Source organism: Cryptotermes secundus, unplaced genomic scaffold (assembly GCF_002891405.2).
Source record: "Cryptotermes secundus unplaced genomic scaffold, Csec_1.0 scaffold693, whole genome shotgun sequence".
Lineage (NCBI taxonomy): Eukaryota > Metazoa > Arthropoda > Insecta > Blattodea > Kalotermitidae > Cryptotermes > Cryptotermes secundus.
In genome coordinates, this window is record NW_019722434.1 from 154,680 (window position 1) to 226,768 (window position 72,089).

The 72,089-nt window shown below is 46.0% G+C and overlaps 2 protein-coding genes across 3 annotated transcripts in view; one reads left to right on the forward strand and one right to left on the reverse strand.

Moving 5' to 3' along the window:
* Positions 1 to 11,233: 11,233 nt before the first annotated feature.
* Positions 11,234 to 24,588, reverse strand: LOC111861461 (polypeptide N-acetylgalactosaminyltransferase 1). The gene is made up of 11 exons (XM_023846069.2): positions 23,808 to 24,588; positions 23,006 to 23,172; positions 21,420 to 21,594; positions 18,268 to 18,391; positions 17,442 to 17,533; positions 17,246 to 17,363; positions 15,879 to 16,064; positions 14,872 to 15,006; positions 14,697 to 14,801; positions 13,126 to 13,263; positions 11,234 to 12,758 (listed from the first exon to the last, which is right to left on the reverse strand). The coding sequence occupies exons 1-11, from the start codon at positions 24,242 to 24,244 to the stop codon at positions 12,624 to 12,626; spliced, it is 1,812 nt and encodes a 603-aa protein (XP_023701837.1). The 5' UTR covers positions 24,245 to 24,588; the 3' UTR covers positions 11,234 to 12,623.
* A 44,525-nt stretch (positions 24,589 to 69,113) lies between these two features.
* LOC111861424 (protein gooseberry) overlaps positions 69,114 to 72,089 on the forward strand; it is a 48,393-nt gene continuing 45,417 nt past the window's right edge. For both annotated transcript variants that reach the window (XR_004512687.1, XM_023845966.2), the window contains exon 1: positions 69,114 to 69,236. Coding sequence is in view for 1 of the 2 variants with exons in the window: in XM_023845966.2 (XP_023701734.1) it covers positions 69,179 to 69,236 (58 nt within the window). In the remaining variant the exon portion in view is untranslated. The remainder of the gene's footprint in view (positions 69,237 to 72,089) is intronic.

Consider the following 72,089-nt stretch of genomic DNA (forward strand, 5'->3'; position numbering starts at 1 on the left):
CTCGTGATATTGTTTTCAAAGGCTCAATACCATAGATAACCTCATGAGCCAGCAGGACCCTGCTAAGAGACAGGATCCAGTTCTACCATTTCAAAAAGGCCATACTGAACAATAAATGAACGATCTGGAAACTTTTTTCTGGAGATCAAATCAGTCAGATCAACTCCACATCCTGGCAGAAGGGGAAATCTTCAAACGTTTTCTTAGGCAGAAGGAGATCTGAAATCTGAGATCTGAGATCTGAAAGATCTCCACTAGACCACCATGAACTATGTGGATTGATGCGGCGGAAGAAGATGCGAAGAAGTGAATTGGTGTAAGGAATGGAAGAGAGCAGCGCAGGGCAGAGAGGAATGGAGGGGCTTGATAAGGGAGGCCAAGGCCCGACATCAGGCTGTTCCGCCATAGAAGAAGAAGATATGCTTAACCTATCATTAAAATATAACACACACTATCAAACCAGATAAATAATCAAATTAGATATATGTAAATCGAAATACAAGCCAACCAATCTATTAGAATCAGGGGTTTATGAAATTCTACATAAGGATCCCACATTTCAAATTGTGTGGAACATATGGAAACTTCTCATGAAGCACAAAACTGTCCTTCTGGTCGCCTTGAAACATAAACTGACTCCTTACCAAAGTAAACCACCTCATCTCTATGGACTTCCCAAGATGCACAAACCTGACATCACCCTTAGACCAATAACTTCTCTACTGACTCTCCCTGTTATGTCCTAGCAGAATTTCTCCTTAAGATCCTTAGCCCCCTCCCCCCTGGCAATATACTCCTTCCTGAAGAACAGAACACTGCATAAATTTAATACAAGCCATTAACCTTCAGAACAAAGACTGCCTCGTAAGTTCTGATGTTGTGAGTCTGTTCAGCTTTACAAGTTAAAGATGTAATGGATTTAGTGGAAATCTGTTTAACAACTACATATTTCCAGTTTGAGGAGTGAAAATATAACCTGACACAAGGTCTGCTTGAAAAACCAAAGTCAGCCCAACATGCATATGAAGGTCACAAAATTAGTTGGAAAGAAGTGAAGGTCTTGCAGCTTCAACTAAACACAACCTACAGGAAATAAAAGGAATCCACCCATGTCTCTGGTAGCCCAACAGACCAGTCAACCCAGCTTGGACATCTCTCCCATCTGGACTCCCATTATTATCACAGCAGAAGTCGGAAAACTACAGCTCTGTCCAGTGTAGATTATGTGCGGAAATCGTGTTTTATGTTGGTACCATACAGAGAATTTGTCTCTCTCTTGATGACTTCTACATATTCTGATAATACTCTGATTTTAACAATAGCCATTAAGAATTACTGGGGTTTTGGACTTTTGTAATTCTATGTGTCATCCGTCCGGCTATCCCTTGTTGAGCTTTTTTTTAGCAAATTGTTTTTACAGTGCAAGGGAGCTGACCTTGCGACTAACCATCGCTGCCTTGGATGACCTAGGGTTTTCTGTCGGGGTTTACTCCCTTAGCCAGTGGGTTCCAATTAAAGTGTTGGAAAATTGCTTTCCGCCCTTCCATACTTTGCCGTTCTGAAGAATATTACCCAGGGACTACGGCAAGGACACAGTATGGATAGGACTTAGCAGGAATAACTGACATATGCAGTTTTTAGTGACGTGCATTCCCTATACGAAACATGAGATTTGTGATAATTTAGTAAACTGCGACTGTGAGTTGTACACGTGCACATGTTAATTATGGCTTAGTTGGTTAAGGGAAAATGTGGAGTTTTGTATTATTTTATCTGTGATTATGTTTGACACTAGTCCAGTTGTTCATTTGTCAACAGTAAGGCTAAAGTACAAGAAGAAATTGGAGAAAATTGGAGAAAACTGGCAGAATATCAGCTCTCATTCCTGCATAGTTTCCTATTATCCATTTCTGATGTATGAGACAATAAAATAAACTCACTTGGCCATCTTATCTGGACATGTCATAATATTCCAATAACAGCCTGTGCTGGCTGGTACTGGCCATAAATCTCACCCTCCATGCTATTTTAGCCTCTGCATTTAACCAAATATTTTGGAATTATTACCACAAAGCTTCAATCACAAAATTATATTATAATCACAAAATGTTTAGTGATTTAACTAAAGATTTATCCCTTAACTGAATTATGGAATAAAGTGAGTTCTGTGGGATGTGACATCATGTATTATCATCCGACACAGAGATGCAAGGAAATCACTTATACCCACCTATATGTATTGCGCAAGCTGAAAACATTTGAATAATCTTGGATATCTCTAAATATTACTAGTACAATGAAACTCAATATGTCCATAGATGGAGACTTGAAAGGTCAAGGCAGACCAGTTCTGCTTGCCTCACCTTTTCTTCATTGCAGAATACCAGTTTCACAGAGAAGTACCAGCACGGTGGAAGAAACTGTTGCCTACGTTTTCAGAGCAGAAGAACAAGAGGTTCCTCCAAAACACGGGTGCCTATCTGCTAACTACACAGTGGAACATCCCAGAAAACCATCATCTTAATAGAAATATTTTGTTTTTGCACATTATCCATTGTCCTGTTTTTATTTAAAATATAACTTTTAGGAAACTGGATTCTATCTCTGATGGTAGGGACTAGCTATATCAACTGGGCCCAGCTGAGTAGGTTTCACCTTTAGATGGAGACAGAATCCTGTCTCCAAAACATTATGTTTTAAATAAAAACAAGATGAATAATGTCCACAAACATAATATCTGTATTAATGTAACATCACAGACTTTTAGACCTCATATCATCTGAATGTTAATTGCCTTAAGAGCCGTATTTCAGCTCTAGTGATTATCTGATTGGTTTTGGTATGTCATATGGTACATTTGTTTTAATACTCCCAAGTTGACAAGTTTGCTCCTCAGTGCTCAAATAAAGCAATATTTTCTCTCTAAATGTGGGCAAGAAGTTAACCTGTGAACCTGTTCATACATTCTGAGCAACACATAATTTTTCGCTATGGCCTAACCGTGTACAAAGTGCTTGAAGTACCACAGATATATGACTATATTCCATCTTACTGTATTTTTGTTTTGTTACACTGCTGACCTACTGCCTGTATGCAACCATTACAGTACTTTCAGATTACCCAGTCTCATTAGCTTCCTGCATATCCTGCAGGCTTTCAGTAGCTGTCACAGTGGTCTGCGGTTCAAGAAGTGCATTCTGCATGAAAATTGGAAATCCAAGAGGTAAAAATCAGTTGTGCCCATACTTACTTGATTAAGCACTATGCCATAAAGACATGGGGAGGGTGGAGGTATAGTTCCACATTCTTGACCTCAGCACTAGATGGATGTGAGTGATCAAGTTTATCCTGGCCACTTTACCCCCCCCCCACCCCCTCCCAGGAATGAAACCCCCAGTACCCATTGGAATGGAGGCTGGGTGGGCCCCACATTTGGTCTGCATGCTGCGGAGTAGAAAAAATTCAAAATAAACTGCAAATCACTGACTAGAAGCAAGAGGAAGTCAGTTGCAATACTGAGACACAGTTAACATTTCCTCAGCCCAGAATTAGTGGGTTTTTGGACTGATCCCATGATTGAGGTTAGCTCTTTCTAAAGGACCCAACTTGAGTAGGTGTCTTCCCCCCCCCCACACACACACTTGAGGATGGAAACAGATCCAGTTTCCAAAACGCATTTTCTATTTTCCAGAATACCAGACAATTGAAAATTCTGACTGTCATACTCCACTGTCAGAATTTTTTAGAATCTATTTCTTCAAGTATTTAGTATCTTAAAATGAGGGTCTACAGCTATTCCTAAAGATCTGTTACCATGACATCAATTTCAAGTTACTTTTCCATCTTCTTGAATTAAGTAACCACTTTTAAGAGATCTTTTCACCATAATTTTGTACATGTTTCTCCCATTTAAACGTCACATCTTGCCCGCTGATACCTGATCTGTGTACACTCCAGCCCCCTTGAGGAACACATTTCCCATAATATGACAGACCAAATTTCATAAGCTTACAAACAATCCTGATGTTATCCTTCATATCGATCAGTGTCTATTCATAACGCCTGAGAAGCAGTCAGGGGATGCGGTCTGCGCACATTAATCACAGTCAACCAACTGTGGGGTTCTCTTGTCGTCGATGTGTGTAGTCTTGTTGCTACTCCTATGACAACCCACTTCTTCGGAACAGTTTGTTGGCCCTGAAAAGGACCGTGGCTGCTGAGATGATTGACCGGTGAGGTAGCGCAGCGCGCGCCGGTAAGGAGAAAGGCTAGTGAAAGGCGAGTGGCCTGGCCGCAGTGCGGCCGTGGCTGGAGGTTGCTTGGTTGCCGTGCGGCAGCGTGAGTTGGAGGTTGCTTGATCGCAGCGCGGCAAATGGCGGAGGTTGCTGCTGGTGGTGAAAGGCTAGTCGAGCGCGGTCGTAGGAGCCATGAGGCAGTGGCTACGCCAGATGGCCAGTGAGTCGAACCGTAACACGACCACCGGCGAGTTCAGGCGCTGTGCCCCAGTGAGTCGGGTGTGAGAGCGCTGGAGGGCCAAGGCAGTCGTGCCCGGCGCAGCCTGCCGATGCCTCCGAAGACCGAGCGCTGGCGACGAAGCCTGCTGGCTGAAGTTGCTTGATGTGAAACTGCTGAACTGAATCGATGAACTGAATATCTCGGCTCTGGTGTCGCTCCTTTTTATACGCTGGTCGGTGGGGCGGAGCCAAACTCGAAAGTGAGGAGGAAGAATTGATTGGCTAGCGCGCGTAATGGTGTAGACGCGGGCTAGCGCCGAGCGTAGTATAAATGCGATCGTTTGAAGCAATCTGATTGGTTAGCGCGCGTGATGGTGAAGAGATGTGAAGAGCGAGCATTGCAGAAATGCGTGATAATGTGGGATGTTCCCACACAACCAATGACCAGTTCACACAGGCCAGTCACCAAATGTAGCACAGTCCGGATCATAAGCGTGAGATGTCTAGCAGCATTTTCTGGAAACCTGAAGGTTCATTACCATGTTCACAAGAGCCCCCCACTGGTCCCTATTCTGAGCCAGATCTATTGAATCATACCATCCCATCTCTCTAAGATCCATTTTAATATTGTCAACCAACCTACATATTGGTCTTCCTAGTGGTTTCTTTCCTTCTGGCTTTCACTCAGTATCCTATATGCATTCCTCTTCTCCCCCATTCATGCTTCATGCCCCACCCATCTCATTCTCCTTGACTTGATCATTCTAATTATACTTAGAAAAGAGTACAAGTTATGAAGTTCCTCATTATACATTTTCTCCAACCTCCTGCCACTTCATCTCTCTTTGGTCCAAATAATTCTCAATGCTCTGTTCCTAAACACCTTCAGTCTATGATCCTCCCTTAATGTCAGAGACAAAGTTTCACACCCATATAGAACCACAGGCAAAATTATACTTTTGCATGATAAATGACACAAACTCCGTCCCAAGTGCAAACAATATATTATATGTCCTTGATCTTGCTCTCTTTTACACTACATGTTTCGGCCTCAAACGGCCATCATCAGGTGTATACACTCACGTTGCTGTTACACTGCACTTAGTTTAAAATTTAACATTTAAAAACACATTGTTCCTTTCCTTGTTATTATCAACATCTACTTCGTTGATATCTGTCTGGTTATAGATTATTTTGCACATGTTAATTTTGATTTTCCTGTAGTAGCACTATAAAATCTTTAGTTCTAATTATAAAATCTTATAAAATTTTCTCTAAATTTTAAAATTTAAAATTGTTAGGGTTACTCGCCCTATGTCTAAAGTGCTGCACACGTAGTAAAGAATACCAGCGGCACGCACACAGGAAGACTACACAGAATAACACCTGTACAGTGTGGAAACAAGAACTAGCCGCTGCAGCACTTTAGACATAGGGCGAGTAACCCTAACAATTTTAAATTTTAAAATTTAGAGAAAATTTTATAAGATTTTATAATTAGAACTAAAGATTTTATAGTGCTATTACAGGAAAATCAAAATTAACATGTGCAAAATAATCTATAACCAGACAGATATCAACGAAGTAGATGTTGATAATAACAAGGAAAGGAACAATGTGTTTTTAAATGTTAAATTTTAAACTAAGTGCTGCAGTGTAACAGCAACGTGAGTGTATACACCTGATGATGGCCGTTTGAGGCCGAAACATGTAGTGTAAAAGAGAGCAAGATCAAGGACATATAATACATTGTTTGCACTTGGGAGGGAGTTTGTATCATTTATCGTGTAGAGTGCAACAGGATGCTTAAACATAATAAATATAATATACTTTTGCATATTCTGATTTTTGTTTATGGACAGCAGATGAGAAGGCAAAAGGTTCTGGACTGAATGGTAGCAAGCAGTACCTGAATTCAATCTGCTTTTAATTTCCTCCCGAATCAGGTTTTGATTTGTTATAGCTGTTCTGAACTGTGCCACATTTTCAAAACATCTACTAGCTATCTTGATGTTATGATTTTGCCCTGTATTCTGGTGATGAGACAAACATATACTTAGTTTTCTCTGTATTTACTTCTAGACCAACCTCCTTACTAGTGTCATTAAAGTTTGTGTTCTTCTTTATGGTATCTACACTATCACCCAGTAGATTCACATCAGCACAGACCAACAGCTGATGTGTCCCATTTAATTTCAGTCCCACATGGTTACTTCTAGGTTGGTAACCCCTCTTGAAGTCATTTATTCCTCTATACAGGTCTCTAATGTTCTTGTTCTTACTGTTCATTGCAAGCTCATCCATTTGGTCTTTCAGATATTCCCTCTTTATTCCTGAAATGCCTGCTGGTTTCATGTCTTATATTGTTCAGCTTATCCCCATTTATTTTGCTTGGATCCTGTAACCACTGGAATTTGGCTTGTTTCCTTTGGTCATATAATTTTGAGCAGCCTTCATCAAAACACGGCTTATCCTTTTTTAATTCATAATAACCTAGACTCTCTTTGGTAGAAAGTTTATATTCTAATAGTTTCCCAAGCTCTATTAATGTTCACTTCAGTGTCTAAGTTTTCCAAAGCTGAATACCTATCTATTTGTTTACCGACTGCCAGTCTTTCCCTAACTTATGCCACCACCAGGTAGTGGTCAGTATCACAGTCTGCTGCCCTGAATGACTGGACATCAAGTATATTTGAATGGCTTCTCCTATCTATAAAAATATAGTCAATTTGGTTGTGCATCTTTCCAGCAGGAGATGTCCAAGTAAATTTATGAATATTTTAATGTGGGAACATTGTACTTCTGACAATATTTCTGGATGTGGCAATGTTTACTACTCTAACTCCATTATCGTTACTAATTTCATGCAAACTCTCAATCCTAACTGTTGGTTTGAAAATGTCTTTCCTACCTACTTTGTCATTGAAATCGCATAACTATGGTTGAAGCCAGAAGGTCAAGGGTTCAAGTCCAGATGAGGTGGAATTTTTTAATTTACCTGATTATTCCAGCCGCATTATGGCCCTGAGGTTGACTCAGCCTCTAACAGAAATGAGTACCAGGAATCTTCCTGGAGTGTGAAAGGCGGCCAGTGTGCAAGACTGATAGCCTTATCGCCATCTGTGAGCAGACAGTCTAGAGAAAATGTGGGCGCCTCGACATCTCAGGACCCTATGGGCCTTCATGGCCTGTTCCTGGGATAGCTATACTTTTTGCCTATTAGGTGTGAGATAAAATAAGAAATCCAGGGAATCACAGTAACTAGGACAAAGAAGTATCATGTTCTGGAAACCGTTTCACTTTCACATCACTGTGTTTGCACTCACACGGAAACCAAATTAGGCTTTCAGAACGCCACAGACAGATCCCAATAAAGGTGCCCTACCACGGTGTTAAGGAGAATCTTGAGGAAAAAAACAGCAACAGAACAAAAGATTTATGTAAAGAGATCCACAATATCCGAATGACCAAATTGAGGATCATAATAAGATAGGCAGAAGAGTTGTGAAAGGCATGCAATATTTTAATAAAATATTCTGAAAAGAAAAAGCCCATTTGAAAGATATACACTTTAAAGGAAAGAAAAACTGAAATGTGTCAAAGAAGTAGTGTATCAGGGAGATTGTGGCCTGAACTGCAGAGGTCATTGGTTGGTTGTTTGATTACAGTAGTGTATTCACAAATTCATAAGATGTGGAAGAAGAAAAGTCCAGTTTTAGCTTAGGTAAAAGTTCATAACCCTACTGCCACCTTTGGGAAAAATCCCAGCAGTTCCCATGAGCATGTTCCTTTGGAACATTGGTATCCACCCACAGTACTATGTACAGGCATTATACAGATGAGTGGATGAACATATAGCAATAGTCATTTATAGCAGACAACATGAAGAATCACTTAACCCAAGACCTATACCCTTTTTTGCATGCATTACCTGTGTAGTTCACTAAATATTTAAGAGATTTAAAAATGTTCTGAACAAAAGTTGCAGGGGAAATGAATTATACATTTTGTGCCCAATACACTTATTCTCCAAGTCCCATGGTTTTTAAGATCAATGAGTCAGTGTCTTTTAATCATTACAGTACACTATGTACGAGTATACACTTCCTGACTTATTATGTAGCTTGCCCTCAATTTCCTGCAGGTACAACTGGAACGCAAAAATTGGATGTTTACAATTTAAATCAGTAAAGATCCCTTAACATAAATCTTCTGTCTACAACAGCAAAGAAGAAAAAAAAATCTCATGTGATTAATTATCAACCAGATTAATCAAGAATCACAAATCACATTAGTGTTCCTCTTGTTATTTTTATCTTTATTACATTAAATTCTTACCAAATAATTTTAATAAATTAAAACTGAGCCAAGTTCTAATTCTTCATAGTACCTTCATATTTATATCACATGATCCAACATTCATCTTGAAGTACTACTGATGAGTTCTATTTTCTTAACATACTGTCACGTGTTGGGTATGTGTAACGCAACAAATAACTTCACGCCGTTTTGGATCTTAGCAAATTTATTGTACACTCACTCTTACACTTACACAATTTACAGTGTACCAGTTACTGCCATCTGCAGTAGTCACTTCCTCGGTTCAACTGTCTTGAATCCATTCACTCGATACAACTCGTGGCTGCTGGACTTCACCTCATCTCTTTGGAGGTTGGAAACCGACAGCTAATGCTCAACTAACTCCAGCGATTGCTAGACTGCAACTGCACTGCTTAGGCATTCTGGTTTCTCTTATAAACCCTCAGCTAGACAGCGGAAAACGCACTTCACTTCTGTTGCGTAATTACTGTGTTTAGCAATGGCCTAGCAATAGTCGCTGCATGGACTCGCCTGTTGCGTGACGTCACAGCCTAGCAGGGAGGGGCGTTTACCGAGCGTTGTGTAGTGGTGGAAGGAGTGGGGGTATGTGACATCACTCGCGGAAACACAGAGTTCACGTAACCCTTAATTCCTGTTGCGCCATCTACGTTACAATACATTCTCCTCTTCTTCAGTCTTAAGACTTAGGCCCTCGGGCCTGCTCCAATTCAGAATTAACTTATGAAACTCTGTGACTTTTATAAATAGTTGCAAGGCCTTCACAGAACAATGTAAATACAGGAAGAATATGGATATACATTAACACCCCAAGTAGAGGCCGCACCATAGCTCAAGTGGTTAGTCACTGGCTTCCCACTGCGGCAGCCTGGGTTCGATTCCAGGTCTGGTCAAGTGGGATTTGTGGTGGACACAGTGATGGTGGGGCAGGTTTTCTCCGAGTACTTCGGTTTCCCCTGCCAATCTTCATTCCACCAATTGCTCCACAATCACCCTCACCTATCATCTGGGGCTGATACAATAGGTCAGAAGTGGCGGCAGTACAAGGGACTTAGTCCCACCCCACTAGCAATAAAAAAACACCCCAAGTGGGATATGAAGAGTTAAAGACAGTACATGCCTCAGACTGCAAGGCATCTGTGATCACCTCTCCACAGAATGTCTGTTGAAATGGCAGTCCCCACATAAATTCCTTTCAAGGCCATAACAACCTGATATATTACCGGTGTATTTCTATACCGCTGTAACAAATCATGCCAATACATACACTGTATATATATATATGACTACTCATAACATCTTACCCCACTCTCACATTATCATCACATGTAATTATTTTGGGGGACAAAGACCTTGGAAAGTCCAATGAAGACATACTGGATTGTGCGTCATGCATTTCAGTAAACAAATTTCAAAAACTTCTACCACAAAAACTTGTTACCAGATTTTGTCAAAGATTACTCATATTTTCCTGAGGCATTCGACATTACACAGAAATCTGAACTCACCGCTCTCCATCACTTCAGTGCAGCAATGACAAGATGAGAGATTTGAGGTTGTCACAGTGGTGTGAGTGAGCATTACTGTCTTCTGCAATGTGACACCTGCCTCTTGCTGGTTATTTGTTTGACTTACTTCATGGAAGCAGTACATTCCTCTGAAACATTAGTGAATTTCTACCAGACTTTGTGGTGTCACAACCCAGAAGAAAGCACTATTCACTATACGATGGTTTGACAGACCTTATTTCACTGGTTGAAAAGTAAAGTGAGTGCTTCAGAGTTGCTATGTCCTTCACACAACCAGAGCACTCATTGTGTGGCACATGTTTGCTGGTTGATTTACCTAACTAAGCTCTCTGACTATTAGTTTCAAAATGGCCGCATAGCTGTAAATGACAAATAGTAAAAATGTGGATGGAAGCAGTGATGACTCATTAACTTACATGTACACGAGCATAACTTCGTGGGCACACAGCAGTTGCTCAGTCGGTATAGTTCACTTGCAGACTAAAACCACAGAGTTTTTGTTTTGTGTTTGTATGCCAACATAGGCTGGACAAAGAGTGTAAACTCACACTGTGGGGGGGGGGGCAAAAGTATGGTATATTTCATAGTTACAGTGGGCTTGGCAACAGTTTTTTAATGCATTTTTATTTCCTAAAGCCCTGTTGTCACATGGAAGTGACAATGCTCAAGTCTTTGCCACCAATCACACCACTGGTGCCACCATAAAACAATGTTTCTGCTGCCAAACAAACAATGATATATTTCACGAATGCAGCTGGAAATTTTCTGTATGAAACTGCACTGTTGTAGGTAAAAGTGGAGAAACGGGTTGATCTGCTCCCAACTCTTGCCAACTTGACCTACTGCTATTAGGTTAGTGCTACCAATAGTAAAGAGCAGCTACTTTGTATGCAACATCATTAGCTCAATACCTTGATTCTGAATTTTATATTCAAATAAATGTAACACTAAGACACTTTCAGGCATCATTTACAATTTTTGTAGTCTCTCCAATTACTGTAATTACTGATTTTTATTTTGCAAAGGTGATTTCATATTTTGCATACTGCACTGTTTGGTATGGCACTTGGGACATAACAGTGTATGTCTCTGTCCTACACACTTGTGTGCACATTACTTCAAACAAGAACTGGCCAGGCATTACACTGCAGCCACAACACAACCATACTGATGTAGCTCTGTTGGCCGGCCAGCTGATGACCACAAGATGTACACTTGTGAAAAGAATTCAATCTTTCCTTGTACTGCCCCTTACCCTTCCCAACTTCCTATGATGTACTTCAAGCCTGGAGATATTTTGCACCCAACGTTATACACTTATACTTTCTAAGAATGTTTCTGTTTATTTAACAATACCATGTCAACTACAAAGGTTAAAAAATGATGTAATGGATATGAACAGTGACTTCAGAGCCTATGTTACTGTTTACCTAAAACTGTTAAGGCTTGCCATGATCCAGTCTCACCAAAGTTTGTCAAACAGTTCTCTAATATCCAGTTCATATTATAAGTTGACACATGGCACAATATTTTATTATTAACACTTTCTGTTTATAATATTTTGCCCAGCTTGGGAATTCTTACACCACAAGCATGGGCATGTTATGCTTATAAAGCATCCACAAATGTTGCCAGGACCTGAAGAACAAACTTTCCCACAAGTCTTCTCAATTAAAAATATGGATAAATCATAATTAAGTATATAACAAATTAACAGCAGAAACCTGATGTGTAGCAGAAGGCCTGGGTGTCAATGCACTGTCTCGTATGTCTCGAAGTTTTAAGGCACATCTGCAGTGACGGTTATTTGTCATTCTCCATGTGAGAAACCTGAAATTTTGTGACTGATGATGGGTAAGAATATCTGGTGAGGTTACGGTTGGTGTCGATGGGATAGTGGGGTGTGTGAGGGGAACAAAGCTCTTAACTGTGCCCAGGCTTCCAGAATCATCACTGAACTAATCATTTCAACATGTTTCCATGTGAGGCATATGTTGCAAGGTTATGAATCAAGGTACAATGTCACAACTGAGTTCAGTTCAAGTGTTGGCAGCACTGACAGATAACACCTCAATTTCCCTGCTAGATTAACTGTACTTACTTTTAGAAAAATGTCTGGGCATATTGGAATGTTGAGAGCAGCACTGTTTAAAACGAAATCTGACATATCTCAGTGTAGACAGACAGACAGACGAATGGACACAGTACATGCATTCAAATCATCAGTGGTTCTGCTATGTTACAACTGCAAACCGTGAAGCAAATGGCAAGTTCTGAAACATCAGGCCTCACTTAGCAGCACTTATGTGGTGCTGTTGCTCCATGTCCAGGTCTGCCACAGGCTTCCGGAACACTCTGCTGCGGCCACCTTGCCAGACCGCTGACCATCAGATGCATCCAGACACAGGTCAGTCCGCACATTTTTCAGTTTGCCATCCTGTTCACAGACAGTTCAGCACATGAGACCCCCACCTGCTCCAACTACTTCCTGCATATGCAAGGCATTCCTAACAAACAACATACTGCTGTTGAAAACATGGATTGGAGACATACCATGCAAACAAAGTGATCTATTGTGAGCAGATCATGTCTATCTGTATGTAAAATGTAAAAGTAAAGTTATCCCAGTGCTTAATTAAGCACCATACCATGATGATGTATGGCAGAGTGTTGTTGCAGCACTAGATGCAGATGAGAGGTGAGCTTCATGCACCTGCTGTTTCACACTCAGTACCCACCCACAACAAAAGCCTATCACTGTACTGACTCTCTGAAGACTGGCATATGCTCAGTCTGGTACCAACCTCCATTCGCCACTCCTGGTTGCCTTTCTGGCCATGACAGTGGAACATGATAACCTGTACTGGTGTGGCCAGTGGGTTCTGTATCTCGGCACAGAAGTTCTCCTGTCGCAGCTCCCCTGTCAGCGTCAGCGAGAAGAACTGCGACCATAACAGCAATTCATTATTTCTCCTCTTAGATTATCTGCACCAAGAGAAATAAGGTAAAATGGGGGGTGGGGGGGATAATGAGGACTGTAGGATCTGGGGTTTTCAGAGCCATGGCCATACAAAGTTCTCTCTCCTGTGTAGTCAGCTGAAAGTTCACTGAACAATCACCTCCATCTTCAGGGATGAACTGTAAGCCAAGCAAGAAACCAGCATGAAGCTTGAAGCAAAAAGAGCTTGATTCTGCTTCATACATGCTAGTTTATTGCTAGGCTTAAGCTTCATCCCTGATGATGGAGTGACAAGTTCCTTTGAAACACTGGTTCACTTTCAACAGACTACATGATATTATGTCCCAAAAGACAGAACTCCTGATACTGAGGAACTTCGTAATTTGTACACTTTGCCTAATGCAATGAGGACAGACAAAGGTCATGAGAACTCCTGATACTGAGGAACTTTGTAATTTGTACACTTTGCCTAATGCATTGAGGACAGGCAAAGGTCATGATAAGCCCCCCACACACACACACACATACACAACATTTTGGAAGAACAACCTCTCAGAAAGTTTCTACAGTGAACAAAGAGACAGTGGAAACATAAGACAAAATGGATTTTATGAAAAAACATATAGGAAACTTGTAACTGGCTGTGCACTGTGTTCAATGGGAGGTCTTGGTGTTGTCAGTGTGACATTGCAGATGGTGTAGACATAGGGCTCTTAAAATGGTTCAGATATTTGAAGATATTATATATACTGAAGTTGTTTAGTGTTGGATGATATGGAAAGACAAAATTTTACTGAAGGGTGTGTGGGATGTCGTATGAATGAATAGACAACCACTAGTTGAACTCCCACCCAATCACTTGGACGCCGGAGCTCCACAAGGCCTTCGAAGAGTGCAAGGCGAGTTTGTCACGCGCCACACTACTGGCTCACCCCGATCCATCCGCGCCACTTGCACTCGTCACAGATGCCTCCACGTCCGCAATGGGTGCCGTGCTACAGCAACGCGTCAAGAACGCCTGGCAGCCCCTGGCATTCTTCTCAAGAAAACTCAACCCGGCCCAGCAAAAATACAGTGCGTATGACCGCGAGCTGCTGGCCATCTACGAGGCCGTAAAGCACTTTCGCCACATGCTGGAAGCGCGCCACTTCAGCATCTTCACAGACCACAAACCTATCACCTACGCTTTCCAGCAGAAAAGGGACAAATGCTCACCAAGGCAATTCAACCACCTGGATTTCATAGCACAATTCACAAGGAAGTTCCAGTAACAAGTGAGGTAAAGAAATGAATGACTTTAATTGACAAAATTCTATGAGATTAGGTGAGAATTATGGTCACACTCCATTTCAATGACACCGAGCTTTTACCAGGCTTGTATCGAAACAGGTATGAGTCAGACAGAAGGAAACTGACCTGACTTGAGGTTGCCTTCGGGTGACAGTTGTACAGCCCCAGCTCATACTGCTCCCCATTGGTACCTTTCTGAAGGTTGTCGAGACACCTCTGGTGGTTCTGTGCCTGCACACAAACAACACAATGCAGGGTGTCTGCTAGAGGCTGACATGGGCACTAAGCCAAACACACGTACCTGCCCAAATGCCTCAACATTTTCTGTTGGAATGAACATGCCTGGATACACATTCTGCAAGTACCATCTGAATGGCTTACATTTCAGTCGCTTCTTCAGATTCACGCGTTCAGTCAGGTCTCCAATGTCCCGACCCTGAAGAAAGAACCAAGTTTGCCTATTTTTGGATATTAAAAAGTTAACAGCAAGAATATGTGAGAAATTTTCTTTATAGGTGGGGAAATTTCATGAAAAGCCAGAGTTGGAAGAAAGAACGGTCACTGATAACTAGTGAAACACACTAATTAATACAGAATATTCACTAACAAATAAAAATCAGAATGCAAATGAGACTGGCAGATAAAAAAGTAAATAAAGGTAGACGAGAGTAATGGGAGAATGACAGGTAAGAGCCACTCAGCTAAACAGCATGTACATCTTAAACAACTCACACATTCTGCCTGAATGCTCTTTTGCAGTCAGGGAATAAACACCATAACAACACTAGAAAAGATGCTCGTTTTCATGAATCACTTCTGGGCTTTTTAAATATCAAACCATTTTAATGCAAAATTTTGTAAGCATCTGTAAATTATGCATGAAACTTGTTTGCAGTAGTCCACACTAAGGGTTTGATCTCATAAATAATGGAGGACTATTCAGTGAATGAACTATGATGGAGCAGCCCACGTAGTGTTGTCACGGTGGTGCAGTCTTTTGCCATTACTGTCATATAAGTATGAAGCATTATGGTGGCATGGAAAGATAACTATATGCTATGGACATGTAGCTAAATGGGAGAGAGAAGCACAACACACATTACTGTCGGGGAAACATGCAAAAGAATGTAAGGTAAAATTAAAATGGATCCAAAGGAAACAGAACCACTCACACCAGCTCAAGATAGTATCAAAGAGTGAGCAGTGATATCACTGATGTTAAACTTTTCAGTTTTGTCACCAGTTAGGAAGGCTGTTTGTCAGTGGAAAGCTTTCACATGTTGGGACTAATGAGACCCCTGAACTTACCAGCAAGTCGGGGCGATGCATGTAGAACAAGCTCTTGTACTCATCCAGCCACACTTCCACCATGCGAGCTGTGTTTATCCCATGGGTATCCTTACCTCCTGGGAACGTGTATGGGTGAAAGCTACGGAAGATGTGCCCCACACGAGAGCAGGGGATGGTTTCCAAGGAGCCCCCACACTGCCACACCTGAAGCAGTTATTTTCCCTCTATGACTTCAACTTTATTTTCATCCATAACTGAAGTGACTACAACTGGACATGTCAAGAAACAACAGCAAACACAACACATGTCAAAGTCACATAAAAATTACACAATACTCCATAATGATATATAACAACTGTTATAATATGCATAACAATAAAAGATACATAAGCCCAGATGAAAAATATCAGTAACATAAAACACGTAAACACAATATTAAAAATTGCAAACCAAAAGACAATCAACAAACTAGTCTTCAATCCAACATTATTCGAAAAACTCTTGAAGAGATCAGAAAGAGCTGCACAGCACATCATTTTTTAGTTTCCTCTTAAAAAAATACAATTTTCAATGATTTTCAATTCAAAGGGAGAAACATTTAATATTTTAGTTCCCATATTGATTACACTTTTTCTGCAACGATCAGTATTACAAAACTGAACATACAAATTATGTTTATGTATGGTACTGTAGCTGTGAATGTCAGAATACTGACTTGTGTAGATCTTATTCTTTATTATAAAACAAAATGTGTCAAAGTCTTCATTTGAATATCAGAATAAGCAATAACCAAATAAAATCATACAGATAACCTTCAACCCATGAATGTCTTCTACTGCATGCAGCCATCTGTCCTGGCCTTTCTGTAGTTTAACCCTCACAAACTATTCCACACATCATTTCCAATCCAAAAGGAACTCAAACAGTGTATATATACAACTTGACTATGAAACTGAAATAGACATAACAATAAGGTAAAAGTGAAGTTGTCCCTGTGCTTAATTAAGCACCATTCAATGAAGTCGTTCTTAACCTCAGCATTAAACACAGGTCAGTGGTCAGCTTCCTGGCCAGGACGTTATGTGGGCCCAGAGTTGGTTTTGACACTGTTAACTGTGCACCTGCCAGGAATCAAACAATTCCTTGTTCATCCAGTCTACAGCCTGGTCACTATTATGACAGCTATTTTTTCCAAAACAATGGATGTTTCAACAGTCCCAATACACGTGCTTAATACAACACTGTCACATAACTACTATTTGCAGCAATCTGTCCAAAGATACACATCTTAGTAACATTAATATATACGTTTTGTAGTAAAATTCCCCATTTACGTATATGGTTGACAAAGCCTGAGAGCAACAAATTACAATCATGGGACTCACTCTGAATGACATTTCCAGGTTCTCACCACCCCAGACATCCATTTGTGAATCGTATGAGCCGATCTCCCAGAAATAGTTGCGCTCGATGGCAAAGAGACCCCCTGCCATCGTGGGGGACCTGCAACAATGTGACATCGTCACATACTTTGTAGGGTTCGGCCACCTCAGAAGAAAGGGTCACATGCTGACCACATACCTGGTTGGTGCAACGGAAGAACCTCGTCGGGCCTTTTCTGCTTCGGGAACAACCACCCATGTAAAGTGTCCGCTCCATGTGAACCCACCAACCTGCAACACACCTGTTCACTAGTGTTGACTTCAAACACCTGGCCTTGCCTTCAGTTCTTTTCAACATTCATTGCCACTAAAATTAATGTAATAAACTGCAAAGGTAAATATTCATTTTGTCTAGGCGCCATGTCCACAACAGTACTAATAATAAAACTCATCAATCATCCAAAGACCAGACTGTCCTGCTCCAACCTCAAAACCTAACACGACTGCCATGGATATACTACTTATGGCATTAAAATATGAACTCTGAGCTCCAAGAAAATCAGCCAATAAATTGAAAGACATCTGGTAGTGCAAGACAGAAGAACAGAGAACGAGGGTCAGCCAGACACACAAGCAAACAGCCTACTGCGGTGCCACCTGGAATGACCCACATTCACAAAGTTTCATCTTTCTCTGACCTGCAGAGTAGGAAAAAGTGGCAAAATTGCACCTAATGTGGTTGGTTTGGAAAAGGTTAGTTTCTATGGTTTTATTTAATGATGTTGTCACTAACTTGATAGCATCAAATGGCAGAATTACTGGCAACTATACGCGTCAAATGGTAGAATGATTGGCGAATAATGAATTGCAATGGATCTGGAGGAATACGGTATGTGTGCTAATGGTAATTCTGTATGAAAACTGATCTATAAGTCAGCCGCAATCTCTCACTCTGGTCAGGTGATATACTGACAGACAGGAAGCACTGGGCTTACACCAAGAACTGTATGAAGAAAGTTTTATACCTGGAAAAAGTCTAATGATGACTTGCTGTACATATATTCAAATGTCTTGTCATCGATGACATCAATAATTGGAACGAGCACAGCGGTGCGCTTCTCTTTGATTCGCTGAAGCAGTGGTTCCAACCTGCAACAAACAGGGCGACATTTCAATTAGAATAACACTAGAGTCACCTGAACACATATGTATGCTGTTGGGCATTCAACGCTGCAGGTGTGGTATGAGGCCAAGTACTGTCAGTAAGCCCCACAGTGAGGCAATGCCTTTATGCCAATCATTATGCCCTAGGAGCACCTTCTGTGAACAGATTCATACAACAATGTGACATATACACATCCCCTGATTTACATAAATTTCATGTTAAACACAATTTTGTATGTTTTTTATTTTAAATGTTTCAGTTAAGACTACAATAAAATAAAATAATCTGAAACAAAAAATTATGATTCCTAAACAGCTAACATGAACGGTATTAAAGTCAACTGAATTACATATTTTTACTGGAAATTCAAGGCATAAAAACTGAAGAAGCAATCAAAATTAGCAAAATTTTTAGGTATATGACACAAAATTACATAGCTAGTCCAGGAATACAGCTACTGCAAGAATCTGCATATATTTTAGATTTTATATACACTTCCTTGATATAATCTAAAATATATGCAAAAAATTCCTTGATCCACTGGGAAGACCAAGGCATATGTGGGTGGACAATATAAAAAAGGGATCTTAGCGAGATAGGATGGGATGGTATGCATTGGATTGATCTGGCTCAATACAGGGACCAGTGGAGGGCTCTTGTGAACAGAGTAATGAACTTCCGGGTTCCATAAAATGGAGGGAAATTCTTGAGTAGCTGCAGAATTGGCGGCTCAAGAAGGGCTCAGCTCCGTAAGTAAGTAATACACTTCCTTGATACTGTAACCCACTTGGTGGAAATTTGGTAACATTCACTTCTGTATACATTACATGCAAGGCTCAGCAGAACCAAACTGCCTCAAAATGTTCAGATCTTTATGAATTGTGACGCTGGCACACACACCCTATTGCCTGGTACACTCTTGAAACAGAGGGAACCAATCCTACATCATGTCACAAAGCTGCTAGGCACACCAACAAACTGCCAGTACAATCTTTCCCTCCAACAGCTGACAGATCTTCAGTGGATCAAGAAATTTCTTCCTTAGATGGAAGCTGAATGTTCGTCACCAAATTAAAAAAAGCTTATAATAAGACCATACTTTGAGCAAGTTCAACACAACCTACTTTTACCTAGAAATTAACTCCACATTAATGAATGAATGCAGGGCACTTATTAGTAGATAACTGCAGAGCCAGGCAAGAAATTTCATGCCTTTATGGTACTACAAGGTTAACAGTATCCTCCTATCTATCATAAATTTCTCAAATGTAATCTTACCTTCATATTTGGCTGCACCATAGCTCAAGCAGTTAGTCGTTGGCTTCCCACCACGGTGGCCCGGGTTCGATCCTGGGTCCGGTCAAGTGGGATTTGTGGTGGACAGAGTGGCGCTGGAGCAGGTTTTCTCAGAGTACTTCAGTTTCCCCTGCCAATCTTCATTCCACCAATTGCTCCACAATCACCCTCACATATCATCTGGGGCTGGTACAATAGGCCAGAAGTGGCCGCAGTACAAGTGACTTAGTCCCACCCCACTGGCAATAAAAAAAATAATACCTTCACATTTTCAAGCTTCGATTTTGTATCAATATCTCACCTCTTCCACACATTTCTTGATTTGGTCACACTGATAACATTTTGCAAGCACAAATTTTTGAGCTCCTCATAAGGCAGTTTTCTTCTGCTGCCCATCAGTTACACCCTCTTAGGTTCAAATATTCTCTCAGCATCATTCTCAGACACCCCCAGCAGATGTGAAGCAACGTCTCATACTCATACTGCAGCATGTAGACCCATTTCCAGACAATGCCCACAACACACATGCAGCCAACAGTACAGGAACAGTGTTTTCCGTCTGCAGACGGACTGTTGCTATGCAACAAGCACACTGTGACATCACACAACAGTAGTGGGTAGCGTTCACATGCCATGTGTTTACGATGATGCGTTGTCTGGCCCCCGGCTATATAAGTGGGTGACAAAGTTCAGTTGTGAGAAGTTACAAGAGAGCACAGTAGCGGCACAATCACGAAAAGAGATAGAGTTGGAACTAGAAGTGAGAGTGAGTGTGTCTGACATAGTCCTGAGTTCTGAGTTGCCGTTAGAGTTATGAGAGAGAAAGAGCGGCGGTAGAAGCAAGTGAACAGAATACAGAAGAATACAGGTCAGCCTGTGAGTATCTAAAGTGTGATTGGAAGATTTTGTGTGTAATATTTGTAGTGATAGTTCTGCGTTGATATCCGTTGCTACGAGACAGAGAATTCTAGTGCATGTGAAATGGTGAACTGGAAAGTGTGTAAAACAGCGATAGTGCTGTATTGCCTGTATTTAATTGTAATTAAGAGTGCGTAACCAAAGCGCTAATAAATCCGACCATCCAAACTAGAAGTAGTCATTTCATCACACATACCACCCTACACACACAATACAAAATAACAAATAAAACTATGCTTTTAGGCAGCAGGTGGGAAAACACAGGATGGTGAACAGAATGACAGCAAGCTTCATGCTCAGTAATGCAGCTTTGACCTCTTACTGCTGTCCCCAAATATATGAAGTTTGCCACATTTTCAAAGGATCTGTTACCTAGCTTTATGTTATCATTCTCTTTTGTCCTGTGTTGATGAGATATGCTGTACTGTTTTCTGTGTATATGCTTCTACACCAGACTTGTTCGAAGAAAATCATTTCAGTATCATCCTCGAATTTATACCTACACTCACCAATCTTTCGCTGAGGGTCTCAAGACTAAATTCTGGGTGTATTACTTGTTTCCACCTTGTGTTACAAATATCCTTCACTTATCACTGCAACAACACATGATAAACACTACCATCATGCAGTTTTTTTATTTTCCAGTTACTTCTTCTGTCTCAGATCCAATAGGCTTAATACAAGAATTCCATATAATGCACACTGGGAAAGATGAATGCCTGTGAAAAAGTTCTTTACTGTTATGACACAACATACCAGATGAGATACCAGGTTTGTCAAACTAATGAGGTTGCTCACCAGTTCTGCACCACTTCACAGTGAGCATCCAGAAAGACAAGCACACTGCCAACAGCTGATCTGGCCCCTGCAAGTCTTGCGCGTATCAAGCCTGTCCTCTCTGTCAGACGCAGCAGTCGCACTTTGGAAGGCAGCCGTGTCCTCAGGTAGTAGTCCAGTCTGCCCTGCAACTCCCCTGTGTACACATGATACACAAGTCACACTACATATCATAACATATACAGAGTTACTGTAGCAACAAAATCTGTAGTTGGCATATGTGTCATGCTGTAACCCATTCTAAAAGCATGCAGTGAGTTGGGATGGGTTGCACATCCAAGGAACGAGGCACAAGAATTTACTCTTTATTATAATATCCAGACCTGCTATGGGATGCATCCAACCTCCTAGCCAATGGACACCAACAGCTCTTCCACCTGGAGTAGAGTGGCCAGGGTACAGAGCCATCTAGTGCCTGTATCTAGAATGTAAGAATCTTTACCTCCACCTCTCCATATGTCTTCATGGGGAGATGCTTAATTAAACATAGTGACTTTACCTTTTCCCCTTTTAGTCTAGAAAGAGTTGCCTGGTTTTCATGGAGGTTAGTACACACAGGGCGTGGTCTTGTGGGTTGTGAAACTGTACTATTTATTGTTAAGTGGACATAAACAGTTTTGAGAAGATTTGGTGTGGATATACTGCCCTGATTACACCATGTCACAACCCGGATCACAATCCTGTTTCTTGTGATTCAGCAGAATTTGTTCAAACTGGGCACCTAAAAGTAACTATACATACCATTTCAGTAAAACTGTGTCCCAACACTCTGACACAAATCCGAACATATGAGCACCTTCACACATGCTTGAAGAGTCATGTGTTAACGAGGCACATACAAAACATTAAATGTTGAAATCACCAACATCAGAGCAATATAAAAAGAGCTCCATAATTATTACTCTCAGTCAGATAATTATTAGGGTGATCAAAGACAGGCTGAGGCTGAGAGGCCTGATGCACAAGGAGAATGAAAAAGGAAAACACTACATGGGTAATCTAGACAAATACAGATGAGAGGAAATATTGAAATGGACCCTACCATAATGTGTTGCAAGGATGTGGAGCTGGATTCATGTGTCTCTGAACACAGACCAATGAAAGGCTCTTGTCAACACCATAATGAACTTAGGGGCACACAAGAGGTGGCAGATTTCTTGACTGAGCAACTATCAGCATCACAAGCACACTCTGCCCACACAGACCCACACAGCTTTTCATGGGTTACTTTGCCACACTGTTACTAGGGAGACTGTACAGCATCGAACAGCAGGATAAAGGAAGAGCTGGAAGGATTCTGATGAAAGTAACCATGCTTTATCTGAGGTACCACCCCAGCATTGCGTGAAAGTACTGAGGAAGACCACGAGAAACCTGTACAGATGGTGTCGCACATGAGATTCGAACTGACCACATCTTGAATAAGGGTCTAAAGCATTACCACTATGCAAACAAATTCAGTCTCCACATAAAATCATATGCATTTCAATCAGCTGGGTTAGCTGTATGAACAAATGACAAGCAGCAAAGGACAGCAAATTAATTACTTCTATCACTGCAGTCATCGACCAGAACAATCTCCTTGAGCAGATGTGTGGGTGAGCCATTCAGAACACTGTGCACTGTGCGTATCAGTGAACTCCATGCCTCATTGGTGAACACAATCACGACACTTGCAGAGGGCAGGTCTGAATCATATGTAAGGTCCTTACACCTGCACACATAAGCAAACCTGGCAATCTGCTGACAAAACAACATCTCTCTTACATATAGTGCTGGTGCTGAATGCTGTACTACACATTAGTTGTAGGGCAGTCAATACTACACAAACACCGAGGCTTAGAAAACACCACTGAGAGCATAAAAATGCATAGATCATCTGAAAACACTGATTTCTCATGCTGAGTTCCTTCATACATAAATTTCCTAACCTCAACTGCCTTCATAAAATTCTGGTGAAGTTCCAGTTTGCAGAGTACTAGGAAATCAAGCTCCCTCCTCCCTGTCAACATCAGAAGTTCATTCCTTAAAACATAAATAAAAAAAACTGACTTCTTTCAGGTTTGCATTATTTGAGACAAAAGAAAAGCCTAATATACAAATGAGCACTGGACACTGGCCAGTCCCTTGAGTGTCTCCATTATGCTAGAACTTACTTAAGTACTTACCTTCATTTAGTGTTGTAACAACATATACAAGCTATTATGACAATGTTCACTGACCTCCAGTGAAAGTTTTACATAATTATAAGTTTCCTACGAAAGCACCTGGTTACAGGCAGCAAATTAGTGACCTATATCATGGAAAGCAGAAGCTGTGTCATTACTTAGGAAACAAACAAATGCTTACTTCGGGTTCCGTGCATCCGGCAACTTTCTCGAGAAGGGAATTTTGTCACTCAGAACAATGTTGAAAGCCTCCACTTCCATGAGTTTCTCGGCCTGCTTCGCCTCTTCTCCCTGCAAAATAACGGCCACTCCATTGTCCCCTAACCTAGGAACCTTCATCAATTCATCATCTCTAATTTCTGCTTCGTACTGGTCCTCGATGTTGGAGGGCATACTCCTCAGTTCCGACCCCAGTAAAGCTTGGCTTGCTTGTCTCTGCAGCTCCTTCCTCAGTTTCTGCACCCTTCGATTAATAATCACCACTTCCGCTTCTTCTTCGTCTGCCAGACTGTTTTCGGGACGTCTGATTGACAATACTAACAACGTCACTGATACACATATAATTAAGAAAGCAACCCGCCTATTAACAAAGAATCTACACGTCCGTTTAAACTGCATTATTACATTTTATAATTCAACAAATATAAATTTCCTAACCTCCTCAGTAAAAATTCAATTGTTTCAACCCGTAACCTAACATATGCATTCAAGCATACGTCACCAAAACAAACAGCTACATACCAGGCAACGAATCACCTATGATCAAGATGCAACCAGCAGCAATTATCTGTCAAAAATCTGTTACCTCTCTTATTTACACAGCAACGTCGTGACATTTTCCAGTTCTACAAACACGAGAAATGCTTAGACGAAATTACCACAACCTAGACCATTAGCAAACTTCAGCAAATCGGTCAGTTTGTAATCGAAGATACCATGGTGAACAAGCGACTGGGCAGTCATACCGGTCATACCTGTCATACCCACGGGTCACGTAATAAAGTACCGAATTGCGCACCTGTGTTTTAGTTTTCTCCTGCATACAAGGAAGAAATCTTCAAGGATCTTCAAACCTCGGCTTTTTTTTTTTTTGCAGCAGCAGCAAATTTAAAACTGTCTATGAAGTGGCTGGCTAAAATATTATAGTGTTATGCTACTAGTTTCCCTCGCTTTTTGATGAAGCGCTAAGAGAAGAGCTACATGAGACGTCAATATCTCTCGAAAGGCCCTAGGGGGTTTGTGAATAATGGTTTGAAATGGGGTTAAGTTTGCATTTCCATTCAAAAAGACGACGACTTAGTCTTTGGCGGCTTTGAAGCCGGGAACACTGGCTACTTCTTTTGATACGAAAATCTGGCTTGGCATTACTTACTCGTGGAGCTGAGCCCTTCTGGAGGAGCCGCCAATTCTGCAGCTACTCATGAACTTTCCAGCATTTTATGTAACCCGAAGGTTCATTACCGTGTTCACAAGAGCCCTCCACTGGTCTCTATCCTCAGCCAGATCAATCCAATCCATACCATACCATCCCATCCTATCTCTCTAAGAGCCATTTTAATAATGTTCACCCACCTACGTCTTGGTCTTCCCAGTGGTCTTTCCTTCTGGCTCTCCCACCAATATCCTATACGCATTCCTCGTCTCCCCCATTCATGCTACATGCACTGCCCACCTCAGCCTCCTTGACTTGATCATTCTAATTATACTTGGAGAAGAGTACAAGTTATGAAGCTCCTCATTATGCAGTTTTCTCCAACCTCCTGTCGCTTAATCTCTCTTCGGTCCAAATATTCTCCTCAACACCCTGTTCTCAAACACCCTCAGTCTATGTTCCTCCCTTAATGTCAGAGACCAGGTTTCACACCCATACAGAACCATGGGCAAAATTATGGTTTTGCATATTCTAATTTTTATGTTTCTGGACAGCAGACAAGAAGACAAAAGGTTCTGGACTGACTGGCTTGGCATTCATTTCCAAAACACCCACATCTCGGCAAAATTGACCATTTGCTTAAGTAAATGCTCCAATTCCACTGTTTAAACCAATGAGACCAACCACTGCTGGCATTAAAGGCTTTCACTTCTTCAGAAGGTTCGGGCAAAAGCAGTATGCGTATGGCCTTGTAGCATGGTAGATAGGTAACAACCTTTAACGGGAATGTGTTGCTTCCACCTTCAGGGTAGAAGGGCAGTAATTTCCCCCGGATCGTTGACATGTATATTTAGAGGACTAGATGGCGTCACACCCCCAAAAAATGGCACTCTTCATAGTCAGATGTGTAAACCTCAAATCCAACAAAAGTGCCGTAGTTTTTACAAGAATTTCAGAACAAAGTGCTGAGGGGAATAGTAAATGCCCCTTGGTACGCCCGCAATAGTGACATCCACAGGGATCTTGGCATTAGGATGGTCACTGCCGAAATTAAAAGGATAGTCAAGAAGCACGAAGATCGGCTTCACCCCCACAGCAACGTGCAAGCGATACAGCTGAAGATCGGCTTCACGACACAGCAACGTGGAAGCGATACAGCTGAAGATCGGCTTCACCACCATAGGAACGTGGAAGCGATACAGCTTCTTGACAACGAGAGGACAGTGAAGAGGCTCAAGAGACTCAAGCCGTTTGAACTAGTGTAGTGCAAGTGTGCGTTAGTGTAAATAGCGATACGAGTGCGACAACAGTGTGTTCAAGATGCCAGATGCTGGGACACACCGGTGGGCGTAGTCTCAGAGTTTAGTTCTAGTAGTAGTAGTGTGATAATAAAAATGCTCGTTAGTCCCAGGCTAGTCACATTGTTGGAAGGTTTAAAAAAAGTTTTTTACAAGCTGGTGTGTACATCTGAGCCGTATCTCAGTACTACAGACTGTATTTTTTACGGATGGGTGTCTCTAGCCGCATGATGACACGTGGTCAACCCCACACATGCTGTTAGAGGACGGACACGTGAGGCAAGCATATTAAGGCGTTACGTGCCTCAGCTGTCGGTACCTATGAAACCCGTACCTTTATCTCGCAACCAGAAAGGTCTGCTATTTGATATTTCAAGCCAGTTTATATCACCATTTCAATATTATCCTCCCACCAAACCAAGCAGCATGTTTCCTTCAGGTCTAGCCTTACACGCGCAGAACAGCAGCTCCACAACTTGTGTAATTTTATATCTGCTCACGGCCCATTAGATAAATCACGTTATTAATTTAATGTGCAGGCGTGTGACCGCTTGTCTCATACGGTAGCCTCTAATTTGTATGCAGCCAAGCTTAAAATTGCTGATGGCAGAGTGCAGCACTCGACAATTAGTAACCCAGGGGTGTCCCGCGTCCGTTCCGAATATCAAGTGGCCTGGTAGCCAGTCCCCAGATGGGAATCAAACTGTCTCTCACAACAACTTGAGGTTCCAGGAAGTAAGTGCTGTCCAACTCAAAAGACCGCCATTTTAGTAGTTTTTTAAGTGAGGCGTCTGTCAGACTGTGATTTGCTCTGAGGCCATACAAATGAACTGCGCTTCTGTCAGGGGATCAACCACGTGGACGCTCTGCGAACTGGACCCTTGAGTTCATGTTACCATTTCCTTGAAAATAGGGCTCAGACTCCAGCAGCGGACAGCGCAGACACACTACACAGGGAACTGAGAGGGGCGCGGGACGCTGTTCTTGCTGGATAAGGTAGGCCGCACACTGGCATGCGTCAAGACATGTAACAGTCAAGACATGATGTCTGCGACATGACGCAAAGAAAGGAGCACAGCTGAAACGAATGAGATTATAGAAACCGCCGCACACCGGTCTGAGTTATCATGCTGACGAATGACGAATGAAGCAAGACTGCGTCATTTGTCTCATTTCTTGATGCTTGTCTTGACGCAGTTGGTTTGCGGCAGCCCTAAAACTATGGAGTATGCGCATACCGCGACTACTGAAAAGGGGGTTGAGCGGCAGGAGCGTGAACCGCCAGTTCCTTCTGGTGAGCAGATTAGGAATTACTGGCGTTACACCTACCTCCACTCTACCAAACGTATAATAATAATATTAGCAGCAGCAACAACAACAAAAACAACAACAACAAAACAATGCAACAAATATAACAACACCAGCACTATGTAATCTTGACACTGACAGCGTCGTTAAATAATCAACTTAAAAAATAAAAAGGAATGACTCCTCAGAGCAAAGTGCACATTGAAAAGCTGATAGCCACTTGAAGCCCCATTCGCTATTCCCCTACTCTGGAAGACCAAGTTTCTCACCCATGCAGAGCCCTTTCTGCAACATTTAGGTCTCGCCAGAGAATCCCCCGAACCTTTCATGAGCACTTGTTGCTCGCTCGCCCAAGTTGCAAGACGGGGTATCGCCCTTTGTCGGCTGTACGCAACTGAGCCCCACAGACGGCTTTCAGGCGTCACTTTTGCATCTTTGTAGCCAGAGCAAAGACCCCGTTCGAGTCCCGTTTTTGCCTGCTTCTCATGTCGCGCGAAATAATCACAATAGTAGAACCGGACTGTAAGCACGCAACAGGACCGAGCGTCGAGTCCAGGGGGCAGCATATAGACCAGCTGTTTTGAATGAGGTCTCTCTTCAGCCTCAAGTCAGGCGACGGTCGCTTGCTTTCCACATCGTCAGTCTCTTTCATCCATTCATTTGACGCTACGCAGTCAGTGTTACTTGCAGCGTCGTTGGACAAAGCTGGGCTGTGCGTGTAGTCTGGTACAAGTTCACAGACGTTTCGGGTGAACGTACTGCTGAGAAGTAAGCCAAGAAAACAGCACACAGTGATATGTTCGGTGAGCTTCTAGCGGACTACACGGCGTCACATAACACTCACATGCCTGTATGTCAATAGGAAATGTGATGGTTGCCTGAAGATGGCACCACGAACTGGCAACTGACATGGCCCACTCGAATGGAGCAACAGATGTGTTTCCACGGCCTACTGTGATCCGCGTCGACTGTCCAGCTGTACCCTCTTGTACTACAATGGGTGCATTGGAGCGTATCAGAAAACGAATTCTGATTCTTGAAAGGTAAATTGCAGTGTGAATGGGCTGCAGCTTCTTCGCAGGTGGAGTGTTCGTCCGCGCGCAACACCGAGACAAGTCACACGTCGCAACATGGTGGCGATTCCTGCTTGCCTCTGAGGCGTCGCGTCTCTCTGTGACCAAAACCTTGGAGAGCTTTCGGGTCAATCAGTCGTGCCCCTCCAGCTTCCATTCACATCGATTCACAGCAAACCTTACTCACGTATTTCGCTTGTGGTCATAATATGAGCGTTTTCTTTTATATCATGAGCTACTGACCAAATGTTGGTGAATTTGTAATGGGAGGTCTGTACAGGACATCAGTAGATCGTTTTGACTTTAGCCAAATTGTCCGATGACAATGCCTGCTTTAGGTAACACTACGAACAAACTTCTCTACATCTGCTACAAATAGTTTTAAGTATTCTGCTCTTTCACAGCTTTGTGGTTATTCTGCTGCTGACATATGAATTTTGCTTATTTCATTTATTGATTTTTTTTTTTTGCTGAAATGCCGTTTATAAAACGTTTGCAAGTATGCTTACTAAACCGCAAAGAACGCCGTTGTGCTTTCCATTACGCGGTGCGCAGTGCGCCCTGTTCGATGTTGTTAATATTCACACAAGAAGGTGACTACAACTTTTCACGTTGGATGTGCAAACAAAGACGAAACTTTGGGGGAGGAAGAGGAGGCTGGAAACAGTGGCGATGGGGGAGTTGCCTGGGCACAGCAGAGAATGAAAAGAAGGAACGGCATTATTCTGACATCGCGAAACTTGCTGGAAAGACGTTCTCTTGAATTTAAACAACAGACAGGAGACGGCTTGATTCGAATGGCTCAACGCCGATCTCTTTCATTCGGTTCCATTTTATGCAGCTCTACTAGACTATGTGTCTTCCAATGGTAGAACGAGTCATGAAGTGAAAGGACCTGAAAGGAAGAGGTAGTAACCTTAGAATGAACGCTGTCTCTGACATTCGAACCGCGTACCTGCCAAATGCGAGCTGGCATAGGTGCCACTTCAGGAACCCGCTCGGTAGGAGCGTCTTCTTCCCTCTATAATTAGAGGTTGTTGTGGCAGTCCTGTTCTACTGCAAGGGGTGCGGGGCCTTGGTCCCTTTTAGCATTCAAGAGCTGGGAGCTTCCGTTCTAGAAAAGCCAGAAACTAAAACAACAAATAAGAGGCAAGTTGAGCCACTGTGTAATACAACACGTGACGGGGCGAAGCCTCAAGGCAGTAACATCAGGCCGTTGTCTGTGTTTGAGTGTGTGTCTGTCAGAGATTCGAACACAGGACTGCATGCAGTACGGCAAGGGTCCGTGTCACGGGAACAGACTGTCCCCGCGCCTTTGTAACCTATAGCCCGCCGCGCCGCCATTGGAGGTCAAGAAATAATTTGTCATCCTGTCAGGCAGGGGGAGCACAGTAAAAATAATACAAGTGGATGATAGGTAACAAAAAGCGGGCTGGGTAATTTTGAAAAGATTGTCTGCTTCGTGGTAGAAATAAGATCAAGTCATTAGGTGCGAAAATTGCTGAGCCTTCCCATGCAATTCAGGTCTCGTCTAAATACAAAAACTGAGCTCTGTTTGTTTGTGGAGTCGAACTGTTGGTTCTCCGTAGCCCCCGCTTATGTGAGAACATGGGCCGAACCTGATGATGGTTTTCGTCCAGTCCGTCGAAGCAACAGCATTCGTCCACCCAGAGGGTTCACACATTGTAGCAGGCCTATCCCTACACTTGCGTTCTGCAGGTGCGTGGATCGAGTCTCTGCCAAGATACCAGCTACCTGTCTGAGGTCCCTACAGACAAATGCCTTCACAGTCCAGTTACTAACAGCGTCGTTAAACGCACACAAACAAAAACAGTGCCTGAACTTTTGGAGTAGACTTTACGGCTGTGACATGGCAGGGTGCAGCCAGTGCCGGGTTATAGCTACCACGCTTAAATCCTGAAAATGGAGGCAGCATGTGCCTCCGAAACTTGAGTAACACTACTAAGATCCATACGGTGCAATAGCCAAGAGCACAATCGACACGACAGTCTATGGCCGTTCCCAATATTGAGTAGATACAGGCGTGACAACAAACTCGCAAAACAGGCATAAACGTAACATCTGGAACCAAGCAATTCGCCCTGAGAACCGGACATACCGAACGGGATTAAGAGAGGGAGCACAAGCAGAAGGAACTGGGTTCAGGGCCTCCAGAGAACAGTTGTCATGGGCAGCGCCACAATTCAGTGCTACCAACACAACGTGTGGGAATTTGCTCCGAAGTAGACACAGGTGTCACGGGTGTGACAGCAGAAATATATATGAAAATTGTTATTATTATTGTTATTATTATTATTGTTGTTGTCTTTTAGTTTCTTGGGGTGGGGTGGCGGTGAGACTGAGTCCACTTGGTACTGCGGCCACTAACTAGCTTCTTGTACCAGCCCCAGATGATAGAGGATGGTGACTGTGGAGCATTTTGTGGAATAAAGATTGGCAGGGAAACCCGAAATAAACGTAGAAAATCTACAACAATTCCATTTTGTCCGCCACAAATCCCATATGACCTGACCTGGGATCGAACACGGGCCTCCGCGATGGGAAGCCGACGACTAACTGTCTGCGTTATGGCACAGCCCTATTATTGTTACTAATTCCTTGGAGCTGAGTCCCTCTTGCGTAGCTGCCAGTTGCTCAGCTACTCAAGAAACTACCGGCAGTTTACGCAGCCCGCCACTGGGCCCTACCATAAGACGGATGAATCCACTCCAATCTTCAATCCTATTTATTTACGGTCCATTCTAATATTATCTTCCATCTACGTCTGGATGTTGGTAGGGGTCCCTTTCCTTCGGGTCCTCCGACACGTGTCGCGGCTCCTCTGATCACTCTAACAACATCGCGGAAAAGCATTCTGAGACTCAAACATCGCCCTGAAGCGCCCTTAGTGTATATGGTTCGCTCGCTATTACTGCTCAACCTCCAGTGGTTCCAGGGAGTTCTTTACTCAGGAGTAAAGCGACCGGAGCGTGAACCTGACCACTCGCCTCCATCTAATGCCAGGTTAAATAATTACGTCGATCTGTACCTCCCCGCACCACGTGTCTGCTTACTTTGTGGAGCGCAGGGAAACTATACATAGCCACTTTAACGTAGATAATGTGACAGACCGTGGAGGCGTCGAGGTTCCCACATTATCTAGACAGTCCGCTCACAGATGGTGGTGAGGTTGTCAGCCTTATGCGCCAGCCGCCCTTTGCTCCCCAGGAATATTCCTGGTTCTCATTTCTGCTAGAGAGTGAGTTGACCCCAGGGCTATAGTGCGGCTGGAAGGATTAGGTCAATTTAAAAATATATCCACTTCATCAGGACTCGAACCCGCTACCTTCCGGCTTGTAGCATAGTGCCTCAACCAGGTACGGTAACGCGTGCCCCCTAAACAACATAAATACGTGTCATTAATACAGGTGTATATACTCGTATTTATTTGATCAAAAATTGAATCAAGAACTGTGATATTATAATACCTATTAATGTAAAATATGGTTCCATATTAATGAGTTATCATATTGAAAAACTAATCACTACTGTTTCATATATGTCTGAAGATGACCTAAAGAAAGGTCGAAACATGTAGCATTAACATTGCGCATATAAACGAATGGTGATATTGTAATATTTGTATACAGTTCGTTTCGGTTTGAATATTTGTTGTGTTTACTGTCCCATTTACGTGTATATATTTTTCTTGAATAACACACAACAGGATTATTATGGAAGGACCTCTGGCCCGCGGCCACCCACTGCCTCCTGCGAACAAGAGCCAGTTCATGCCAGTGTCGCAGAGCGGCGACTCCTCAACATTGTCTTGCCTATTTCAGCTATACTGCAAATTCCGTGACTCAGTATAGTGATGTATGGAAGGCGTGAAGGTATGATATAATGTCTACGCTCTGCCTGTACGACTGCAGATAAAATAGTTCTGTCTTCTGGAATATAACGCCATGCGGTCCGTTGAAAATCAACTGACGTTTCGGAGGAAAATGTCGCCTCCATCTTTAGGGTCGAAGGGTAAGCCAAGCAAGAATCCAGCGTGAAGGTGGCAACAAGCAAACAGCATTACATCCAACTTGGAAATGACTATAAACTGGAGATAATTACATATAGAAGAGCCTTTTGCCACCAGATGTGGAGGGTAGCTACGAATACATTTAATAAGCAGTTTGCAGACAGCTGATAAGGGGTTGTCCTCCAGCTTGGGGATAGGACGTGGGGCTTAAAACTCCTCACCGTGTAAAAATAGGCTTGTTATGAAACGTCATGAATGGCCTTGGACCTAGACGGCCTAAGCCAAGGAAAAGGAACGTGAGCTTCGGTACGTGGGCGCCTGCAAAGCACGTCAGATTGGACACAGGTGGCACCGAATCATGGGTAGAGTTTGTCGCCGGTGTGATATCGTTCTGAATGTTCATGCCCCAACAGAAGATAAAATTGAGTATATTAAGTGCAGCTTCTAAGAGGAACTAGAACGTGCAATCGATAAATTCCTTAAGACTATACGAAAATTCTGTTGGGAGATTTCCAGTGCCTCTATTTCTCTCGCCTAAATCCGTACGAGTAAAAATTAGAATACACAAAACTATAATTTTTCCTGTGATTCTGTATGGGTGTGAAACTTGGTGTCACATTAAGGGAGGAACATAGACTGAGGGTGTTTGAGAATAGGGAGTTGAGAATATTTGGACCGAAGAGAGATGAAGTGACAGGAGGTTGGAGCAAACTGCATAATGAGGAGCATCATAACCTGTACTGCTCACCAAGTGTAATTAGAATGATCAAGTCAAGGAGGTTGAGATGGGCAGGGCATGTTGCACGAATGTGGGGAGAAGTGCAATGCATATATGATATTGGTGAGAGAGCCAGAAATAAATACACCACTAGTACGACCAAGAAATAAGTGGGTGGATAATACTAAAATGGATCTTAGAGAGATAGGATGGGGCGGTATGGACTGGATTGTTCCGGCTCAGAATAGGGACCAGTGGAGGGCTCTTGTGAACACGGTAATGAACGTTCGGGTTCCATAAATGCAGAGAGGTCCTTGAGTAGCTGCACAACTGATGGCTTCTCAAGAAGGGCTCAGCTCCATGGAGTTAGTTAGAGCTTTCTGATTTCACCGTGTGTGTGTGTGTTTTGTTGCTCGGAGTGTACCAGGCGCTCCCTGCTGTTCCACTGTTGCGACTGATCAAATATAAATTGCTACCACACATTTACAGAAAGCGGACGTTCGAGCAACAGTGGCTCCTCTATTGCTCTAGACGTGCGGAATTAGTGGAGCTGTACCTCCAGGCCTCGCATGCACAGGCAAACTTTACATTTTCAACATTCTCCAGTAATGAAGACTACGACCTTCTTGGACCTGACGCAGTGTAGTCCGGCAGACGTTCAGGACGTTTCGGAGGAACGTACTGCTTCCGTCTTCAGGATCCAAAAATAAGCCACGCAAGGAACAACCAAAGTTCACGCCAGTGCAGGAGCACGTTATGCTGTAACCAAGATGGCGGGCGCTCCTTGTGTCGCTGCTGCGCGCGGCGCGCCCAGCTAACGACGTATTGAGGCCGTGGCTTGACAAATTGTTTCGGTACCAAGACCGACCCCCGCGACTTCTCACGATCTGCAGCAGCAACCCCCCGGGGCCCTAATTAGCGGGCCCCCTTCTGCGCGAGACCACACGTACCAGCTTGAACAGGTGCGATGAACGCCCCCCATACGCCCGTCACGTCCATAGTGATCGATCCTAACATTATTTAGCAATGTTGTATCGACTACACACGAAGGGCAGCCATTTCTCTGTTGAATCTCGGCCACCTAATTTTAACCTAATATTTCAGTACCGTTACAAGAGTGAAACTGAGATGGGCTGGGCATCAAGCACGCACAATTAAAAGGAATGTGTAGGCCCACAACTACATTTCAACTGCACAGAAACCCTGTGGAAAATACTTATGCAGATAAATTTGAATTATGTTGTGCAGCACAGGATAGGATCAAAGGTAAAGCTCCTGAGCAAGCTCCGGCCACTTTACCCTGATACAGTTCCTTCACGTTAGATGTATATGGATTTGCGGTCACAACGGAATCTGTTGGCTCACGCTACAGACTGACAGACCTCATGAAATAGCTTCGCCTGTACTTGTGCCGAGGGGTTGGCCTACCTGTTTCATTTCTCTGCGCATGTTGCGCTGAAGATCGCCATTGTTGTGACGTGCAGTGTTCGCAGCGCCACCTTCTCGAATTATAAGCCTCTTGTGGCTCCTAAATATCATAAGTTCACGCAATCCAATGCAAAACAACGGACAGATATTAAACGCGACGGTGTTGTATGGAGGGCGTTACAGTTAATGGTGCGATTTTACAAATGGCTGTGCCTCCCACCCATCTATCATCCTAACAGGCCGCCATTTTAGCGGTCAGCTGAGTGACGTGGGCAGTGTCACAGCGGTTTCCGTATCGCGCCACGCGCACCGGAAACAAAGCGATCTGGCTGCGTGCATTAATTACAGGGCGCGCCACATGCTCGCCAACCGTAGAAAACAAACGAGCTGCAATTTATCACAGTCCATGACGCTATCTTGGTTGGAGGAGGTTGGAGAGGGGATGGCGACGGACCAGCTCTGGTTCCTGGGATACCGAATGTTGCATGATCCAGCACTGAATGCTTCAAATGGTGATGTTAATTTTGTTCCTGGGTTCTTACACCGCGTGGATGAGTGTGATGCTGTCCACGTTTCTGGAGTACCTGATACATCCTCGGTCCTGAAGATGCAGACAGCATGTACTAACGAAACGCCCACAATACCGCCTCCATCCACACGGTGTAACACCTAGTAACGGAAAGAATACCAACACTTAACCACAATGACAGCTTAAAACCGGTGACAGTCTGCACATTGATCCCACGATGGAAGTTCGCAGAGAATCCACAATGCTGGTGGGTGACACAACAGTACGAATGGTCTCGGACATAAATGCAAGTCTCTTTAGCGAGTGCACGGTTCGAATCCCGCCCGTTGAACGCACCACTTTAACTTAGTTGATGTAACGTTGTGATATAACCGCGGAAGGAAACGAGTTGAGTGCAACTCTGATCTGCGGGGTTATATATCATCCGTTGCTCTGCTGTGCGAAGGTGTGGGATCGAATCCACGTTGTTACTGCTGTTCAGTTCGACTGTGAGACCCTGCAAGACCTCGACGCTGAAAAATAGCAGCGATACATCGCAGTCAACCAGGTACTTCCGGTGCAAGAAAGCTAAATCATCAGACAAATGAACCATGGCTTCCGGTACCGCGTAGGCAGCTGCACAGCGCTCCGCCCTTGGTCCCACCGCCTGGGTCCCCGTTCGAACCTCGTGGTCTCTTTACACAGGTGGTGTAACGGCGACTCAAAATACACCACAATCTGCCTTATTCAACGCTAACACAGAAACAGTTGAATGCTATGATTGGTGTCTAGTGCAGCTGATCAACTACTAGCTTCTCGAGAAGCTTCTCGAGAAGGACTGTTCTCCGCGGTTCTGACAACCTCGTTTCGACAATTCGTCTGGTCAAAATTTCTCATCCTTCCATGAAATTCGCAGGCTCACTCTCGTGGTTACATGAGGCAGTTGGATCCAGTCCATACCCTCACAACACTCACTTTAATATTATCTTCCCATGTAGCCCCAAGTCTCCCAAGCAGAATGCTGCATTCGTTTCACCCGGCAACTTGTCACACACGTGTGGGCTGCCCCGCTAATAAGGAGCAGCAACACATTAGCCCAGCAATTAGCGCGACGCATCCGACGGGGCGTGGAGCGTCTGGCAGGTGAGTGCAGCAGTGACACAAGTGTCGCAACAATTACGGAGATACGCGGAGCTCCTCCAACTTACACTGGATACAATTCCGGGTTTTCCGGACATGACCCGTCATGCGGGTGTTTTCGTTTGAAACAATTTCGGACATTGGACCTTGTCTCCGTCCTCAGGTAAAAATCCTACTCCGCTTGACCCACTCGATAGAGCTAGTTCACATCTCCGGACACCAGAGCCAGCAAAAGCAGGATATACGTGTATAAAAACCGAAGACAGCATAAACCATCAGCGCGAGTTAAGACAACAAATCTAAATGCCACGTCCAGGAGACCTGGCACCTATGGAGATGCATCAGGAAATCAAGACATGGAGGACATTATCTACATGACAGGTTTGACCACCCCACCGCGTGCAAAGAGAAATCGTTCACGCCTTTGTTAATAGAGTTAAGGTCACACACGTATGTCGCTATCGGGGGGATTCAGTACGGAAACCGTTACCTGATACTGAACGAATATCGACAGCAATTAACTGAATCTACTATGAATCCTGGAGAAACAACCGTCCTTCTTCAGGTAGGATATACCGTGGTACAGTCGTTATCCGAAAAATGGAGACGCATTGGGAATCACTTCAATGTCAGAGCAATTCTCGAAACTGAACGTACGCTCGGCGGGACATTGATGAAAAGTGGACCGGTCAGAGGTGCCAAGCAAAGTAAAAAATCAGCCGACATGCGTACGAAGAAGCCCAGCGAAGGTCTTGCAGACTGAACCAACGAGACATGCAGCAAACACATGTCTCTGTTAAATCGTTCGATGAGTGAACCCAGACCGGACATCTCTCCCACTCGGCGTCCCACGAACGGAGAGGAAGTTAGGTTAGGTTTCTGAGTTAGCGCTGTACAGGTGTCTTATCTCTAAGGTCCTGTTCTGTATTTAGGAAATTTTATTTCATTTGTTGGGTCTGCATACACGTATTTTTCTTATCTAATCTTTGCTTTCATAGTCTCTATGGCTACTTCTTTGGATACGTAAATCTGGCTTGGCATTACTTACTCGTGGAGCTGAGCCCTTCTGGAGGAGCCGCCAATTCTGCAGCTACTCAAGAACTTTCCAGCATTTTATGGAGCCCGAAGGTTCATTACCGTGTTCACAAGAGCTCTCCACTGGTCCCTATCCTCAGCCAGATCAATCCAATCCATACCATACCATACCATCCCATCCTATCTCTCTAAGATCCATTTTAATAATGTTCACCCACCTACGTCTTGGTCTTCCCAGTGGTCTCTTTCCTTCTGGCTTTCTCACCAATATCCTATACGCATTCCTCGTCTCCCCCATTCGTGCTACATGACCTGCCCACCTCATCCTCCTTGACTTGATCATTCTAATTATAGTTGGAGAAGAGTACAATTTATGAAGATCCTCATTGTGCAGTTTTCTCCAACCTCTCACTTCATCTCTCTTCGGTCCAGATATTCTCCTCAATACCTTGTTCTCAAACACCCTTAGTCTTTGATCCTCCCTTATGTCAGAGACAAAGTTTCACACCCATACAGAACCACAGGCAAAATAATCGTTTTGTATATTCTAATTTTTACGTTTTGGACAGCAGACGAGAAGACAGAAGGGCCTGGGAAGCACTCGTATTGCTGCCTACGCCTCACAGATGGCAGACCCAACCCTTCGTCAGAGAGGGCGCCCCACATTCACAAATCCGTAACTGTCAAACAGTAAAGAAAATCTGACCATGCGCCCCATCTGGGGCTCGACAGCAAGACAAATTGACGACTGACTGCTTGACTGTCGGTCATAACGTGACTTTGACTCCTACTTACTGTTCCAATGTGAAGCCGGAGGCAGCAGTCCGTCCGTCGCCACAACCCATTCATTATGTGAGTAGGGCTGTACTGTCCAAGTGACTCGACCGTGGGAACCTGAAGGAAGCGGTAGCCTGGGCCCTGCTCCTCCATCCTGAGTCTTTGGGAAAAATCAAAATTGAAAAAAGAAGTAAGCATATTAAATAAATTAAAAAAATATAAAATAAGTACTCTGTCCTGAATGTTCTAGGGCGAGACGTAAAATATTCTCAAAATGGCCTAAGCGCAAGTCTATGAGCTAACATTGCAGCTGGGCCTTCCTGGTGGTTACCGTGCGGTAAGCAGGCCGACCGGCCGGCCGGGATCCAGTGGCTCCTTGCGTGACACTGGGCCGTGAGTGCCGGGGTCCGCTTGTCGGTGAGTGCCCACGGCCTGGCCGCCAATACCTACCGCGAGCGTGCGGTGCTCATCGAAAGCTGACGAAAATGCGCATGGGCGCCGAAACTTTTGCAGAGGAGGAGGGCAACCAGATAATTTTCTATGTTTAAACCCATTTGTATGGACCGCCCTAGACACGTGATGTACAACCAGTGGCCCGCCTAGCTTCACGATACGGCCCGCGATTTAGTTTCAGAAACAGAAAACTACAAACATTAAAGCTGACGATTAACAATCGCACAGAAACGCAAGACTCCGGTTCAGAAATTGGGTGCAGTTGTAACGGATCTATGGCCAGAAAGAGCAGTGGCTCATCTTCCCTAATTACCGCTCGCTCAGGGATAGTAGCATTAGCGAGAGTAAGCTCTCGCGTTGTTTTCAGCGCCATGTGAAGTTCATGTCGACGCTCTTCTAGACGAATTTCAGTCGCAGATGGGCAGTGCAGCGGGTTTCTCAGAGCAAATTTACGGATATCACACTTCTTGCCTTCTGTAAGTTTCCAGAAACCGGGGCACGCGCTTGCGTAGTTGCTACAAGCAGGAAGGTCGCGGGCTCGATTCGCGATGAGGTCATTGTGTATTTTTTTTCAATTGACTTAATCCTTCCAGCCGCACTGTGGCCCCGGGTTCGACTCAGCCTCTAACATAAATGAATGCCATGAATCTTCCTGGGGGTAAAGGGCGGCCGGGGCGTAAGGCTGACAACTTGGCCGCCATCTGTGAGCCGATTGTCTAGAGAATGTGATGTCTCCACGACTGGTTGCAGGGATAACTAATATCCAGAAACCGACTCGACCGAAGTCGACAAATGGGAACTGCATCCGTGTTACTGCCCACGCATGCGCATTTCGGGGACTAAATGTCAGTTCCAATTTTCTCACTGACTTCCCTCTATTTAGAATTATAAGACCATATTTTGACCCCCTCCCCCGTAGGATTCCATAAAGTGAGGGTAAGGTTGTTCCCGTGCTTTAGTCACTAAGCACTCTTGCATGGACACGGGTGCAGGTGAGTCTGCGCACTGCTGTCCTGGGGTATTTACATGAGAAGAATATTTTAAAATAATTGCAATCTCTTGTATTACTGTTTGGCAAGTTTCCTTCCTTTCCGAATTTCCTCTGCCTGCCCAAGGACATGCAAAGTGTGACTGACTGTACGGCGAAGCCACGTCGAAGCTGTCTGAATTCTAATGATGTGCAAGAAAGCCGTACACAAAAACGTGACATGGCGAGAATAAGGAAAGACGTTAGTAAAACAAAGCAACACGCCATTGCAGTGCGAATGCCATGATCAGAGGTGAAGACAGTAGGAGCTAGAAGCAGTAATACGCGATGACTGCAAATTTGTCGAGTCCTCGAATATTCGGGTTCGCTTCCGTACATGTACGTATGCAACTTACTAGTTCATAATTGCCGTGACTGCATTCTGACCCGAAGTGTTGCGTCGAATTATGTGAAGACAGTCGAACAAATCCTGTTGCCAAGGGTGAGTACAGTTTGGCCATCTTCTGACGTCGGCAATTATGTCCGTGATACTGTGCAAACTTCTTCTGCAGGCCTTATCTTTCTGCTCTGTCGGGAAGATTTGGGAACCTTATTGAAAACTTCTGCCGTCGACATCTGCTCCACTGCGCGCGTGCAAGGGCTGTAGGCTTATTGTGGGGAGTTGAACTGCCGCCCCCGGTTGGAAGCACTGGCTGTCCACTGATACCGAGTAGGCTGTAACCTCGGCAACAGGACGTCTGCTCCAACCGCCTCCCGATTGGCCCCCCTGGTGCATGACGAATTGAAAACTACGTACACGGAAGCGGTCGTGGCTTAATTTAAGGTACTATCCCGACATCTGACTGACGAAAACTACGAACTGAACTATCAGATTCACGCTGCGGCCGAAAACCCTCAGGTGACTCTCGCATTTGCCACATGAGAAACTGATAATTACTCAGTTATTCACGGAATGCTTTGCCTTTGATGGAACCTGAAGTTTCATTACCGTGTTCATCTTAAGCTGCCGCAGTTCAGTCCAGCCCACACTCTGTACAGGTAAGCCCTGTACATGTACGAACCGTTGCAATGTTATCTTCGTAGGCATACCTAGAGTTTTCACGTAGTCTATCTACCATCTGTAGTGTTTCCGAAGTCAGTTTGCTGCCAACATCCCATCGCTCTCATGCGTGCTACATGTCATGCGCATCTTACCTTCATAACAGCTCTAAGTGGCTGACGTAAAGTATGCAGGCCCCCCCCCCACTTGCAAATATTCTCTCTTGTGCGTGTCAAAACCAAGCGAGCGGGTTGGTACAGCGGTAAGAGTCGAGAGTTTTGTTCGGGAGGTGCTCGGTTTGAATCTCGACCGCGAACCGGCCATCATGACAGAGAATGGTAGTGCCTTCAGGCACATATCGAGATAACCATGGGACCCCTGCACAATATGGGTCAGCGCTCGCTTGGGGCTCCAGACCGCCAACATGAGCACATGTGCTGGCTGCTATTTGGAAAACAGAAATTAGCGCTAATTGGGTGCCAGGACATCCCCATTAGTTGGCGCTTCCATTTGTCACACGGACGGCTGTGTGGGTGGCCGCTAGATGCACAGCAGAAGACAATATTAAAACGGATGTCAGGATATGATGCCAAAGGCTCATATTGTACTGAAGCTCAGAAGTTGACAGATGTTGTTTCTGAAAGTAGGTTTCGTGCAAATTTGGCAGACAGCTGAACGTCTGCGCCATGTTCCAGGATCTGCCACTTCTGCTGCTGTTGTGCAGGAGGCGACGGCGACGCTAGGTGACGCAACCCAGGGCGTCCGTACCAGTAGAAGCAACGGAACTACAATGTGGCTACATTTTCCCAAAATGTTTCGGAAAACCTCGAGTGTATGTTGGTATATGTCATAATAAGTTTTAAATATAATTTATATATTTATTATTATATGTGGGCAGCCGGGATAGCGCAGTCGGTATAGCAACTGGCTACGGGCTGGACGACCGAGGGATCGGAGTTCGAGTCCCAGGAGGGACAAGAATTTTCTCTTCCCAAGTGGTCCTGACCGCCTCTGGGGTCCTGTTCAATTATCACTGGGGGCTTTTAACCGGGGTGTAAAGCGGCCGGAGCGTGAAGCTGACCACTCACCTCCAACTAGTACCGAGCTCAAGAAAATTTGGATCTACACATCAACTCCCCCATTCGCCTTCATGGAGTAGTGTTTAATTAGTTAAGCACAGGGACAACTTCAGCTTTACCTTTATATATGTGTTTTAATCGTCTTCTGTCCTTTTCGCCGTGGTAATATATATGCAGTTTGTATCGGTAGAAGATTTTATGGTGAAATACCAGACTACACGGCGCCACATTCCAGAACATAGTACTCTTCTTAGACGTCGCCATAACAACCCCAAATCTAACACAACCCATGCGGCTGCAAGGCCCCAGTCCATTGATGTCATAGAGTTACAGGCAGAAACGCGATATATCGAATCAAAACCTGACCAGTGTAATGCAGTCAGTGTGAAGGTGAAGGCAGAGTTACAGTCTGGCAGAACTTCGAGATCTTTGAACCCCTTGAGCCTGATCGGCCCAGGAGGTCGGGTAAATTGCTGCTGGCTCTCGCCAGCACAGTCAGTCTTGGTTTCGAGTCCCGTCGACACCCATGATCATATTTTTGCTCTTTCCAAGACCTTCACCTGAAAATCCATAAATACACACTGTTGGAACAGTGCAGAACTCACGAATGTTAGTGCGTATAGTTTCCAGCAACCACTGTGCTCTGCTTCATAAGGTTAACTCACAGGAAACTTGCCACGAGACTGTTCCATAAGTTGAAATTTTATGTAGTAAATCAATAATAATAATAATAATAATAATGACAGCAGCAACAAATGCAATGTCAATATCCAAGATTCCTTTGCTGGGCCCGGGAGGGTTGGAGCCCAGCCTGCTCCATCACGCTCCATAAGACTTAATTACCTGTGACGTCACACTTCCGGCCCGCCATTGTGTCTCAACACCTGTTGCATCGCCAGATGTCAGGTCGGGCGCTAAGTCTCGCCCCTCCCCTAGCTACATGATAGGCTCCCATTGTTGTGGGACCCAGGGAAGGGATTACAGATGACACCGCGGGGTTGCGTCCCAACAGACCGCCTGCATACCCTTCATGTTTGTCCAATTAACATAACAATCGAACAGTAATTAATAATATGTGGGCATAGAGCATTAATTAAATGTGAAAACTGAGGGAGCGTTTCACGCAGCGCTGCGACGTGAACGCGACGAACAGACGGGTCCCTGCTCAGTGATCGAGGTGCCGCACGCTGATGTTCATGTCCGCTACGACTCGAAGCCTCGAGTTTGTTACGTCACTCCGCCACGGGCCTGCAAGTTCACACATTGGTACAGGGCTGCGTCGCGGGGCCGGCCTGATTGCTTTTTTGTGCGTAACACTGGGAGGACTGATGATGCGGTGGTGATAATGGTGATCATGATGCAGCAACACACAAATATTTATAAACTTCACCTGGCGGCGAGATTGACCGCCTCGAGCGGGGGCGAGATTACGTCACGCACTGCCCGTTGCTAGGAGACGGGGTCGGGTTCAGACGGACATTGTTACGTTTGCTTCTAGTCCGTTTTAGAAACCGAAGTGTAATGAAGCAATATGGCCATGTTGTGACGTCACGTTTCCAGTTAACAGCTGACTGTCGGTCGGCATGTTTGTTGTGCATAACTTCACCGTGCAGTCACGCTGTCGTAACGCTCCGTTAATGCGCTTAATCAACGATTAAACCGAGAGAAAACTCTTGATATAACTTTTTTCTGAGACGAACTTCAATTAATTTTTACCGGCTGCTTGCCACAACGCGTTCCGTCTCACGGGGCGCCACGAGATTTCGTAACAAAATGTTATGTGCACTTCTTGTTTCCGTCACGCTTGCTGCCCACTGCTGTAACATTGCCCGCAGAGGGCCAGACAGGCCTGTCCCAAACAACGGTCACACGGTTCTCACCCTATTAAAAGGTTTAGTTGTTCGTTCGAAGCCACAGTTCGGCCAAACACCGTTTGAAACTTCACTTCCTACCTCACAGAATACACAGTTTATTGGCAGTGCGAAACAAATGCACTATGTGGCAAAATGTAGAGGTTCTAAGGTTAAATCGTGTGTTACATAGTTACCAGTGTGCTGTGAAGGGTTAAGGCAGCTTAGGCTGCAAGACAGACGAGGCATATCACGTGGCACAGAGAACGTGTGTAAGAGTTCCCCGGTTTAAGTCGTGTGTGTCCGGCAGAAGTTCGGATTCCACGGTCTGCATGAATTGTGGCTTGCGCAGTAACAGTACTGTCATTACTCGCTAGGAGAAATGAACTACAATTTGGCCCCAACTGTACACACCGGCTACTTAATCATTGTTTTGCTCCTGAGAACACGTAACAATGGGGAACTTCACTGTTGTGCTGTGAGCCCGTTGGAAGCCGTCGGATCCTGATGCCATGCGGTCAGTGCTGGCAGACAGAGAGACGCGCTGCGTGGATTCCACAACGTCGGCTACTCAGCACATTTTGAGCAGCACCTCCTAAAAACTCTCATTCCAAGGCCCCCGCGAGGCTATTGTCAGCCAGTCTGCTGTTCCCACGGTCAATTCCGTGAGGCGATCGTCTTTTATTTGGCCTCCGATCGATGCAATATTACCACACCGCTCCAAAATAACGAAATTACTTGCAAGTGAAAAACAAACGGTCCCACCATTTTGACAAAGTGTCTGTCCAGTTGTGGTTTGTTTCTTGGTAATTATTTTTCAGAAGTCTGTACAAGACGATGTTAAAAGTAATCCAACAAAAAGCAGCCATTTTATTTCATTCTGACTCAACAGCTGACTGTCGCTGCTCTCTGTGCTGTGTTGTCCGGATGAAGAGATCACAAAGATGACATGAACGGAATGTAAAGACAGAAAGATAATATTAAACAGGCTCCTCCGGGGGGGGGGGGGAGGAACTGAAANGAAGGCGTGACGGCGCGCAGTTTTGTCGATTGTTGCTTGTGTTTCAGAAGAACCCGCTGCATCAGTCTTCAGGGAGGAATGGGAAACCGAGACACTGTACATCACAGTAAACACGAGGACTGTTTATGCAAGTGGCACGGGAATGCCGAGTGCATGGCCCACATGTCGAAGCGATGGCTGTTGGTGAAACAGGTAAACTGCCAATCAATGAATCACCGCCCCTTGCAATTTGACAAATTTGAAGTGAACTAACGCGAGTAACAAAAAAAGGTTTAGTATTTTTGAATAAGCTCGTTTATGCAGACAACCGTTGCCGAAAACGCTTCCTCTAGATAGCAGCACCGCTCAGTTCTATCAAGTTCAGCATACTAGCATAAGCGCAGCTGCCTTTTCAGAACTCTTCAAGCTGTCGACTTCGGATATTTTTGACGAAGCCTGATTTTAGTAATTCCCCGTTGAAATTTCTACGGGCTCCTTGCTAGTCGTATAAATAAACAGTTTAGGTGTAATGCAGTGGTCCGGACGGACACTGCTTCAGCTGTTGAGTCAACCGCCGGAGAATCGCGATGTTCCGCGTATATGCAGCGCTCCTGCAACAAGGGACTAAGGGCCACAAAACTGGAGCGCACTTGTGCGGCTCTTCACTGGAGGGGCGCGGGCCAGTAATGAGGACCACACATTGCGACACATAAATCCCGCCAGTGTGCGTGGCGGATCAGGAAGTGAGGCGAGCCAAGCCCCCAGATCTCGAGACGTCAGCACCAAAACATTTCCTGTTCTGCAGTAGCAGGAGATGAGTGCGTTGGAATGCGCCGCAGCGGGTATTCTGCAGCGCCGGTGCGCCTCACAAGCAATTACAGTGTCAGGCCGGTGATGGATTGTGATGATGGAGTGTCTTTCTGTTTGTACAGCGTGCCGACACGCTACTCCCTGTTTTACTCAGGTAGCTCGAGAGCAGATTGAGACCGGAACCTCTTCACACAGCATTGCCAAGGCAATTACGTAAGAGAACGTTGAGACCAAGACTCAAATTGGAAGCTAATATTAAAATGAATGTTTCCGAAACAGATTGGACAAAATTGGGTTCAGTGACGGGAAATAGTTTTGATGACGCTGGACAGGTCTCGAGTTCCGACAGGAGCGCCTGACAGATTGCTATGACAACGCAAACAGACAGCTATTTCACGCTGCACGCCTGCGCAGACGGCATCAGGAGATAAGATCAGACACCCGCGCACTGTAATTGGAGGCCAGAGGCCGCACCAGATAACATCGCACCCGACAAATTGAGCGGCCCCACAGGTGAGCCTCGCGAGCTGTCGTCACACGGGAGCGACGCCCTGCAACAATGCATTTCAGCTTCCCGCTACGTTGACTGGCTTCTGCGATGTAGCACTCAGACGTCTGGTATACGTTTACGAAAGTTTCGGAGGAACGTGCTGGCTCTGTCTTCAGGGTACAAGACTAAGTCATTCATGGAGAGGGGCGACCAGGTCACTTTTTCTTTTAAGTTCACCATCCAACGGCACCGTCAGTATCGAGACAATACAGCGTCGGATGACAGGTTGATCAATGAATGTGAAGCAGTTGGTGAAATGAGAATTGGCAGGGGAAACCGGAGTAATCGGAGAAAACTCGCCCCAGCATCAGCACACATCGCATATGACCTGACTTTAGATCGAACCCTGGCCGTCACAGTGGGAAGCCGACGACTAACAGCCTGAGTTATGGCACTCAAGTCCCACCAGACTACACGGCATCACACCCGCTTTGCTGTGCAACTATAGAGCTTGCGGCAACAACGGGCACGGCATTTGTGAAGTTGTCCCTTCTGCTTAGACATTAGCATCACACACGGAGGTGAGTGGTCAGTTTCACGCCCCGGCCGCTTTACCCCGGGGCAAGAGCCACCAGACGGGAGATGGGTGGGTCCCTGACGCTGAGCAGAAGAAAACCCTGCAGTTTGGGGGTTATTTTGTGTGTCCACCCCGAATATCAGAACATACGCGCTACGAGAGGGATGGCAGTTAGTGCGAGAGAACACGCACTGAAGAAGGCCTCAGTATGTTCCCTCGAAACACTGATAACACTCTATCACGTTACCGACGGCACACACCAAGAGACCGCGTTCTTAATTTTCACCTCGAATCCCAAGAGAACGCAAAGTTGAACAGACCTGCCGTTCTAAGCCAGCGGTTGGACATCCCTGGCTTAAGCTCATTACATACAGTACAAGCCACACCTCTGCCCCCCTTCCCTTGGTATTTTTGGAAAAAATCAAATTTGAACAAAGGAAAATGCCAAAATTGAAACTGTTTTAAGAAACTTATAAATGTATCTCAATTCAAGGAAAGTAGCTTAAGCCCAAAAAAGGGAGCATAAGTTAGCATCAAATGTTCTGGTTGTGGCGCTGGGGGGGGGGGAAAGCACACAGTTACTAACGTAAGATTACCTGCGCCCTCGCTACAGTAGCTGACCCCAAAGCACCAAGTTGCTGAGGCGTATGGAGGGTACACAGTTCCTGTTCCCTGTATTCTCGGGAGAAGATGTGCCCCAAAGGGGGCTTGGTCCTCTGGCTCCAAGCCGGATCATTCCCAACTTGCTCGAGATCTCACAGCTGTGAATGTGGTGTGACGCCGTGTGTTCTGGTAGAAGTCCTCCTCTATCTTTAGAGTCGATTAGTAAGCTAAGCAGCAGCAGGTGTCTTGCCTGGCTTAGTTGCCGATCCTGAAGATAGACGCAGTAGGTTCCTCCGACGAGCCGGCCGACTTCTACCAGACCTCACGGCGTCACATCCCAACTCTGTTCGCAGGATGTGATGTTTCATGACACGATATGTCACTGCGGTTTCCCTAGAGACATCTCCTGCCGCTCCACTTGAATTGTCACCTGGGAAACCCCTCACTGTCTCACGACAAGCTGCCGTTAAGTTCCTTGACCTGCCACAGTCTGTTTCCCAACGCTGTGCATTATTTACTGTTTCTGTTTGTCAGTTCTAACTTTCAACTTCGAGGGGCACTTCTGTGCTCCGTTTGTGACGTGTGTGAACTGAGACGCCGGTTCATCCGCTGCGCTGCTTCCGTGCGGGTAGCTAAGTAACAGGCCGTCAAAAGTTGCTCCTGTGCTTAATTAATTAAGTACTCCGCCTTGGAAACGTGGAGGAAGTGGAGGTATAGCTCCATGTGTTCTCAACCCCGGCCGTAGGTGGAGGTGAGTGCTCAGGTACACTCCTCCCAGCTCTACTAGCACCCATTGGGTGGCCCCCAGACTCTGTGAGGACGCTGCGTAGCTCACAGCTTGTCCAATATACACGTACTTGCTGAGCTATCAGTTCAGAATGTGACGAAACCGTCGCGTCGACCCTTCTTGCATTGTTCCGCGTCGGGAATCAGACGTCACGGAAACCGGGCCACGAACGTGTCCCTCTATGCAGGAAATTACACGCGAGCGTCTGAACCACTTCGCGCGAAACGTGACTCTACCTACATATTCCAGTTTCTGTAGAAGTCATAAAGAAATATTTTACACGAAGGTTTACATGCATTTCTGCTCGAAACACGCAAATACGAGTATTTATGGGAGCGAATATAAAAGCACATGAATGAACTTGCATGTCGAACCATCAACGACGATCTTCCGAACACAGCCGCAGCGTGCCGAAATCTCTTCTCCGGCATCACAATCAAACGAACCTTCCCCCCATCTGAATTAACAGGTCCGTGTGTGTGTAAATGTAAGTTCAGTGAAATAACACTGATGTTGCTATCGAAGTTTTTCATTCTGGAGTAGAGGCTAATAAGTAAAGGTGACACTATACTACAAGCCGGAAGGTAGCGGGTTCGATGCCAGATGAGGTCATTGGAATTTTCAACTGACCTAATCCTTCCAGCCGCACTATAGCCCTGGGGTCGACTCAGCCTGTGAGAGAAATGAGTACCAAGGCTCATCCTGGGGGTAAAGATGTGGCCGGAGAGTGAGACTGACAACCTCACCGCTATCTGTGAGCCGATTGTCTAGAAAATGTGGGAACATCGACGTCTCACATCCTTATGGACCTCCACGGCCTGTAACAAGGGTAAAAAGTAAAAAGTAGAGCTATCCCTGTAACAGGCCATGAAGGCCCATAGGGTTGTGAGAAGTTGAGGGCCCCACGTTATCTAGTCAATCGGCTCAAAGATGGCGGTGAGGTCCTTACGCGCCGGCCTCGCTTTACTCCCCAGGAAAATTATTTAATTAACTCCCGGTACTCATTTCTGTTAGAGGCTGAGTCTACCCCAGGGCCATAGTGCGGCTGGAAGGATTAGGTCAATTGAAAAAAAATCCAATGACCTCATCGGAACTTGAACCCGCGACCCTCCGGCTTGTAGCATAGTGCCTCAACCAACTACGCTACCCGGGCCGTGCCATAGCTCCAACGGTTAGTCGCTGGCTTCTCACCGCGGCGGCCCGAATTCGATCCCGGGTCTGGTCAAGTGGGATTTGTGGTGGACAAAGTAGCGCTGGGGCAGGTTTTCTCCGAGTACTTCGGTTTCCCCTGCCAATCTTCATTCCACAAATTGCTGCACAATAACCCTCACCTATCATCTGGGGCTGGTACAATAGCCAGTACAAGGGACTTAGTCCCACCCCACTAGCAATAAAGAAACTATGCTACCGTGTGCCCCCAGGAGCTTTACCTTTTCTTTTTACCTTTACATGAAACCCAAGTCGGCTGTTCTGCTGTTTCAGCAACAAGTCGCAATTAAGGGAAAACCCAAACAAATATTTTATTGTGTTTAGATTGCCTTGAAATGGGATTTGTTTTGTTCTTTTGATGCAGGGTTGTATTAGATCGTTTTGAAACATTTATCATCATCATCATCATCATTAGCAAAGCAGCCCTTTCCGAGACTTAGCCTTCCGTAGAAGATCCTGCCAGATTGCTTCCGGTTTTCACTCCTCTGGGTTTCGCAACAATAATATTTTTACAGAACAAAATCGTCAGCCTTGCGCCCAACCCCCAACATGGAGAACCAGGTGTCTGTATTTGTGCCCCCAGTGACAGGGTGGCCCAGTTATACCCCCACGCACCGAAGTCCCTTTCGTAGCCTTCTGCGACTCACAGGGCTACCCTGGAGGTATGCTTACCCGCCTCGCACGGGAGAAGCCTGCCAGTATACCATACAGTGCATACTTAATTTTCCTGTTGTGTGCGTAACAGAAGTGAACATTGTCCTCATTTTCACTCAGCAGGTCTGTGTAGGCCTAGGTATGATCTCTCGCCAACTTGAACTGCGAGCACATACTTACACCACCGCCATTGCAGAATGCCTCAGTTCTCTTGCTCGGTTTAGGTACATGTTCATTCCTGAAGAGCGCAGATGCTAGCTGCAACCTTGCCACGGTTTCCCGAACGCTTTGCAGGCTCACGTCCGGCAGCCTCAGTCACTCCGAAACGCGTGAAGCTGAGATGAGAAAGTAAGAACTGGTATTTTGCGGCATTCTGTAGCGTGATGGTCCAGCGCGCAGCATCCACTTCCGTCTGAGGAACCACTGAGCTGCTGGAGTGCAGTGGGGGACTGGTCACAATCACTGTGACGCTGGAGTGCAATGGGGGACTGGCCACAATCACTGTGACGCTGGAGTGCAGTGGGGGACTTGCCACAATCACTTTCCTGCTGGAGTGCAGTGGGGAACTGGCCACAATCACTTTCCTACTGGAGTGCAGTGGGCGACTGGCCACAATCGCTCTCCTGCTGGAGTGCAGTGGGGGACTGGTCACAATCACTGTGACGCTGGAGTGCAGTGGGGGACTGGTCACAATCACTGTGACGCTGGAGTGCAATGGGGGACTGGCCACAATCACTGTGACGCTGGAGTGCAGTGGGGGACTGGCCACAATCACTGTGACGCTGGAGTGCAGTGGGGGACTGGCCACAATCACTGTCCTGCTGGAGTGCAGTGGGGAACTGGCCACAATCACTTTCCTGCAGGAGTGCAGTGGGGAACTGGTCATAATCACTGTGCTGCTGAAGTGCAGTGGGGGACTGGCCACAATCACTGTGACGCTGGAGTGCAGTGGGGGACTGGCCACAATCACTGTGACGCTGGAGTGCAGTGGGGGACTGGCCACAATCACTGTGACGCTGGAGTGCAGTGGGGGACTGGCCACAATCACTGTGACGCTGGAGTGCAGTGGGGGACTGGCCACAATCACTGTGACGCTGGAGTGCAGTGGGGGACTGGCCACAATCACTGTGACGCTGGAGTGCAGTGGGGGACTGGCCACAATCACTGTGACGCTGGAGTGCAGTGGGGGACTGGCCACAATCACTGTGACGCTGGAGTGCAGTGGGGGACTGGCCACAATCACTGTGACGCTGGAGTGCAGTGGGGGACTGGCCACAATCACTGTGACGCTGGAGTGCAGTGGGGGACTGGCCACAATCACTGTGACGCTGGAGTGCAGTGGGGGACTGGCCACAATCACTGTGACGCTGGAGTGCAGTGGGGGACTGGCCACAATCACTGTGACGCTGGAGTGCAGTGGGGGACTGGCCACAATCACTGTGACGCTGGAGTGCAGTGGGGGACTGGCCACAATCACTGTGACGCTGGAGTGCAGTGGGGGACTGGCCACAATCACTGTGACGTCACAAATCATAGTTCTGGTGGTCGCTTCTTGTTACCGGCGTACTCTGCCGGACTGGACACAACAATCACTGTGCTGCTGAAGTACATCGGCTAACTGGCCAGCGAAGATGACACTCTCCAGTTGTCCACAAAGCGCGGGAAGCAATCTGTTGTGCCGACGAAGTTCCCATGAGCTGGATGGCACCACACGCTCCACTGCCGAGGAGAAAGGACGGCCATTCGCCACAGTGCCCGTTCCTGGATGAAAGTATCTGTCCACAGTGGACCGCGACATCCGACAGGCAGCCATGTGGCGCTCCCTCTTACGTCACTCCCGGCCCGTCCATTTCCGCGTCTCAGCGTTTGCGTCGTTGTGGCTACCTGTCCTAGGTGCGAGGCCCCGGACAGGCAGGGCCTCAATATAATCCCTCCATATGCATCTGGATTTCTCAATCAGTCTTCGTTTCTGCTTCTTCCCCCCCCCCTCACGTCACATAGCAGACCCTGCTGAATTTGTAACCACAATGGTCCCATAATCACAGCCGTAGTACGAAGTTTCGGCGAGACGTACTGCGGCCATCTTCAGGATCTCAGTGCAAGTGAAGAGAGTAACGTGCTGGGAGTAGCCAATAAGCAGAATTACGCTCGGTGACTATACATGGGTCTACACGGCGTCATATCCCTGGAGAGAGGCATGTCCAGTGCCTCACACAGCGCAACTGTGCGAGGCACTCCCTGGCGGTTACAGTCACGGCCCAAACACTGCACGTGAGGCCCAATGCCGACGGTGTCATATCCAGACTACACAGCACCGACGAACTAGAAGGGACTTGGAGGGAAGTGCAGTATTCGGACACATGTCTGGAGGCCTGAGGAAAGCCACGCTAGTGTGAGGATAAAGGGAAGTGACGCAGGTGACAGAGACAACAGCTCTTCCCCGGGGACTCCATAAATAGTGACCCACGTGCTCTGGCTGTCCGTGGCAGTTAATTTACCCGGCGGCACAATGGCCCTTGAGTTCCGGTAAATGTACTCAGGATGCTGAATGCTTACTTAGGAAAACCCGCCAGCTTCTAGCACACCAGACGGCCTACTGATTGGGGTGATTGCTGTGAGGACCTCAAATCCAACATAAACCCAGGGCTTCGCCCCATCCCTATACCCGTAACTGTAGCCTTGCTCAACACGAGCAGGGTGCAGGCCGCAGCCACGTGACACTGAATGCACTGAGCTAACTTGCTCACTCAGTAACCATGGAAGTGCTGGGTCAGAGGTGAAGCCCAAACATAGAGACCGAGGGTCGGAGGCGTGTAAATACGGAGCATTGGTGGATTTAATTAGCACGGGAAACCCAATGAAAGTGGACGAAAACTGTTCATGTGCCACTTTATCCAACATGAAACTCATACGAAACCACGCGGGATTGAACCCAAGGCTCCCCGGTAGAAAGCCATCGCCTAACCCCCTGCGTTAGAGCACGGCTCAGTACAGGGATCTCTACCCTGGTCACAAGCTGCGCGTAGGTTCTGCGCAGCTGCGAGGGGACGATGGGACAAATTCTAAAGTAAAATAATGCTCAGCATAAATTAACAATCTAGGCAAAATTCTTTGAATTACCAAATTTGCCTGTCTATAATAATCTGGGCCTGCCTGGCTAGTACACGCAACCCCCCCCCCCATTTTTCCTTAATTTGTTATAGAAATTAGATCTTGATTTGTGTCTGCCGCGCAAATCGGAAAATGCCTGTATCTATTCACCGTCGCTTCTCTACACTACTGCTCTTTCCCGCATTCCTTCCACTCCCACACGTTATCGTCATCTCCCACGAATACCACGCAAAAACAGTCAATCGCAAGCCATCTCCTTTACCACATTTCGCACATCCGCATCAAAATACATCCAAATTGTATTATCAACAGGCCCACTCGCAGAATAGGCAAGACACAATGAAAAGAAAGACTGTTCTCTCGTTCGTGACCTAATGCGTAATGTACTTTCATGGAACTTGTTGCCACTGGTCTATCTAGCGTCGACTTATAGGATCATTTAATGAATAATTAATTGGGATGAATGCGCAAGGATGTGTCGTGGCCTATGTCAACCTACCCTCCCGGAATGCGGCTAGAGGGCCCAAGGAACACCACTAGCAGCTAGTGAAGGTAACTGAATCAGCACGTAAGTACTCTCGTCCCCTGGTTGCTGTAGGACTGCATACCGTCACGCATTTGGGGTGTGACTATACCCGGACTCGATGCATTGGCCACCTGCAGTCGCGACTACACTTACAGATCACTGACACACAGTCTCTTAGAGACTCCACTAGCCGTTTCCCGGCAACGGACTTTTGTTCAGAACTATAAGAGTCTCACTGAACTATCAGGCATAAAGTCTTCACTTCACAGCCTCCCGTACAGAACTGAACTGTCAACTCAGCTAAGTGGGCCTCAAGTTGGCGACCTCACCTTCAACTAACTGGATCTAAGTCACAGTGCGACTGACGCTCAGTCTATCAGTGAGTGTTGGTGTCGGGCCCCAGATGGTGTTAGGTCTTGTTTTTGTTGGGCGGCCTCTCTGACGAGAGGATGGGTCTCTCTTTTGTATATGCTCCTGGTCCTCGCCAGCGCAGTAATTTAGCTGACTATTTGCTGTAGCTGAAGCATGAGTTCCTCAAAGCGGTGACTGCGTACTATCTTTTGGAGTGTAACGCCGTCAAGCCTGGTAAAGCGTACTGCTTCAAACACAGGGGTTAATGAGTGAGCCAAGAAGCAAACGGCAAGTAGAGGTCTGCTTCATGAGCGTCTACTGGACTACACGGCGTCAAGCTCCAAAAGATTTTGGCGCATAATCTGGTTTTCAGGGGGAAACGAAATAAGAACAAGAAGTTCTGGGAAGAACTAATCGACTAATTTCCTGTGATACGACATGGACCGCATAGAAAAAGACGCCTCCAACAATTCTTCTATTGTTGCCTAGCAACGATAGTTGGATACACGTATAGATACATAAACTGACGGGAGGGATTTATGAAGATTGCCGTTGAGATGGGCTCAGGTGGCACGACATTCATACCAAATTTCATAAATATTGTTCAGGTATTCAAAAGTTAACTTGGGGAAGGGGGGGGGCTACACAAATGCATAGGCAGCATTGCGATAGCATAAACCTCCGTTTTTCTTTTTCATCATAGGAAAAGTAGGCTAAAAGCTTTGGCGACGTTTCAGAGGAAGCTACTTTCTCCATCTTGAGACAATAAGATCCTGCCTGCATCCGGACCACTGCCCTCAAAATGCGGCATATGCTTCACCTTGCAGAGGGAGGCAGCAGTTTTCTCTGAAACGTCTGTGACGCTCTGCCAGACTACATGGCGTCACATCCCAGAAGAGAGTTATTTACATGTTTACAGCAGTGAGACCCTCAAATCTCACAGCAAGTCTCCGATTTACATTCAGAAAGATGAAGATTTCTATTACAATTTTTTCGTAAATCCCTGTGAGTACAGAGACGTTTTAATAAAGGTCTGCAACAGTATGCTGAAATACAGAATCCGTAAACTGTATCAACCGGTTGACTTTTGTAGCCGTGACGTAAGTGTGTCCTGTGAGGTGCGGATTGTATTTGCACATAATATTTAATGAAATCACTCCTTAAAGGCTGATGACACGGACAGACGTGTCTGAATCCACCCTCCCCCTTCACTAGGGGCCCAGAAACGAATTAAGAAGTTGCTGTGGGTGCAATAAACTGGACAGATTTAGGGCGCTTTGCCCGGCCACTTTTCGGAGGACAAGTGACCAGCAGCAGGAACACTGTGACATACTCTTTCCTTTCGGGAGCAACATTACGTCTCACAGCGGTGACTTGCTCTGGGTTATAACGCCGTGTACTTTTAAATATAGACCCACGTTTCGGAGGGACATATCGTCTCTATGTTCACGGTCGAAGAGGAAATCAAGCAAGGAACTAGTAGAAGCAGGATGCAAGCTCTTTGATCCGGAAAATGGAGTAGATATATTGATCCGAAACGTCGGTCGAGCTTTGTCCGATCTACATGGCGTTACAATCTAAAAGACCGCACGTTTCAGTGTACACTTGTCGCAAGCAACATCAAAGACTTGCACCGCCTCCATAATTTCAGTTGTTCGCTTAAAGACAAAATTCGTTGCTAGGTTCCACGCTGCTTGCCTCCAGCAGTTCATCAGTCGCCACACCAAAAGCAAACACAGCCTTCATGCGCCACCATTTTGTTACTCCCCCCCTCCCCTCAATATTCATGTTTTCAGAAAATTTGTGTCCACACACAATTTCAGGACCTCACACCATGCAGCGCTAGTGTCGCGCCTGACCGTCATGTTGCAGGGAATGCAGAAGTGTCATTTGGAGCAGCCTCCAATAGCGCAATAACTATACCAAATTTCATCAGAATTCGTCTAGCAGTTCTCGAACCGACAGACCGATATGCGTTCAGTTCGTGAGCGTCATGCAGAAAGTGAAAGTCCGAGTGGCGTTATGACTGACGTTCAGTCGGTCGGTTCGTATGTGGGGACTATTTGCCTGTCCCCTGCAATTGTCGCGTACCTGGATGTGACTGCACTCTTATGGCAGATTTTGCATCTCAGGCTACAAAGGCATCTAGTCAGCGAAGTAGTGTCTGGCTTCCAGCCCCGACGGGGCAATTTGCAGTTCAGAGAGTGCTGTCCCCCTTTTCACAACAAGAGGGGTCTGACACCAAAAATAGACACAATTTTCTGCACTCCTAGTGGCATAAGGAACCGGGGTAGTTCAGTCGGTATAGCGACTGGCTACGGGCTGGACAACGGAGGGGTCGGAGTTAAGTCCCGGTAGGCTCAAGAATTTTCTTTCCTCCACGTCGTCCACACCAGCTGTGAGGTCCACCCAGCCTCCTATCCAATGGATACCAGGGGGCTCTTTCCCTGGGAGTAAAGCGGCAGGGGCGTGAAGCTGACCACTCACTTTCAATTAGTGCTGAGGTCAGGAAAAATGTGGATCTATACATCCACTCCCCCGTTCGCCTTCATGACGTAGTGCTTAATTAGTTAAGCTTAGAGACAACTTTACCTTTTACCTTACTGTCCTGCTTATAACATCTCGGCACGGACTGCATAGAAAACACAGTTTCTTTGTTGCTCTTTACGTGCCGTTGCCTAGTAACGACCATTATACAGTCGCTTATCTCACGGCTGCCGCCTGGTAACACATCTGCATGTCACAATAACATACAGACTTGAGTTCCTATGGCACAGCAACTGTAGTACAAGACCAGTCAGTCTATGCTGTTTAGGAAAACGCTGTCTGTTCATTTTGAGAATTATAGGAAGCACACAAAATGCAGGGCTTGGTACATGTAGTTGCCACTACCAGCAGCACTGGAGTTCTGGAGTGACGGTCACTGGGTACGGGATCAGGAACTGAAACCTTCACTCAGAGACTGTGCGGCCAGGTGGCTCACACCAACAGCCTGCTCACCACGGAGCGGCCTCACGCTTTGAGGTGCACTCGCCCCGCATCATCACGTCACCAAGGAACACACTGCCTCCATCTTCAGTGTGAAACAGCAAATACTCGTAGTGCGCGCAAGTGAGACTGCAGGAAAATGAGGAGTGCAAACGGCGCGTACCTGCGCGCATCAGGTTGTCGCAACCTCGAGCCTCGCAAATGCATCTCTTCCCCATTCCTAAGAGTTCCGCTGCTCTCGGTCGCGTGCAGGCAGCTCGGAAATCACGAGTGACTGGAGGAGATCCTTATGGAGCGGAGAAGCGGAAGCGATGCGCGCTGCATTACACACGGCAATTGCTGAGGTCAGCAGTCACGTGACAATTAGAGAGTCAGCACGAATGAAGAAAGCAAGAAAAACAAACACATGGACAAAAGCGAGACAAACAGATACGGAGAATCGCAAATAATTTAAATGTAAACGTAAGCGGCATACTGACGGAAGGAAAGGCAGCAAAAGGAACCTGTTAGAGGCGGAAAACGAAAACTTGACGATGACCCTCCATAATTCGGGTCGAAATACGAGAAATGAAAAATTCTTTTCACAGTTGAGTACAGGAACAAGAGGACTTTCAGACTGCGTTGAGGGCAGCTGGAGAGACTGAAACCGCGCAAGGCGGCTTGAGCCAGATGAAGATCCCGGATTTCAGCTTCTTGTTTTTATGGGTTTTAAGTGAAGACTCTGTACCTATACTTTTAATTTATCTCGATCAAAGATACCTACACCATTCAAATTTCCATTTACTTCTTTCCTAAGTTACTTTGTTCCTTAGGGCTAAGTTTTTTTTCATTAATTCGAATTATTGGTTAATCCAAACAAACTCTCCCCCCACATTAATCCATATTAACGAGTGTTTAGTGCATGTAGTTAGTTAAGGTGATGGTTATGATAATAATAATAATAATAATAATAATAATAATAATAATAATAAGAATAAGAAGAAGAAGAAGAAGAAGAAGAAGAAGAAACTGTTCACCCACTCCCGTTGCCCCTTAACGAGGTAACCAGGCTGACATGTGCTGCTGTGTTTCTGAGGGCGATAGGAACTTCCTGACAATGCGACCTCATGTGTCCTCATGGCTGCATGAATCTGCAGCAATGTGTAAGCATGGCTTCAGCTGTCGAGAGGCTGAAGATGGTGCCAAGTTTAGCAGACGGGCTCTAACGTCGCACTTGAAACTCCAGCATGTGCCCTCCTGAATGCTGCAACGATCCCACGTCATGCAGGAGCAATCCAAATCACGACGCTCCTCTCTCCTCAATTTTCTCCATTTCCTGGCTGTGAGTGTCAAGGCATCATTTCCAAGGCAACTTGGAAAGCCTGGCCCCGCTTCATGCAACCGGTTCATGACGGACTTGGCAAGGGTTTATGGCGGTCTGATTTATGGCGAACCCATGCTCCGCCAGCAATAAACCGTGAAATTCACTCCAGTTGGATCCTTGGACACGATATAGTGTTGTATTTTAGCGTCCTGTTGCACTGATTTCCATCCATGATATGTATGTAATGGCCGTCTTGTGGTGCACTCAATTTCATATGTCACTTCTTACTACATGTTTCGACAACATAGTGCCATCTTCAGGTTCGTTATTTACACTAAGCTATTATATTGTTTGCCATCTTGTGTCTTTCATAAAATTATTTACAAAGTACATTATTCGTCAACTATAATAAAATCTGTATATACTAAAACTTGTTAAGATTATTCATCTGTATGTCTTAATTCCCGCAGCCAAAAGAAAGGACACATCACAGACGCAGTACACACAGAAACGACTCCCACACTGGACGAACTATACTATACGCGAGTTTGAATTAAGACATACAGATGAATAATCTTAACAAGTTTTAGTATATACAGATTTTATTATAGTTGACGAATAATGTACTTTGTAAATAATTTTATGAAAGACACAAGATGGCAAACAATATAATAGCTTAGTGTAAATAACGAACCTGAAGATGGCACTATGTTGTCGAAACATGTAGTAAGAAGTGACATATGAAATTGAGTGCACTACAAGACGACCATTACATACATATCATGGACGATATAGTGTACTGATGTACAACCCGCGGCCCGCCTAGCTTCACGATACGGCCCGCGATTTAGTTTCAGGAACAGAAAACTACAAACATTAAAGCTGACGATTAACAATCGCACAGAAACGCAAGACTCCGGTTCAGAAATTGGGCGCAGTTGTAACGGATCTATGGCCAGAAAGAGCAGTGGCTCATCTTCCCTAATTACCGCTCGCTCAGGGATAGTAGCATTAGCGAGAGTAAGCTCTCGCGTTGTTTTCAGCGCCATGTGAAGTTCATGTCGACGCTCTTCTAGACGAATTTCAGTCGCAGATGGGCAGTGCAGCGGGTTTCTCAGAGCAAATTTACGGATATCACACTTCTTGCCTTCTGTAAGTTTCCAGAAACCGGGGCACGCGCTTGCGTAGTTGCTACAAGCAGGAAGGTCGCGGGCTCGATTCGCGATGAGGTCATTGTGTATTTTTTTTCAATTGACTTAATCCTTCCAGCCGCACTGTGGCCCTGGGTTCGACTCAGTCTCTAACAGAAATGAATGCCACGAATCTTCCTGGGGGTAAAGGGCGGCCGGGGCGTAAGGCTAACAACCTGACCTCCATCTGTAAGCCGATTGTCTAGAAAATGTGGGATCCTCGACCTCTTACAACCCCATGGACCTTCATGGCCTGCCACAGGGATAGCTTTACTTTATCTTTTATATATCTTTGCGAAAAAAAAATTTCGGGCATGAATATTGTGAGGGATACATTCAGAAACAGAATCGATTAGGAAGTTGCCTCCGAGTGGCCGCCCAGGCATTCACATTTTGGTGACTAAAGGTCGGTGCCAGTTGTCCCACTGACTTCCTTGCATTCAGTCAAGTAAGCAGTCCAAGTTGTACGAATATTCGTTCCTCTCCGTGGGACTCAACATGGCGGATCGGGGGTTCCCCTGTCGTCAGCTTGAAGACAGATAAATGGTGGTGCATCTGTGCGACCGGTTTCTCGAGTATAAGAGATCAAGACGTTCAAGACTTGTTTTGAAGTAATAATATTGATCGTAATGTAAAAGCTAGGATGAAACCTGTGGGGGCATATTTATGAAGCAATTCACGTAGCAAAGAAAATATGCCCCAAATCTCGGAGAAGACTCTTTCCTGCTTCGCGGTAAGACACTGGTTTCAACGTCTGTTGCGCTTTCCATTTATACACAGAAAGTGCCTGGAATACTTAATAGAAATGCAACTTGGCTTGGAGCGTCAGGAGAATGCCGTGAGAAGGCGCTAGTGACGAATGGCGTAGTCAAGTGTAGCTTGGGCTTGGTGTGTGTACTGTTAGTTACACAGTTCATAATGTTACAGTAGTTTAATGTGACGCTTTGCCCAAACAATGAGGGGCAGCCGGTGACTCCGAAACGGAATCTCCGCCAGCTGGAGAAATTGGAGGCGAGCGCGCCTTTCGCTGTCCACAACGGAATGGAAATAGTCACCAACTCAACAGCGGTGCAGGTATGTTTGGAGGGCGGGGGGGATAGGCTGCACTCATTCTTGTGACGATTTCCTGGATCACTTGAGAGAAAACCCCAAGGTCTTTCTACGGACAGAGCTATGGCCATGAATAGGCAGACACTGAGCACCGCTGCAAATTATTATTATTATTAGATGTATCGACCGAAGACAGCCCGTGGCCATGTGCACAGTACTGATGAATCCTGGGTCAGACCCTGCGACTGCAGAGGAAAGCTCTGCAGCACTGCACTATATGACGTTTGCTCAAAGGTGAGAGGCGATGCTGTGAGGGCAAGACAAACAGCAGAAAGCAGACATAGCCTGCACAAAAGTCTGGTTACAGTAAGCTCTGCTACGTTAAAGAAAATTTCCGTTCTAAGGAAAGTGGCTCAGAGAAATGGCATAAAAGCGGTTCGTTTGCACCCCTTGCCACTTGGGCACAGTCTCACACGGATAGCAAATTCTGGACCGTTGTTGCAGCGTTCTCAGTATCCGGTTCTGTGTTCCCTGCATCAGTTAATGGCCACAGTGGGACAGACCGCGGTGCTGACTCAGGAACTGAACCAAGCAAATCGTCAGAGCCACTGCAGGCAGAGAGCCAACCTCAAGTAGGACATTACCACTGCCAGAGCGGTGTCAAGCGTCCCCAGAAACTAACTGGTTTCTGGCAGTGAGGGGCCCCAGACAGGCTGCGCACTAAGGTAGTCACCGCATGACCACAAACACATAACGTTCAGTCTCAAGTCTATATTCTTATTACTTCAGTTGCTAGGCACCACGCTCCAGTAAATATAAGGGAGTATTTCGGCTATTTCACACAGCGCCATCTTGCCCTAACCCCACTCGCCTCTTACCCCGACGCATAAAATGTCAACCCATGGTTGGGTCTGAGGTTCTCACGGTGAGCACTGTCCTTTGGAACGTGACGCCGTGCAGTCCGGTACAAGTTCAGCGACGTCAGGGTAAAAGGATAAGCCGAAACAGGCAGGAGGCAGGCAGTGAGACCAAATGTTTCTAGAGCAGAGCCGCTTTAGCAGGCCGGAAAATCCAGGGAAAAAAAAACGTTTACGAGTCGCATTTTAAATGACAGAAACTTTTTCTGTTACTTTACTTTACAGTGAAACGGGTAATAAGTTTAAACTTTTTGATTTTAAACGTCATCTGTTGCACAACGGTAGCTTAGTTGGTTGAGGCACTATGCTACAAACCGGAATGTCGCGGGTTCGATTCCCGATGAGGTCATTGGATTTTTCAATTTACCTGAACCTTCCAACCTTTACCTTTGCCTTTGCCTGCCACTTGATCTTCCTGAGACCCAAGCAGTCTCCTCAGTACCCTGTCCTCTGTGCGTCTCCCTTGGTGGGCTCATTCTGCCGTCGAGAGCAGTCACATCTGTCCCCTTGACCAGTATATAGGACTCCACGCCCTACATGCACCATCCTGTGCTTTGGATACATGCTACAGAATGACCTGAGCGTTAACCTCCAACCAATACCTAGTTTATAAACGCATGGACCTTAACCTCTATTCCCCTGAGCGTCTTCACGCTGTGGGCGCAGGCCTGCCCTGTGTGCCCGGTAACTGCCTATGGACGCGTCTCAACTGAGAAAACTTACCTCAACAAGGGACGGAGCAACGAACTTCCTCACACAAATCCTGCGCTGTACGCGGAAGTCATACAGATCTCGAGCCCTCATCACGAAGGGATGCACGGTCCCTCGACAGGGGCCCCGAACACAGAATGGGGATTTTCTCAAAGAAGTCTCCAACGATTTTGATGACATTTCAACATTTTATGCACAGCCCCACGAGGCGGTATCTTCAGGAGAAGAATGGCGGTTCCTCTTGCAGCCCCAGGCGACTCGGGGGATTTCGGCTCTGCCTAAGTACCAGCCCCCCCTCTCCTCTCGAATGTTGCATTACAGGGGGACACGCACAGACCATGTCAGGGTTCCCTTATCCTCTGCTTAAGCAAGCGTAGTGGTAATGCCTCGCCCGGAACAAAGGTTTTCGTGTCTGAGGGTTTCCGCGCTTTTCCTCAGGCCTTCCACATTCTTTCGAGGCACCATTCAGCGCTGTGTAGCCTAACCACATCACTGAAAACAGTGGCAGGCAAACACTTGCATGGGCCCCACAGCACGGCACCCACCGGACTCAACACCGGCCCGACCGAGGTTTCGGACTGCGACGTCGAGATCCACTGCGCCCACGCCATTCCAAGAAATACGTGTCAAGTGTCCCCATCCAGCGGCACGCCCTGTAATTAATCACTTTGCAGGTACCGGAAACAGAAAACCGAACAGTCACGAGGGCGGGGCGGCGCTTCCTGTCGGATCGCCTCAGAAGCGACGTAAAAACTGATCAGGAGAAGCTGTATGTTTCTTCACACTCGCTGTCACAAGGGCGAAGCAGCGGTGCACCCTGGCCACGTTCAGCAAACCTGACAAACCCCAGCCCCAACAAGAAAATCCAGGGCTCTTGGCCTCTTCCTTCCTGATCTGTTTCAATTCGTCATTCAGCCTACCGTTCGATGGCTTTCAGTATCAAAGCGTGTGTCGTAAGAACAAACAAACAGAAAAAGACCATGGAGGAGCACAGCTTGTCTCCCGTCTGTGTCCAAGCTGCGTCATCAGCATGAAAAGCGCACCGCACTTCATTTTCAACCAAAATTGCCACACCGGAAGTCTACCTACTCGGGATAGCCGAGGGCCCAGGATTCGATTCCCGCAAAGAACAAGAGACTACTCTCTTCATCACTGAGTTCAAGCCGGCTCTGGAACCCACCAACACTCCTGTCCAATGAGTACAGGCTTTTCCGTGGACAAAACGTCCGGGGCGTGAAGCTGACCACTCACCTCAGTGTGAGTATGTGTTGGGCTATACCTGCAATTTCCAATACGTCTTCATGGCGTGGTGCTTAGGGACGGCTTCGTCTTGTTGAGGTTTGGGCTTGGCACGCAAGGTGTGATGTACCCTACAGCATGCAGCACCAGATGGGCTTCGCATTACGCGTACTGGATTCACTTTACGCGGACAGGCGACACTTGCTGACCTGCACAGCGTAAAATCATTTCTTGCTAACGTCCTATATGAGGTTCTCACAGCGATGATTGCGACGTGATGCCGTGTAGTCTGGTAGAAGTTTCAGGCTGGAGGCAGTACGTCCCAGTGAAACGTCTTGAACTTCTATCAGACTACACGGCGTCACACGGCAAAATATAGTAAAGCAAACAATATTATTTAACTTTTAGTTAAGCCCACAAGGCGTGAATGCAGGCCTACACAGGCCACCAGGTGGTTCCACTGAGGCCTCAGGGTCGAGTATGCTGGGATGTGACGCCGTGCAGGCTGGTGGATCACATGCGAGCACAGTCTGCGTGACGTCTGTTGGAAGTAGCAACAGAAGGGACTAACGCGAAACTGAAAGTATTTTTAAACTTCCGATGAAGTAGGTCAGACATGTAGCATAGAAACAAATGCGCACCGTGGCACATGACCAAAGGGCTGAAAATTCAGCCCTCACCAAGTATAATGAAAGCGCGGGTAAATACAGCCAAAGCGTGATTGTGATTTAGTGAGTTCCCCAATGTTGGATTGTGTCTTGTCGGTGCGGGAGAGGACCCTCAGTCACACGGAAGTGACGTAACCGCCATGAGAGCTTCACAATATGACTATGTTAACTGCATGAGTGGCCCAAGTGCCGGGCAGAATGTTTTCCAGAAGGAATAGTTTCATGTGTCAGAGGAGAAGCTGACGGTAGGTGAGGGAGCCTGTCACCTACAGAAAAGGCGCCGTGTCTGATGCGACTAACCGAGAGACACGGGGAATATTGGTAATAATTATGACTGGTTACTGTCTTCAGGGAAGTGACGCAGAGCAATTTGGCATATAGGTACCACGTTTCGGAGAAACTTCTTGCCTCCATCGTCAGGATAGAAGATATTTAATGATTACGTTACATTATGCCGTCGCCTTGATTGCATCCGCCTGGGACTCTGGGCCGTGTGTGTGAAGCAAGGAAAGGCGGCGGGACACGCGGGGTCAGTCCCGGTCTGGCTGCTTGCACTGCGTGAACAGGTAGAGGCGTGAGGACCGCGGAACGAGAAGCATATAAATGTAGGCTGACCCAGCGAAGCTGCTGGTCGCTCAGCTGGATAATAAAGCCCGAAGGCTCAATCCTGTGCCGACGAGAGCCTGCCACAGGGCCCTAGCGCCCGTGACTTCACGGTGCTGCCAGCTACACGGTGTCCTAGAGGAGAGCGACAGTTGGAAAGCAGTAGGAAAGAAGCGACTATGGCCTGTTGGAAGTATGATGGCGGAATTACATGTAGTGACTGAGTAAAACCACAAAACACTAGTCAGGACAGCCAACATCCTACCCGAGATTCGAATATTGCACATATCAAACACGAGTCTACAGCTATACCGCTACTCCTACTAGGCCCATTTTAATATTATCCTCTGACGTAGGACTATACCCAGTTATCCCAACCGATTTCTTCCTTCTATGATTTCAGAGGAAGAAAGGTTATAGCCTACGAATTCCTTGTATCAATACGCGATCTGGTGTCTCGCTCTAATCACAGGCCGCTGTATGTTGTAGCCTGCATACATCACGAAACTGGCGCACGCGCACTTGCTGATTGCGTGGTCTGAGCACAGCAACGGCACCGCGTTCGCCCAGCCTGGATGTGCTGTCCCAAGCTATCAAGTTAGCCAAAGGACAGATATTATGACATTTCAGTTGCTTTGTGCTCGCTGGAGGGCGTCAGCATATCGTTACAGTTCCTGGCTTCAATTCTAATTTGAAAAAATGTTCATGAATAGAATCGCAATCCCTTCCCCCCCCCCCAAAAGTTTCGAAATTATGGAAACCAAAAGCAAAGGTTTCATTTACTTCTTCAAACAATGGATGAATTTTAGAAAGCTTTTAACAGAGAAGCGCAGCCATGTTGGAAATGTTTGGTAAGAGACTGGAAGCTGATCACGGGGACATAGAGAACACAGAATTGCCGCCTCTGTGACAAAAATGTAGTGTTCCATCGCCTGCGCCGTTATTGAAATTCTTAAAATCCGGTTACGGCAGAGCTCTAAGTCCCAAAATGTTCTGCCTTGTTATTAACCAGTCCGCAGGCCAGTGCCTCAGTGGCCTGCATGCAACTTGAAAACATTCCGAACTTCTGTGACAGATATTTACACTGAAAACAAAATCATCGCATGGAACTGAAGCACAACGTGACATATACGAAGTTACCTCAGCGGTCACTAATCATTTTATGTTGGTTAACATTTCCTTTCTCCTATCAATATCCAGCTCAAGTCTGTCTAGTGTACGCAGGCCTCACAACCGCCACTGCTCTCGTGGGATCTGCCTAACGTTTCTGGAAGAGTCGCTGTCCGCCGCTCTGGCTTGTGCCTGAACTAGTTACGTGCACACTATTATGTTCTGGTATTTGACGCCGTGTAGCCTATTGGGGTGTAAGTCCACCCGACGTTTCGGAGGGACGTACTGACTCCATCTGCTTGCTGCTAGTTACTTGCTTATTCTTCGAAGCTGAAAACGGAGACAGCACGTTCCTCCGAAACATCTTCCAGTAGAGCACACGGTTTACATTGGATTCTCGCTCAACAACGTTAATATTGAAGAAAGCAGTCTTCTGGGATTTGGCACCGTGTATATGTGGTGTTAACCGACGTTTCGGAGGAACGTATCGCCTCCATCTTCAGGGTAGAAGAAAAAATATAAGAATTCTGCAAGCGAAGAGACCGTGAGAACCGGTAAAAGCAGACTGTGGTCTGCTTTTACCTCTCTGCATGAACCGCACCTTATGCAGTGCCACGTAATTGAGTGAATATGACGGGGTTCAAGATGTAGTCGGATCTTTTGGACACTAACAAAATTTAACTACAAATAACTACAACAGTCTCACTGAGTTATACACTCCACAGATCACTGTAATTACAGCACATATAAAGTATTCTCAGTCTTCATTAGTCATTGCTTGGCAGCGGCTTCCAATGGCGAACGTTCCCCTTCCTCTGGGTTCCGAAACTCTCTCCGGCCTCAGATACATCTTCTCACTGCTCATAACTGCAGCTTGCAACTGACTCAACTGCTATTCAGAGTCAGAGTCAGAGTCAGAGTCACTTTACGATTCTCGGTTTACAGCCAATCAGTTCGTCTTTGCGCCAAGCCCCTTGAGACCCACGACCAGTATTTTTCCAACTGAACACTTTCGGTTAAACTCCTTAACATCCTCTCTGAACAGGGGAGGGGTCTATCGTTTGCAATTGTTCCTGGCGTCAAGTAGAAAAATGACAAAGTATTTTTGGGGAGGAGGTGACAGACATTTCCAAGCAACCCAATGACATCTTCACCTAACTGCCAGGGGCTTCCGACCCCCAAATAATAAAAGTGAAGATAGCAGCTGCAATGGCTGAAGAAACAGAAGAAAATCTTCTAACATTCTCCGCGGCTTTTTGCCGAAAGCCAAAGTCAGGATTTAAGCCATATGTTCTCAAACCGTGGGTCGCGTCTGCACGTGGGGTCGCCGAATATTCAAGAATTATTTGAAACAGTTTTATCCAGGCATAGTTCTGAAAAGTCAGAAAGGTACTGAGACTTAGTAACGTGCTTTCGGATAACGTGTCTGCAGCGCCCAAATAATTTCGCGAATTCTTCCCTGCTGTGCAGGAATACTGTATAGTCGTACAGTCTGATAGGGACCTGCAACCGTGTACATAACTGCACTTTCCGTGAATGTACAGGAACATTTTATAGCTTACTGCAGGAGCAGAGAGGCTGTAAAGCTATTTAGGTTCCTGCTGTCACCGTACAGTCTGATAGGGACCTGCAACCATGTACATAACTGCACTTTCCGTGAATGTAGGCCTACAGGAACATTTTATAGCTTACTGCAGGAGCAGAGAGGCTGTAAAGCTATTTACGTTCCTGCTGTCACCGTACAGCCTAGTAGGGACCTGCAACAATGCCTGCACCTTCTTTCTGAGCCGTAAAGTGGTGGGGGGCAAATAATTTTAATATATTACAGAGTCGGAATATAAATTTGGGTTCGATTCCCGGCAGAGACAACTGATTTCTCTGTGTAGGAATTAAGTTTCTCACAGTTGTGGTTATGAGGAGTTCTACGCTCTGTGAAATAACGTCGTGTAGTTCGTTTATAGTCAACGAACTTTCACATCAATATGTCGCCTCCATCATCAGGGTCGAAGAATAAGCGAAACAAGAAACAAGAGCTACTTGCTACTCGCTTCACGCTGGTTTCTTGTTTCGCATATCCTTCGACTCTTGAAGACACAGGCGACATGTTTCTCCGAAACGTCGGTTCACTTTCAACTGAATATACGCGTTATATCCTAAAAGACCGGCTGTGGGGTCCACCCAGTTTCCAGCTTTTTCCGGGGCTAAAGCTGACCACTGACCTCCTTCTGGTGCCGAGGTGAAGGAAAATGTCACCTCCACTCCCCCATACGTCTTCATGGAGTGAGCCGTGAGCTCTGCTCGGTTCCGCTGAGGCATTTGACATCTGCGCCCCCTCACAGCCCGCGATGTTGCAATTTTCCTCTGCCCAGCTGTCCACACTACCGAACTGTAGGCTCCTATTAGGACCGTTCTGAAGAGCAAACATGAAAATACAAGCCATGGTCCACAAAACAGTCTGCGCTTCCAAACAGCCCGAGAAATGGGCCCATTGTGTTCCCATTTATGGCTCTACTCTTCACGGTCTCTTGCAGTAAACTCATATTTTTCAACAGAGAAGGTCTGCGGACTTCTGGAATGTGACGCCATGTAGTCTGGTAGACCTGATAGACCTCCATCATCAACTTATTATTTATGTGAGGACCTCAAATCCTGCCGTCAGTACAGACCAGAAACTGATGTGTTCCTTCCCATCCCAGTTCCTCCTGAGTAGCGTAGTTGGTTGAGGCACTACGCTACAAGCCGGAAGGTTGTGGGTTCTATTCCCAATGAGGTGATTGGATTATCAATTGACCCAGTTCTTCCAGCCGCACTATGGCCCTGGGGTCGACTCAGCCCCTAACAGAAAAGAGTACCAGGAATCTTCCTGGGGGGTAAAGGGCGAGCGGGGCGTAAGACTGACAACCTCACCGCCATCTGTGAGCCGGCTGTCTAGAGAAAATGTGGGAGCCTTGACGCCTCACAAACCTATGGGCCTTCACGGCCTGTTACAGGGATACTCAATTCTCTGTCATTTTCGTAATGCAGAGGTGAGGTTCTCAAACCGCTGCTCGTGAGCACAGGACAGCAGTTGTGGCCGGAAGCAGCTGCAACGTCTGGCGGGCCGTATAACTTCAATCTGTTCGGGTGCAGAACCCGTAAGCTGGGACGTTCATCACCGTCACAACAAAAGCCGATTACCATCTTTATATTACCCTCCAATGTACATGTTGGCCCCTCGCCAAATGTATCTGTGCCCTGTATGCTACATGCCACACCCATCGTTTTCATGGCGCAGAGAGCGCTGCAACCACGTGTGGAATACGTCTCCGAAACGTACACGCACGCACAGTACCAGCGCAGTGCAGCTCTCACATCTGTGGCCCCGCCCCTTATCGCCATTGGTGAGTGCGGCCGCCAATCGACGCAGGCTGGGGGCGGTGCCCACGGCGGTTCCCGTTTAGAAAGTGAACAGTGCGCCGGCCGTGAGTCCGTCAGTCGCGGAGCGCCGTCAGACAGTTGGTGTGTGTGCACGATGTGTGGCTGCGAAGTGAGGCAGTGACTGCGCCAGACGTGAGGCAGCATGACAGTGACCAGCCTTGGCATGATGCGGCCATGCTTCACTGGATACCCCTTCCAAGGTATCGTCTCTCGTATTAAGTTCTCTGTACCTCGGGTTTATCCGCCCTTGAAAAGCAGGATGCGTTAGGAATTAGGCCTGTGTTATGTAACGTCAGGGTTTGCTAGAAAACTGACCATAGGAGTCAGTGAGAAACTGAAAATCACATTTGCCACGCTTACACGCTCTTGTATCGTTCCCTGAGTCAAAATTAGATTTGCGAATAGATCTACAGCTCGGCACTGAATTGCTCAAAGGGAAGACTAAGTTTAGAGTGGCGACTTAGCTGATGCATGTTTCGGTAGAAGCTATGGACGGCGGCAGGGGAGGGGCCAAGCTAGGAGTTCGCGTTTAATGAATCTAAAAAGAAGGAAATATGGCTGTATCAAGAATGAGATTACTTTTATAAAAATATGCTTGTGTCCCGAACACTCTAAAACGATTACTAAACATAATCGTAACGTAGGTTTCTAAGCGAATTTCCTGCAAACCCCTTGCAGGAACAGAAATCGTGTGGGCGCAATCCTGTGAGCAGTTGCGGACACTGTGCTTCTGAAACAGGACTGGCGCGCCGTTGCAGCGAGGTTCTCACATCGCTTCCGGTCCGACTCCAGCGGGCTACTGTCACGGTGGCCAACTAACAGGAGACACATGACGTGCAAGAGAACTGTGTCTCAGAGTGTTGGTTACACTTGCGCTTTCCCACAGTCCAGTACTAGAGAACACAACGTTTCGCAAAGTTATATGTTGCCTTTTTCAGGTGAAAGTGTAGGGATATACCTCCTCAGCTGGCTCTGTTAAAGAGCTCATCTCAGTCACTGGTCCCCGAGAAAGAAACAGATCTAGATTCCGAAACGTCGTATCTGTGTAGAGTAGGAGGAACTCGACAATCACAAACTTCACGGGGTTTGAAAGCCACTGCGCAGTGCCCGTTTGGAAAGGAAAAGAGCTGGACAGGCAGACCCGGTGAGGGCACCGAAACAATACGCGTGTCCCACGGCTAAGCAGGACTGCAGACCGACCGACAGCTACCAACGTTTCGCAGGAACTTGCTCAAATCTACACGGCGTCACATCCCAAAGACACTTGAGCAATAGCGTAATTTAATAGCTTCTGTACGTCTAATTCCCTATATAGGGATGGCAGTACGGCCTGCAGAAAACGCTGCGCTAAGGCGTCCGTAATAAGGGACCGCTTCCATAGAACTGTCCAGTGTAGCATTATGCTTCGGGCACAGCGAAGTGGCAGATGCACGCAACATTCTAATTGCGAAATTGAAATCACTTAGCCAAGAAAATGGGAGTAGAGAAATGAACGTCAGGCTCTGGACATTGCTGAGAACACGGCCACCGGTACGGACGTAGCTTATATCATTTATACAAATCGAGCCCGTACCTCACAGGAAACACATTACGTCACCACTACAAAGCCCAACCGGTTAATGCTGTTTATTGTGAGAACCACACGGAACACACAGATATACTGCGTGGGCGGAATGCAGGGTTCTGGTATATTAAAGCTCTTGGTAGGTGTAGTAACCACTGGGCTTTAAAGGGCTGAACTGAGAACTTTACAACTGAATGCAGAGTTGCACATTTTAATAGTTCGAAAGTGACGTTGCATCAGAAATATTGTAACTAGATTTCTTACCTTTTGAAAATATTTACCGCCGTTTCTCTGGCTTATGGCGCTATTAAAATAAACAAAGAACGCAGTTAATGATAACTATTTGAACCATGTGTTTAAGGATTCAGTTCATACCGCACAGAAAACAAAGTCTCTCTCCGTTACAAAACTCAGTCACTTAATGACGCTTAGGAATAATCATTGTAATTATTGTTTCCTGTTTTTATTTCAAACACTCAATGTTTCGGAGATTCGATTCTGTCTCCCTTACTCAGTTGGGCACAGTCGATACAGCTAGTCGCTATCTCCGGATATCGATTCCACCTGAAGACGGAGACGGAATTCAGTCACCGAAACGTTGCGTGCTTAAATGAAAACGGGATGACGGAGGCTTTTCAGAAACACTACAATTACAGTGACCATTTAAATAAGCAGTGCTTGCTGTGAGAATGCTGTGCCATGCACGTAAAGAGAGTGTGCAAGCAGAACGCGGGCACTGTCCCTCACCAGCCGGCAGAGGCCCGGTACTGGGCCCTGGCATCAATTATAAAGGGCCCTTGTCTTGTCAAAAATTAATTTACCGAGCCGCGGTCTCACGAAGGCTGAGAGGATCGACTGGAATGGGGAACAGCAGCCGCGGCTCTCGGACAGCGAGCGCTTCCGCCAAGCGCGGGGCCTGCCGCCGGACAAATGCAGGCCCAGGCCAAGCGGTTCCAGTACCTGTGTACCCTGCACCTCTTCGTTAAACCGCAACAATATAGCGCCTGGATCCTCGGCCCTTCAGTGAAGTACTGAGAAAGCAAAATGAAACGTTCCGAACCAAGGACCACTTGTTGGATTTGAGGTTCTCGCAGCGCTGGCCAACAAGGGCCCGGCCTTCTCTGCTGTAACAGCTGTAGAAGGGAACAAGAACATCGGTCGAAAAGTAAGCCAAGCAAGACAAGAGAATAAGTTCTCCCGAAACTTGGGATTCTGCCCGAACTACAAGGTGTTACTACCGAGAAGATCTGCTATCTGTCTGGTCCTAACCCTCTCATCCCTCAAACCTTTCCACCCCTACTGACACACCTAACTCAGGGCTGTTGGCCGAAGTCCTGGGTGTAGGGGCCGCTTGCGCAGGTAATAACCAGGGCAAATATTGAGTTCTGTTTTTATCTGAAACACCGTACTCTTTCTCTTTAAAACACAACGTTTCGGAGACTGAGTTCTGTCTCCGTCTTCAGGTGGATCCTACTCAGTTGGGCTCAAT

Excerpts from the sequence above, each read along its gene's own strand:
- LOC111861461 (XM_023846069.2), bottom strand. The coding sequence starts at position 24,244 with ATGCAGTTTAAACGGACGTGTAGATTCTTTGTTAATAGGCGGGTTGCT. Across the intron at positions 23,173-23,807 it reads CCGGATGCACGGAACCCGAA|GTGTAAGGACCTTACATATG; the intron begins GTAAGCATTTGT and ends TTATGTGTGCAG. Across the intron at positions 12,759-13,125 it reads ACCAGGAGTGGCGAATGGAG|GATGGCAAACTGAAAAATGT; the intron begins GTTGGTACCAGA and ends GTCTGTGAACAG.